The sequence below is a fragment of the Prionailurus bengalensis genome, chromosome X, assembly GCF_016509475.1.
Source record: "Prionailurus bengalensis isolate Pbe53 chromosome X, Fcat_Pben_1.1_paternal_pri, whole genome shotgun sequence".
Taxonomy (NCBI): Eukaryota; Metazoa; Chordata; class Mammalia; order Carnivora; family Felidae; genus Prionailurus; species Prionailurus bengalensis.
Window position 1 is genome coordinate 60754327 of NC_057361.1, and position 72089 is coordinate 60826415.

Genomic DNA, 72089 nt, shown 5'->3' on the forward strand with positions numbered 1-72089 from the left:
ATCTTAAGACCCAGGTGATTTCAATGTTATATACTGCAAATTATTTAAGAATAATTAAAATCAACTTTACATAATCTCACTGAAAAAAATAGAACTCATTTTGACCCTAATATTACCCTAATATGAAAACCATTCAAAGTTAGTACAAAATCCCCACAAAAGTCCAGACCAATGTCTTTCACTACCTTAGACCCAAAATAGTTTTGACATATTAGCAAATTGAATCTAGTCCTGTATGAGTAGAATTATACACCATGACCAGTGGAATTTTCCCAGGTATGCAAGGCTGGTTTAGCATTTGAAAATCAATCAGTATAATGCACCTTAATAACAAATCATGTGATTATATTAATTGATGCCAAAAAGGCATATGACAAAATCAAATGCCCATTTGTGATAACTTTCAGAAAATCAGGAATATAGTGTAACTCTGTTGACTTGATAAAGAGCATCTATAAAAAAACCCACAGGTAACATCGTATATAATGATGAAAGATTGAATACATAACCCTTGGGTTAGGAAAACGGAAAGAATGTTACTCTTACCTCTCTTACTCAGCATAGTACCAAAAGTTCAAGCTATAGGAAGGCAAGAAAATGAAATAAAAGGTATCCTAATTAAAAAGAAAGAAATTTGTCCCAGGGTGCCTGGGTGGCTCAATTGGTTGAGCGTCCGACTTCGGCTCAGGTCATGATCTCGCGGTTCATGAATTCGAGCCCCACATCGGGCTCTGTGCTGACAGCTCAGAGCCTGGAGCCTGCTTCAGATTCTGTGTCTCCCTCTCTCTCTGCCCCTTCCCTGCTCATGCTCTCTCAAAAATGAATAAATGTCAAAAAAAATTAAAAAAAAAAAAAGAAATATGTCCCTAGTTGCAGATAATATGTATATGTAAAAATTTTCAGAGTCTACAAAAAAGCCCCCCAAACTCCTTAGAATTAGTGATTTTAGCAATGTCACAGGCTCTAAGATCAATACACAGAATCAGTCATATTTCTGTATATTATTGATTTATATATGAAAATCAAAATTTATAAATACAATTTATAGCTACTCTAAGGAAATATAATACTTAGATATAAACTTAATGAAACATGTATAGGATCTGTATTCCAGAAATTATATTTAAATCCTAGGGTGTTGGGGCGCCTGGGTGGCGCAGTCGGTTAAGCGTCCGACTTCAGCCAGGTCACGATCTCGCGGTCCGTGAGTTCAAGCCCCGCGTCAGGCTCTGGGCTGATGGCTCAGAGCCTGGAGCCTGTTTCCGATTCTGTGTCTCCCTCTCTCTCTGCCCCTCCCCCGTTCATGCTCTGTCTCTCTCTGTCCCAAAAATAAATAAAAAACGTTGAAAAAAATAAAAAAAAAAATAAATCCTAGGGTGTTTTTGTAGATATAGACAAGCTTATTCTAAAATTTGTATGAAAAAGTAAAGACCCTAGAATAGTTAAAACAATCTTGAAAAAGACTAAATTGTTGGAATCATTCTACTCGTTATTAATGCCTACTGTATATCTAGAATAATCAAGGTATTATACTGTATATCTAGAATAATCAAGGTAGTATTGTACTGGTAAAGGGATGGACACACATATCAACGTAACAAAATTGAGAAATGAGAAATAGACACAATTATGCTCAACTGATTTTGACAAAAACAGAAAAAGTTCAGTAGGGAAAGAGAGCCTTTCAACAATGGTACTTGAGCAACTGGACATCCATAGGGGAGAAAAAAGACTCTTGACCTGAACTTCATACCTTATACAAAAATGAACTGAAAACAAATTATAGACTTCAGTATAAAATGTAAAACTTAAAACTGTAAAACTTCTAGAAGAAAACAGGAGAAATTCTTCAAAATCTTGGCGTAGACAAGGAGTTCATATACTTCAAAAGCATGACCCATAAAAGGAAAAATTGATGAATGAAACCTTGTGAAAATTAAAAACTCTTATTCTGCTGAAGACGCTGGCTAAGAGGTTATAAAGAGAAGCTACAGAGTGGCAGAATTTATTTGTAAACCATGTTATCTTGCATGTAAATACTAGCATTTACAATACATAAAAAACCTAGAGAATAGTAAAAAAAAAACCAGACCACCAATCCAATTAGAACATGGACAAAAGATATGAAGGGGTATTTCAAGGAAGAAGATATGCAGATGGTACATTAGAAAAGGAAGAGCTGTTTAACATCATTAGCCATGTTTGAAATACAAATTAAAACCACTGGGAAATAGATCTACCTATTAATAAAATTAAAAATAGTGGTAACACCCAAGTATTGGTTAGGATGCAGAGAATCTGGATTACTCCTGCGTTTTTGATTGGAATGTAAAATGGTATAGCCGTTCTAGAAGTTTGGTGGTTTCTTATAAAAAAACCTGCAACTGCCCTGTAATCCAGCAGTTATACTCTTGAGTGTAAAAAATAAATCCCAGAGAGATGAAAACTTATGCTCACAGAAAAACCTGTGTATGAGTGTTCATAGCATCTTATTCATAATAGTAAGAATGGAGAAATGCCCAGATGTCTTTTAATAGTTAGATGCCTTAAACAAATTGTGGTGCATTAATTGCAAGTTGTTGTTACATTAACATTTGTTAAGTAGGGCCCCTTAGGATGTTTGATTGTGAGCCCAGGTTCTATAAGAGACCACAAGGGAAACTGAAATAAGAGTTTATTACTCACTGGTCCTTGGAAGGAAGTACACAGCACATTTTCATGGGCCACATGAAGTCAAGGCAGGGTGCAGGCAGACAGCAGGTCAGGATTTGGGGTACATGCCTTTGTTAGGGTCTGTAGGTAGTGCTTTGGGGTTTTGGGGCTGAGACTGGATTGATCAAACCAGAGAAAGCAAGGTTTTGGTAAGCTTTTCAGGGGTCTAATATAAGGAGTACACAAGGGAAAAGCCCTGGGAGGCAAGGGAAACTGTCATAAGGGCCATTGGGGAAGTTATATCACAACTTAACATACAGTTGTGACTCTGCAGGCTATTAACTAGGGCATGTGCTTGCATGAAGAGCTAATGTCAGTTTAGGGCCCCTTCAGGCCTATTGGCCAAACAAAATGGATGCTGAGGTAGCAACACTGTGGGGGAGCTTAGCTAAACTCTTGACACATGTAATACCACTTAGGAATAAAAAAGAATGAAGTTGATAAAACAACCTGGGCAAATCCTCAGAGAATTCTGCCAAGTGAAAAAATCCAATTGTGAAAGATTACATATGATTTATATAATATTCTTAAAATGACAGAATTATGGCAATGGCAAATAGAGTAGTGGTTGTTAAGTTCAGGGATGGGGTTGGGTGCAGGAGGGTGATGGGTTATGAAAGATTACATGAAATATCTTTGTGTTAATGGAAATGTTCTGTGTCTTGACTACCAATAAAGTATCTTGGTGGTGACGTTGTAATATGGTTTTGTAAGCTGTTGTTGGAGTAATGTGGTAAATAGTAAAAGGGTTATCTTTGTGTTATTACAACTGTATACGAATGTGTACATTTATCTTAAAATTGAAAATTTAATTAAGAATACTCTGGTCTTAAGTAATTGATTTATCAGACCTCTTTTTGTGTAGATTTCACGTTATCTGGGTAAGCCTTCATTGTCTTTTCTGTTTCTAGTTTTTGTTTACTTATTTTTTAAAGTAGGCTCAGGCTACATGCCCAGCGTGGAGTCCAACATGGGGCTTGAACTCACAACCCTGACATCAAGAACTGAGATGAGATCAAGAGTTGGATGCCTAACCACCTTAACCACCCAGGTACCCCTAAGCCTTCATATTAAATGCAAGTACGATATCATCTTAATGTCTGGAACTCAACTGTTTAGCCAGTGAACATGTTTTGAACACAGCTCAGAAGTAGAATGAAAAGTATTTTGAATATTTAAAAGAGGTACAGCAGTGTCTGTACTAGAACTTACGTTGAATTCATTTCAGTGTATCTCTCACTTGAAGCCTTTAAGTACATAATTCTAATAAGTCTGCTTTCCAAGTCTATGACAGATTTAGAAGGTAGAAGAGGAGTGATAGCATGATATATTGATCGTTACTACAAATGCAGCTCATAACCTGACTGCAGGTAAGGAGACAAACATATAAAATAGAGTAGTCCGGGACAATTAGTAGAGGGCATCCAGAAAAGGTGAAGTTATATTCTCTGTTTGTCAGGCAGAAATGTATGTTATACATTTTAGGATTCTCTTCTAAAGTTAAAAAAAAAGTTTGCATGTGGTGTAAACCCTCAGCTCATTGAGGAAACTCAGCTATTTAGAAGACAACAGCTTTTGTAGTTCCTGGGAGGGGTGGAAAATCCTTATTGATTTGGAAATGAAGTGTGGGTGTGTTGTTTTTTTTTTTTTTTTTTTGGATCCCTTGTTTTCTACAAAACAGTAGGTTAAATGATAGTGAAGTTTTCATTGTTTAGATTGGTATCAGTATCAGGGAAATATCAATATCTGTTGGCAAAGGTCAATAAGCTGAAATACAGTGGGAGCAGATCTAGGGGGACATATTTTCCTGAGGCGATGGCCAACAGTATAAAACAGTTTTCAGTGTGTGGGCTTCTCAGGGGAATTGCAAAATGGAAAAATATTTTTGGAATAGTACTAAGTTGTTACTTTCACTTTTACTGTGTTGGCATCTGTACTGATGGTGTCAAAGCAGCAGAAAATAAATCTGCTTCTGCCTGAGTACAGAGGTAGTGGTACCAAACTGTAGCAGTAGTCATTGTCTTCTTCACCATGCACTTGTACTAAAAAAAAAAAAAACAAACACAATTTTTCTTAAAAAATGTTTTTGAGCAATAAATGTTACTAATTATATTAAACATAGACCCTTGAATACATGTCTTAATATAGTGTGATAAAAAGGGAAGTAAGCCCAAATCACTTCTGTAAACTGAGTTATGGTATTTGCCTTGAGAAACGTGACCTATAATACAAAAAACAGTGTTACTCGCTTTTTTCACTTACAACAGTTACTTAGCAGAATAACTGATAGACAAACAATGGTTTTTTATAATTGGATATTAGACATATTTTTTTCCTAAATAAATAAGTGAGCTTATCCCTTCAAGGAAAACAACTGATAGTATTTGTTGCTCATTTAAAATTTTAGCTTACAAACAAATTTTAGAATGTTTGTAAACTTAAATCCACCTGTGTGAGCTTTATAGCTTTCACTGATACTTAAAAGACTTTTATGATGACAACTTAATGAACATGATTTTTAAAATATTGTCCAATGAAATATGCCAATATTTTGAAGATCTCCATTACTCAGTGAACCAATATTTTCTTTTTTTATATGAAATTTATTGTCAAATGGGTTTCCATACAACACCCAGTGCTCATCCCAAAAGGTGCCCTCCTCAGTACCCATCACCCACCCTCCCCTCCCTCCTACCCCCCATCTACCCTCAGTTTGTTCTCAGTTTTTAAGAGTCCCTTATGCTTTGGCTCTCTCCCTCTCTAACCTCTTCTTTTTTTTTTTCTTCCCCTCCCCCATGAACTTCTGTTAAGTTTCTCAGGATCCACATAAGAGTGAAAACATACGGTGTCTGTCTTTCTTTGTATGACTTATTTCACTTAGCATAACACTCTCCAGTTCCATCCACGTTGCTACAAAAGGCCATATTTCATTCTTTCTCATTGCCACATAGTATTCCATTGTGTATATAAACCACAATTTCTTTATCCATTCATCAGTTGATGGACATATAGGCTCTTTCCACAATTTGGCTATTGTTGAGAGTGCTGCTCTGAACATTGGGGTACAAGTGCCCCTATGCATCAGCACTCCTGTATCCCTTGGGTAAATTCCTAGCAGTGCTACTGCTGGGTCATAGAGTAGGTCTATTTTTAATTTTTTTTTTAAATTTTTTTTTTTTCAACATTTATTTATTTTTGGGACAGAGAGAGACAGAGCATGAACGGGGGAGGGGCAGAGAGAGAGGGAGACACAGAATCGGAAACAAGCTCCAGGCTCTGAGCCATCAGCCCAGAGCCCGATGCGGGGCTCGAACTCGCAGACCGCGAGATCGTGACCTGGCTGAAGTCGGACGCTTAACCGACTGCGCCACCCAGGCGCCCCTATTTTTAATTTTTTGAGGAACCTCCACACTGTTTTGCAGAGTGGCTGCTGCACCAGTTTGCATTCCCACCAACAGTGCAGGAGGGTTCCCGTTTCTGCACATCCTCTCCAGCATCTGTAGTCTCCTGATTTGTTCATTTTAGCCACTCTGACTGGCATGAGGTGATATCTGAGTGTGGTTTTGATTTGTATTTCCCTGATGAGGAGCGACGTTGAGCATCTATTCATGTGCCTGTTGGCCATCCGGATGTCTTTTTTAGAGAAGTGTCTCTTCATGTTTTCTGCCCATTTCTTCACTAGATTATTTGTTTTTCGGGTGTGGAGTTTAGTGAGTTCTTTATAGATTTTGGATACTAGCCCTTTGTCTGATATGTAATTTGCAAATATCTTTTCCCATTCCGTTGGTTGCCTTTTAGTTTTGTGGATTGTTTCCTTTGCTGTGCAGAAGCTTTTTATCTTCATGAGGTCCCAATAGTTCATTTTTGCTTTTAATTCCCTTGCCTTTGGGGATGTGTCAAGTAAGAAATTGCTGCGGCTGAGGTCAGAGAGGTCTTTTCCTGCTTTCTCCTCTAGGGTTTGGATAGTTTTCTGTCTCACATTCAGGTCCTTTTTCCATTTTGAGTTTGTTCTTGTGAATGGTGTAAGAAAGGTGTCTAGTTTCATCCTTCTGCATGTTGCTGTCCAGTTCTCCCAGCACCATTTGTTAAAGACACTTTTTTCCATTGGATACTCTTTCCTGCTTTGTCAACGATTAGTTGGCCATACTTTTGTGGGTCTAGTTCTGGGGTTTCTATTCTATTCCATTGGTCTATGTGTCTGTTTTTGTGCCAATACCATGCTGTCTTGATGATGACAGCTTTGTAGTAGAAGCTAAAGTCTGGGATTGTGATGCCTCCTGCTTTGGTCTTCTTCTTCAAAATTACTTTGGCTATTCGGGGCCTTTTGAGGTTCCATACAAATTTTAGGATTGCTTGGTCTAGTTTCGAGAAGAATGCTGGTGCAATTCTGATTGGGATTGCATTGAATATGTAGGTAGCTTTCGGTAGTATTGACATTTTAACAATATTTATTCTTCCAATCCATGAGCACGGAATGTTTTTCCATTTCTGTATATCTTCTTCAATTTCCTTCATAAGCTTTCTATAGTTTTCAGCATACAGATCTTTTGCATCTTTGCTTAGGTTTATTCCTAGGTATTTTATGCTTCTTGGTGCAATTGTGAATGGGATCAGTTTCTTTATTTGTCTTTTTGTTGCTTCATTATTAGTGGATAAGAATGCAACTGATTTCTGTACATTGATTTTGTATCTTGCAACTTTGCTGAATTCATGTATCAGTTCTAGCAGACTTCTGGTGGAGTCTATCGGGTTTTCCATGTATAATATCATGTCATCTGCAAAAAGTGAAAGCTTAACCTCATCTTTGCCAATTTTGATGCCTTTGATTTCCTTTTGTTGTCTGATTGCTGATGCTAGAACTTCCAACACTATGTTAAACAACAGTGGTGAGAGTGGGCATCCCTGTCGTGTTCCTGATCTCAGGGAGAAAGCTCTCAGTTTTTCCCCATTGAGGATGATATTAGCAGTGGGCTTTTCATAAATGGCTTTTATGATGTTTAAGTATGTTCCTTCTATCCCGACTTCCTTGAAGGTTTTTATTAAGAAATGATGCTGAATTTTGTCAAATTCTCTTTCTACATTGATTAACAGGATCATATGGTTCTTTTTTTTTATTAATGTGACGTATCAGGTTGATTGATTTGCGGATGTTGAACCAGCGCTGCAGCCCAGGAATGAATCCCACTTGATCATGGTGAATAATTCTTTTTATAAGCTGTTGAATTCGATTTGCTAGTATCTTATTGAGAATTTTTGCATCCATATTCATCAGGGATATTGGCCTGTAGTTCTCTTTTTTTCTGGGTCTGTGGTTTAGGAATCAAAGGAAGGCTGGCTTCACAGAATGAGTCTGGAAGTTTTCCTTCCCTTTCTATTTTTTGGAATAGCTTGAGAAGGATAGGTATTATTTCTGCTTTAAAAGTCTGATAGAATTCCCCTGGGAAGCCATCTGGTCCTGGACTCTTATTTGTTGGGCGAGTTTTGATAACTGATTCAATTTTTTTCGCTGTTATGGGTCTGTTCAAGCTTTATATTTCTTCCTGTTAGAGTTTTGGAAGTGTGTGGGTGTTTATGAATTTGTCCATTTCTTCCAGGTTGTCCCGTTTGTTGGCATATACTTTTTCATAGTATTCCCTGATAATTGCTTGTATTTCTGAGGGAGGGGTGTAATAATTCCATTTTCATTCATGCTTTTATCTATTTGGGTCATCTCCCTTTTCTTTTTGAGAATCCTGGCTAGAGGTTTATCAATTCTGTTTATTTTTGCAAAAAACCAACTCTTGGTTTCATTGATCTGCTATACAGTTTTTTTTTTAGATTCTATATTGTTTATTTCTGCTCTGATCTTTATTATTTCTCTTCTTCTGCTGGGTTTGGGGTGTCTTTGCTCTTCTGCTTCTATTTCCTTTAGGTGTGCTGTTAGATTTTGTATTTAGGATTTTTCTTGTTTCTTGAGATAGCCTGGATTGCAATGTATTTTCCTCTCAGGACTGCCTTCACTGCATCCCAAAGAGTTTGGGTTGTTGTATTTTCCTTTTCATTTGTTTCCATATATTTTTTAATTTCTTCTCTAATTGCCTGGTTGACCCATAAATTCTTGAGTAGAGTGTTCTTTAACCTCCATGTTTTTGGAGGTTTTCCAGACTTTTTTCTGTGGTTGATTTCAAGCTTCATAGCATTGTGGTCTGAAAGTGCGCATGGTTTGATCTCAATTCTTGTATACTTATGAAGGGCTGTTTTGTGACCCAATATGTGATCTATCTTGGAGAATGTTCCATGTGCACTCGAGAGGAAAGCACATTCTGTTGCCTTGGGATGCAGAGTTCTAAATATATCTGTCAAGTCCATCTGATCCAATGTATCATTCAGGGCCCTTGCTTCTTTATCCTGTGTCTAGATGATCTATCCATTGTTGTAAGTGGAGTGTTAAAGTCCCCTGCGGTTACCACATTCTTATCAATAAGGTTGCTTATGTTTATGAGTAATTGTTTTATATATTTGGGGGCTCCTGTATTTGGCGCATAGACATTTATAATTGTTAGCTCTTCCTGATGGATAGACCCTGTAATTTTTATATAATGCCCTTCTTCATCTCTTGTTATAGCCTTTAATTTAAAGTCTAGTTTGACTGATATAAGTATGGCTACTCCAGCTTTCTTTCGACTTCCAGTAGCATGATAAATAGTTTTCCATCCCCTCACTTTCAATCTGAAGGTGTCCTCAGGTCTAAAATGAGTCTCTTGTAGACAGCAAATAGATGGGTCTTGTGTTTTTATCCATTCTGATAGCCTATGTCTTTTGGTTGGAGCATTTAGTCCATTTACATTCAGTGTTATTATAGAAAGATATGGGTTTAGGGTCCTTGTGATGTCTGTAGATTTCATGCTCCAGTGATGTCTCTGGTACTGTGTCTCACAGGATCCCCCTTAGGATCTCTTGTAGGGCTGGTTTAGTGGTGAGGAATTCCTTCAGTTTTTGTTTGTTTGGGAAGACCTTTATCTCTCCTTCTATTCTAAATGACAGACTTGCTGGATAAAGGATTCTCGGCTGCATATTTTTTCTGTTCATCACATTGAAGATTTCCTGCTATTCCTTTCTGGCCTGCCAAGTTTCAGTAGATAGATCCATCACAAGTCTTATCGGTCTCCCTGTATATGTTAGAGCATGTTTATCCCTAGCTGCTTTCAGAATTTTCTTTATCCTTATATTTTGCCAGTTTCAGTATGATATGTCGTGCAGAAGATCGATTCAAGTTACGTTTGAAGGGAGTTCTCTGTTCCTTGGATATCAATGCCTTTTTCCTTTCCCAGATCAGGGAAGTTCTCAGGTATGATTTGTTCAAGTACACCTTCAGCACCTTTCCCTCTCTCTTCCTCCTCTGAAATCCCAATTATGTGTATATTATTGTGTTTCATTGTGTCAGTTAGTTCTCTTAATTTTCCCCTCATACTCCTGGATTTTTTTATCTCTCTTGTTCTCAGCTTCTTCTTTTTCCATAATTTTATCTTCTAATTCACGTATTCTCTCCTCTGCCTCTTCAATCTGAGCTGTGGTCTCCTCCATTATATTTTGCAGCTCATTTATAACATTTTTTAGCTCCTCCTGACTGTTTCTTAGTCCCTCGATCTCTGTAGTAATAGATTCTCTGCTGTCCTCTATACTGTTTTCAAGCCCAGCGATTAATTTTATGACTATTATTTTATTTTATTTATTTATTTATTTATTTTAATTAAAAAATTTTTTTTTCACCGTTTATTTATTTTTGGGACAGAGAGAGACAGAGCATGAACGGGGGAGTGGCAGAGAGAGAGAGGGAGACACAGAATCGGAAACAGGCTCCAGGCTCCGAGCCATCAGCCCAGAGCCCGACGCGGGGCTCGAACTTGCGGACTGCGAGATCGTGACCTGGCTGAAGTCGGATGCTTAACCGACTGCGCCACCCAGGCGCCCCTATGACTATTATTTTAAATTCATTTTCTGTTACATTGTTTAAATCGTTTTTGATCAGTTTGTTAGCTGTCGCTACTTCCTGGAGTTTCTTTTGAGGAGAATTCTTCCTTTTCGTCATTTTGGATAGTCCCTGGAGTGGCACGGAACTGCAGGGCTCTTCCTCTGTGCTGTCTGGAGTAACTTGTGTTGGTGGGCAGGCCGCAGTTAGACCTGATGTCTACCCCAGCCCACTGCTGGGGCCACAGTCAGCCTGGTGTGTACCTTCTCTTCCCCTCTCCCAGAGGCAGGACTCCCTGTGGAGTGGTGTGTCCCCTGTCTGGGCTACTTGCACACTGCCAGGCTTGTGGTGCTGCTTTGATGGGATCTGGCGTATTAGCCAGGGTGGATCCGCAAGGTGCACAGGGGCAGGAGGGGCAGACTCAGCTTGGTTTGCCTTCGGTGGTCTGCTTCGGGAGGGGACCTGTGCCACCAGGAGGGAGGCAGACCTGTCGGAGGGATGGATCCACAGAAGCACTGTCTTGGGTGTTTGCGCGGTGCAAGCAAGTTCCATGACGGGAACTGGTTCCCTTTGGTATTTTGGCTGGGGGATGGGCGAGGGTGATGGCGCTTTCCAGTGCCTTTGTTCCCCGCCAAGCTGGGCTCTGTCCTCCGGGCCTCAACAACTCTCCCTCCCATTGTCCTCTAGCCCTCCCGCTCTCGGAGCAGAGCTGTTGACCTATAACATTCCAGATGTTAAGTCCCGCTGGCTGTCGGAACACACTCCGTCTGGCCCCTCTGCTTTTGCAAGCCAGACTCGGGGCCTCTGCCTGACCGGGTAGGCTGCCCCTCCACTGCCCCAGCTCCCTCCCACCAGTCCATGGAGCGCGCACCGCGTCTCCACCCTTCCTACCCTCTGCCATGGGCCTCTCGTCTACGCTTGGCTCTGGAGAGTCCATTCTGCTATTCTTCTGGTGGTTTTCTGGGTTATTTACGCAGATGTGGGTGGATTCTAAGTGGTCAGCAGGATGCGATGAGCCCAGCGTCCTCTTACACCGCCATCTTCCTGAGCCAATATTTTCCAAATGATCCTTGTAGGATGTTCTATAATCATGCATGGATCAAATATTCATTGAAAGAGCAAGACTGACCAGTGGGTTTTAATATAACAGAGTATGAAAAGTTACGTTTTTGTTTTTTTTTTTTTAATTTTTTTTTTCAACGTTTATTTATTTTTGGGACAGAGAGAGACAGAGCATGAACGGGGGAGGGGCAGAGAGAGAGGGAGACACAGAATCGGAAACAGGCTCCAGGCTCTGAGCCATCAGCCCAGAGCCCGACGTGGGGCTCGAACTCACGGACCGCGAGATCGTGACCTGGCTGAAGTCGGACGCTTAACCGACTGCGCCACCCAGGTGCCCCGAAAAGTTACGTTTTTAGATTCAACATTACAACTAATCTTTGGGAAACTACCACTTGTTGGGTTTTGGTATAGTACCATTGAAGAATATTCATAATTATTTGAAAGGATATTAATGTATTTATTTTTCAACTACATATCAGGCGGGATTTTATACATTTCCACCCAAGCAAAACATTTCATAATAGTTTGAATGCAGAAGCTTACATGAGGTCTAGTTCTCTTCTATTAAACTAAGGATTAAGTAGAATTGCAAGAATGTATAAATATATATAAAACAATGTCATTCATCACTAAGGTTATTTGGTTTTGAAAATATCATTTTCCACAACAATTTGTTATGTATGTAATATATTAGGGTTAGGGTTATAAATAAATCATTAACCATTTTAATCAAAGTTAACTAATCAAATCATTAAATTGATTATATTATTAATAGGTATTTTAAACACGTATTTAAATTATTAAATTATTTTAGTAAGTAAATCAACTAAAGCTCTTTGGGTTCTTAATAGTTCTAAGAGTATAAACTCTTGAAAAGCTTTAAAACCACTGGTCTAAAGTGCATGTTTGGGATTGGGGACAAGGTATAAGTCGGATCTAGCCTGGCATTCAGAGGGATGGGATCCAAATTGGTAGGTAGAGCATTTCAGCAGAAAACTTCTAGGTAGGTATGTTACTCAGGCAGATAGATACTAGCACATTATCCTCCCTTGGTGGTTGGTTTAGGTGGTGTAGGACCCAAACCAAAGGATTGAGGTACAGGGCAAGATTCCTAACAGTCATATCAGATTGAGAATAGGAGGTTAGAGGAAAGCTCCATTTTTGTGAAAGCATAGGTTGTCAGGGCTCACCTTTGTCATACTACATATCAGGTTTTTGTAGTGAAGTAGTTTCAGTCTTACCCATTGGTAAGAGGTAGAACTCCAGAATTCATCCTTTTGCAGTCAGTGCCCAGCCTCAGAGACTCCAGCTGATTAAGTTGCAATTTTATACTAGATGGTTACCTAAGCTGTTTATTTAGAGTAATGTTTGGACTTAGGGAATGCACTATTCCTTTGTATTTAGAAGTCTTCCCACCCCCATCTTCTTGTGCATCTTTTAAAAGATTCTTAACTTTATGTAAAATGTAACTTATAAGTTAACTAAGCAATAGTTTAATGTACCAGTGAGCTAATGGCACATATTCCAGATGCAGATGTACTTCTTATGATTTAAATTTAAAAATAAAATCTGGGGTGCCTGAGTGGCTCAGTCGGTTAAGCATCTGACTTTAGCTCAGGTCGTGATCTCGCGGTTTGTGAGTTCAAGCCCTGCATCGGGCTCTGTGCTGACAGCTGAGAGCCTGGAGCCTGCTTCAGATTCAGTGTCTACCTCACTCTCTGCCCCTCCCCTGCTCATGTGCTCTCTTGCTCTCTGTCTCTCTCAAAAATAACATTTAAAAAATTATTGAAAATAAAAGTTCTGCCATAGAGTTGTACAGTTTTATAAGGTTGTTTAAACAAAAAATACAGTTGTCTGATTTCCCTTACCCTTGAATTTTCCATTTTCAAAGGTAACCAGATGATGTTGAAATTTCAGTTGATTCTTCTGTTAGATCTGCTTATCTAAATAATATGCTAGTAGAGTTTATTTTTAAGTTTTAGCCATTATCTATTGACTGACCACCCTGGATGATAAAGATTTAAATTCTTTCATACACATACCCTTCAATCCCCCACCCTGAATTCAGCTATATTAATACATACTCAACTGCTGGTCCTTTCCATTATCTTAATATATTTATATCATGATTTTTATTTTCCCACTATGCAGTGTCTAGTTTTTAAAATTTTATTTAGGTTTACTGAAGTGTAATTTAAATAATGTAAAATTCACCCTCTTTAGTTTTATACCTCTATGAGTTTTCACAAAGGGATTTCACAGTATAACTATCACTATAATCAAGGTATAGAATTGTTTCACAGCCTAAAAAATTTCTCTCCTGATCCTTTGTAGTTAGCTGTTTCCTCTCATTCTCTAATAATCCAGTAGTGTTTGTGAAAAGCCTGTTTTTTTCTTTGAACTCTTTTACATCAGTGCCACAAATTAATTGACCATATATCTGTGGGTCTATTTCTAGATATGGTATTTTGTTCCACTGATCTATGTGTCTGTCATTTTGCTAATATTGCATAATATGTTTTGAAATCAGTCTTTAAAACAGGTAGTGTGAGTGCTCCAACTTTAGTGTTTTTAGGGGTTTTTTTGGTGTGTGTGTGTGTGTGTGTGTGTGTGTGTGTGTTTCTCCCCCTTAGCCCCTGGCAACCACTGATCTTTTTATAGTCTCCATGGTTTTGTCTTTTCTAGAATGTCAGATAGATGGAATCATACAGTGTGTAGTTTTTCAGATTGACTTCTTTCACTTAGTAATATGCATTTAAGGTTCCTATTTGTCTTTTCATGGCTTGATAACTCATCTCTTTTTAGTGCTGAATATTCCATTATTTCGTGTACCAGTTCACTCACTCACAGAGGGACGTCTTGATTGCTTCCAAATTTTGGCAATTAATGAATAAAGCTGCTATAAATATCTATGTACAGGTTATTGTGTGGATACAAGCTTTCAACTCCTTTAGGTAAATACCAAGAAGTATGATAACTGGATCATGTTATAAGAGTATGTTTAGTTTTGTAACAAACTGCCAAACTGTCTTATAAAGTGGCTGTACCATTTTGCATCCCCACTAGCAATGAATGAGAGTTCCTGTTGTTCCATACCCTCTCTAATATTTGGTATTGTCAGAATTCCAGATTTTGATTATTGTAATAGGTATATAGTGGTATCTCATTGTTACTTTAATTTGTTTCCTGATGATACGTTGTGGAGCATCTTATACGATTATTTGCCATCTGTATATCTTTGGTTAGGTGTGTCTGTTCAGGTGTTTTGCACATTTTTTAATTGGGTTTCCTTGTTGTGTTTTAAGTGTGTTTGTATATTTTGGATAACAGTCTTTTATCAATTAATGTCTTTATGGATATTTTTCCTTCACTTTTTTTTTGATAGTGTCTTTTGCAGAGCAGAAGTTTTGAATTTTAATGAAGTCCAACATATCAATTTTTTTTTCATGGATCTTACCTTTGGTGTTATATCTAGAAAGTCCTCACCATACAAAAGTTCATCTAGATTTTCCTGTGTTGTAGGAATTTCATAGTTTCGCATTTTATATTTAGGTTTGTGATCCATTTTAAGTTAATTTTTGTGAATGCTGTGTCTAGATTAATTTTACTGCATGTGGATGTCCACTTATTCAGTCACCATTTATGGATAAGACTCTTTTTTCTTTGTTACCTTTGCTTCTTTGTCAAAGTTCAGTTGAATATATACGTGAGTCTATTTCTGGGCTTAGGCTCTCTATTCTGTTTTGTTGATCAATTTGTCTATTCCTTCACCAATAGCACAGTGTCTTCATTACGGTAGCTTTATAGCAAATCTTGAAGTCAGTGTCAGTCCTATATTTTTCTTTTTCAGTATTGCATTGGCTATCTTGAACCTTTTACTTCTCCATATAAAAAATGTAATCAGTTTGTTGATATCCACAGAATAATTTTCTGGGATTCTGATTGGAATTACATTGAGTACGTTGAAACAAATTGGGAAGAACTGACATCTTGGCAATACAGATGATGCCCAAGTTATGATACCTCAACTTAGATTTTTCAACTTCATGGTGGTGAAAAAGTGCAATTGTACTCCAGATTTTGAATTTTGATCTTTTTCCCGGCTAGCAGTATCCAGTATGATACTCTGTTGTGATGCTGGGCAGTGGCAGTGAGCTGTAGTGCCCAGTCAGCCATGAGATCATAAGCGTAAACAACCAACACACTTAAAACCATTCTGTACCCATACAGCCATTTTGTTTTTCATTTTCAGTACATTATTCAGTAAATTACATGAGATATTCAGCACTTCATTTTTTTTAAGTTTATTTATTCTGAGAGAGAGAGAGAGAGAGAGAGAGAGAGAGAGAAAGAGAGAATCCCAAGCAGGCTCCATGTGCACCATCAGCGTGGCGCCCAGTGTGGGGCTCTAACTCTTGAATGCATGAGATCATGACCTGAGCTGAAATCAAAAGTCTGACACTTAACTGACTGAGCCACCAGCACCCCAATATTCAGCACTTTAGTTATAAAATGGGCTTTGTGTTAGATGATTTTTGCCCAACTGTAGGCTAGTATAAGTGTTCTGAGCATGTTTAAAGTAGACTAGGCTAAGGAATAATGTTCAGTAGGCTAGATGTATTAAATGTATTTTCAACTTACATTTTCAATTTACGATGGGGTTTTTTGGGACATAACCTCGTCATGAGCTGAGAAAGATTCGCATTTAGACTTCCTATCTATTGAACATGGAATGTGTTTCCATTTTTTAGTCCTTTGATTTCTGTCATCAGGGTTTTGTAGTTTTCCTCATATAAATCTTGTATATATTTTATTAGATTTATACCTAAGTATTTAATTTTGGGGGGTGTAAATGTAAACAGTATTGTGTTTTTAACTTCAGATTCCACTATTTATTGCTGGTATGTAGGAAAACCATTGATTTTTGTATATTAATCCTATTTCCTGCAACCTTGGTATAATTGCTTATTAGTTCCACTTTGGGTTTTTGTTTTTGTTTTTTATTTTAATTCAAGTTAGTTAACATACAGTGTAGTCTGGCTTTAGGAGTAGAAACCAGTGATTCATCTCTTACGTATGACACCCAGTGCTAATCCTGAAAGGTGACCTCCTTAATGTCCATCATCCGTTTAACTCATTCCCCCACCCACCACCCCTCCAGCAACTCTCAGTTTGTTTTCTGCAATTAAGAGTCTCTTATGGTTTGCCTCCCTCTTTGTTCTTATCTTATTTTTCCTTCCCTTCCTCTATGTTCTTCCATTGAATTTCTCAAATTCCACATATGAGTGAAATCATATAATTCTGTTTTTCTCTGACTTATTTTGCTTAACATAATACCGTCTAGTTTCATCCATGTTGTTGCAAATGGCAAGATTTCATTATTTTTCATCTCCAAGTAGTATTCCATTGTATATATATACCACATCTTTTATCCATTCATCATCCGATTAACACTTGGGCTCTTTCTGTAATTAGGTTATTGTTGATAGCGCTGCTACAAACATTGGTGTGTGTGCCACTTTGAATCAGCATTTTTGTATCCTTTGGATATATTCCTAGTAGTGCAATTGCTAGCTCGTAAGGTAGCTCTATTTTTAATTATTTGAGGAACCTCCATACTGTTTTCCAGAGTGGCTGAACCAGTTTGCATTTGCATCAGAGGTGCAAAAGGGTTCCCTTTCTCTGCATCCTCACCAACATCTCATGTTTCCTGAGTTTTAATTTTAGCCATTCTGACAGGTGTGAAGTGGTATCTCATTATGGTTTTGATTTGTATTTCTCTAATGATGAGTGATATTGAGCATCTTTCCTTGTGTCTGATAGCTATCTGGAGTTTTTCCTTAGAAAACGGTCTATTCATGTCTTCTCTCCATTTCTTCACTGGATTATTTGTGTTTTGGGGTATTGAGTTTGGTAAGTTAATAGATTTTGGATACTAACCTTTTATCTGATATGTCATTTGCAAATATCTTTTCCCATTCCGGAGGTTGGCTTTTAGTTTTGTTGATTGTTTCCTTCAGTGTGCAGAAGCTTTTTATCTTGATGAGGTCCCAATAGTTCATTTTTGCTATTATTTCCCTTGCCTCCAAAGACACGTTAAGTAAGAAGTTGCTGCAGCTGAGGTCAGAGAGGTTGCTGCGTGATTTCTTCTGTAGGATTTTGATGGTTTCCTGTCTCACATTTAGGTCCTTCATCCATTTTGCATTTATTTTTGTGTATGGTATAAGAAAGTGGTCCAGTTTCATTCTTCTGCATGTTGCTGTCCAGTTCTCCTGACACCATTTGCTGAAGAGACTTTTTTCCATTGGATACTCTTTCCTGCTTTGTTGAAGGTTAGTTGGGTTCTCTATTCTATTAGTCTGTGTGTCTGTTTTTGTGCCAATACCATACTGTCTTGATGATTACAGCTTTGTAATATAGGCTAAAGTCTGGGATTGTGATGCCTCCTCCAGCTTTGGTTCTCTCCTTCAACATTACTTTGATTATTCAGAGTCTTTTTGGTTCTATACAAATTTTAGGATTCTTTGCTCTAGCTCTGTGAGGAATGCTGGTGATATTTCGATAAAGATTGCATGGCATGTTGTAGGTTGCTTTGATAGCATTGACATTTTAACAATATTTGTTCTTCCAGTCCATGAGCATGGAATGTTTTTCCATTTCTTTGTGTCTTCTTCAATTTCTTTCATAAGCTTTCTGTAGTTTTCAGCGTACAGATCTTCTGCCTCTTTGGTTAGGCTTATTCCTGGGTATCTTCTGGTTTTTGGTTGTAAGGGATTATATGGGATTGGTTCCTTGATTTCTCTTTCTGCTGCTTCATTATTGGTATATAGAAATGCAGCCAATTTCAGTACATTGATTTTATATCCAGTGACTTTCCTGAATTCATGTATCAACTCTCACAGATTTTTGGTGGAGTCTTTTGGGTTTTCCATGTAGAGTATCATGTCATCTGTGAAGAGTGAAAATTTGACTTCTTCCTTGCCTATTTGGATGCCTTTTAATTCTTTTTGTTGTCTGATGCTGAAGCTGCGACTTCTACCACTAGGTTGCCCCTGTCTTGTTCCTAATCTTAGGGGGAGAGCTCTCAGTTTTCCCCATTGAGGATGATATTAGCTGTGTGCCTTTCACATATGGCTTATATGATATTGAGGTACATTCCTTCTATCCCTACTTTCTTGAGGGTTTTTATTAAGAAAGGATGCTGTATTTTGTCAAATGCATTTTCTGCATCTATTGACAGAATCCTATGGTTCTTAACCTTTTTTCTATTGTGATGTATCATGTTGATTGATTTGCAAATATGGAACCAGCCCTGCAGCCCAGGAATGAATCCTATTTGATCATGGTGAATAATTCTTTTAATATACTGTTGAATTCGATTTGCTAGTATCTTGCTGAGACATTTTGCATCCATGTTCATCAGGGATATTGGCGTATAATTCTTTTTAGTGGGGTCTTTGTCTGGTTTGGGAATCAAGGTAATGTTGTCTTCATAGAATGAGTCTAGAAGCTTTCTTTCTGTTTATATTTTTTGAAACAGAATGAGAAGAATAGGAGTTAACTCTTCTTTAAATGTCTGATAGAATTCCCCTAGGAAGCCATCTGGCCCAGAACTCTTACTTGTTGGGAGTTTTTTGATAACTGATTCAATTTCTTCACTGGGTCTGTTCAAATTTTCTACTTCTTCCTGTTTGAGTTTTGGTAGTGTGTGTCTAGGAATTTGTCCGTTTCTTCCAGATTGTCCAGTTTGTTGGCATATAATTTTTCATAGTGTTCTCTAATAATTGTTTGCTTTCTTTGGTGTTGGTTGTGGCCTCTCCTCTTTTATTCTTGTTTTTATCTATTTGGGTCCTCTCTTCTTTTTGAGAAGTCTGGCTAGGGGTGTATCAATTTTGTTCTTTCAAAAAACCAGCTCTTAGTTTCATTGATCTGGATTACATATTGATTTGGATTATATATCGTTTATTTCTGCTCTAATCATTATTTCCCTTATTTTGCTGGCTTTGGGCTTTATTTGCTGCTTTCTAACTCCTTTTGGTATAAGGTTAGGTTGAGTATTTGGGATCTTTCTTGCTTCTTGAGATAGGCCTGAATTGCAATATGGTTCCCTCTTAGGACTGTGTTTGCTGCATCCCAGAGAGTTTGGACTGTCTTGTTTTCATTTTCATTTGCTTCCATGTATTTTTTAAATTCTTTAATTTCCTGGTTAACCCATTCATTCTTTAGTAGGATGTTCTTTAACTTCCATGTGTTTGAGGACTTTCCAAATTTTTTCTTGTGGTTAGTTTCAAGTTTCATAGAATTGTGATCTAAAAATATGTATGGTATGACCTCAGTCTTTTTGCACCTGTTGAGGACTGCTTTATGATCCAATATGTGATCTAATCTAGGGAATGTTTCATCTGCACTTGAAGAGAATGTGTATTCTGCTGCTTTAGGATGAAATATTCTGAGTAAATCTGTTAAGTCCGTATGGTCGAATGTGTCATTCAGATCCATTGTTTCCTTGTTGATTTACTGCTTAGATGATCTGTCCATTGTTGTAAGTGGAGTATTAATGTTTCCTACAATTATGGTATTATTATCAATGAGTTTGCTTACATTTGTGATTAATTGATTTATATATTGGGGGTCCCAAGTGGGGGCATAAATATTTATAATTGTTAGCTCTTCTTGATGGATAGACCCCTTAGTTATGATATAATGCCCTTCTTTATCTCTTTATAGTTTTGTTTTAAAATGTACTTTGATATAAGTATGGCTACTCCAGCTTTTTTTGACGTCTAGTAGCATATTAGGTGGTTTTCCATCCCCTCACTTTCAATGTGCAGGTGTCCTCAGGTCTAAAATGAGTCTCTTGTAGACAGTATATAGATGGATCTTGTGTGTGTGTGTGTGTGTGTGTGTGTGTGTGTGTGTGTGTGTGAGTTTTAATCCATTCTGATACCCTGTGTCTTTTGATTGGGGCATTTAGTCCATTTACATTCAGAGTGATTATTGAAAGACATGGACTTCATGCCAGTGTGTTGTCTGTAGGTTTCATGTTTGTGGTGATGTTTTCTGGTTCTTTGTAGTCTTTGCTGCTTTTCACTTACAGAGTCCTCTTAGAAAAAAAAAAAAAAGTTGTCTGTTGGTACTTGGGGCTGGTGGCTGTGCTGGTCTGGAGGAGAGGCCAGCTACATTGGGTCTGTCAGTCTTACTCCAGAAAGTAAGCAGTTGCCAGGCATGGAGGGGCATGGTTTGGTGTAAGCAGGTCCCACCGCTACTGGGGGCTGCTGTGCTCCTCTCTGAAGTCCCACTGTTTGATGTTGGGGGGAAAATGGTGTCACCACATTCTTTCCTCTCTGGACTGGGAATCTCAATCCACCCTGTTCAGGCAGCCCTAACAGAATAGCAAGGGTGGTCAGCTTGCCCTGTGCCACAGTTCTCCTGAGCCGCCTTCTTGATGCTTGTCTGGGATTCAAAACCCCATTTCTTAAGGGCCCTGGCACCACATAGATCTACTCCCCTGCTCCGGAGTAGAGCCTCTCCACCCTACTGATGAAAGGTCTGTGGCTGACCTGCAGAGTCTTTTGTCCTTGGGGAGGCAATAAACCCTCTTCCCAAAGTACACCAGGAAGTGTACTGTTCTCTCCCATTGCGACCTGGAGATCACTACACTACACTGTGCACTCCGGAACCAACTTCCTCCCCAACAAGGAGTGAATGCCAAGTCTCTCCTCTGGGTTTTGTTTTAGCTAGCCTCTAGTTTTCCTAAATGACTATGGCACCTTCAGGTTAAGTTTTTCCTTTGTGCTATGTGTCAGAGAATGTTTCTTTCAACATTAGTGTTCCTCTCATCTATAAAAATATCTTTAAAAAATCTTAAAAAGAGCTTGCTGGGATTTTGATTGGAATGGCATTGAATCTATAGATGAAATTGGGGAGATTTGATATCTTATTGAGTCTTCTAATTCATAGGCATAGTATTTCTCCCTGTTTATTTAGATCTATTTTTGATTTATTTCTTTAATATTTTGTTTCCACATACAGTTATTGCATACATTTTGTTAGATTTATACATAAGAACTTTATTTTTGGAGGTGCTATTATAAATTTTATTGTTTTTTTCATTTCAAATTCCATTTATAGCCACATATAGGAATATGATTGACTTGTCTATTGACCTTATATTCTGCTACCTTGCTGAACTCACTTTTTCATTCTAAGAGGGTTTTTTTTTTTTTTTTTTTTTTTTTTGAGAGAGGGCACAAGTGAGTGAGGGGCAGAGAGAGAGAGAGAGAGAGAATCCCAGGAGGGGCAGAGAGAGAGAGAGGGAAGCAGGGCTCACCTGAAGCGGATCTCGTGTTTTACCTGAAGCGGGGCTCAAGCTCACCCAAAGTGAGGTTCGAGCTTACCCGAAGTAGGGCTCAAACTCATGAACCATGAGATCATGACCTGAGCCGAAGTCAGATGCTTAACAACTGAGCCACCCAGTCACCCTAAGAGGGCCTTTTATTTTGATAGATTATTTTAGATTTTTCAGATAGACAGTAATCTTTCTTGCAACTTAAATAAATTTTTTCTCTTCCAACACATGTGCCTTATAATAGGTTTTCTTGCTTTATTGAACTGGTATGCCTTCCAGTACAATATGCCATAGGATAGAGAGGGCATATTTTCCTTTCTTTCCAGACTTTGGTAACTGTAGGTCTTTTGTAGGTACCCTTTATTAGGTTAAGCACCACTCTATTTTTAGTGTTCTGGGAGTTTTTTATCATGAAAGTATGTTGAATTTCTTAAGAGTCTTTTTCTGAATGTATTGAGATGATTTTATGGTCTTCTTCAAGTCGTTGATACAGAAATTCATTGATTTTTGAATGTTGAACTAACTTTATATTTCTTGAATCAAACCCACATGATTGTGATATATATTTTTCATATTACACCATTTTATTTGCTAACATTCTGTGAAAAATTTTTAAATCTACATTTATTAGAGATACTGATTTGTAATTTTCTTTTCTGGTAGTATTTCTCTCTGGATTTGTAAACAGGGTAATACTGGCTTCATAACTGAGACATGTTCTCTCTTTTTCTTTTTAATGGAGTTGGTTGTATAGAATTGGTATGACTTCTTACTTGTTTGGTAGAATTTAGGCATGAAGTTTTCTTCTTTATGAAACCTTTGCAACCTTTGCAAGTTTGTAACTTGCAATCCAATATTATTTACTGGGTATAGGGCTATTTGTTTTCTTGAGCGAGTTTTGGTGGTCTTTCAAATAATTGTTCATTTCATGTAATTTATCAAATTCATGAGCAGATGTTTTTTTGTAGTATTTCTGCATTTTACTGTTAATGTCTTTGGCATTATTTGTGATACTAATGATTTATACCCCCCCCCCCACCTTTGGTCATCTGGCTATAGGTTTATCAATTATATTAATGTTTACAAATAACTAGCTTTTTGTTTTAGTGATTTTTTTTGGTATTGTTTTTGTTTTCAATACCTGCTGTTAATCTTTATTTCTTTTCTTTTGCTTGCTTTAGATTTGATTTCCTCTTTCTCTAGTTTTTTTAATACATGCTTTAGTTATACTGATTTTAGTTGTTATTATCTAATATATTGATTTAATGCTATAGATTTTCCTGTTAGTACTGCTTTACTTGCATCCCACAGATTTTGATATATTGTATTTTCATTGTCTTTTTGTGTAATCCATGTTTGTATTTCCCTTAAGACTTTCTCTTTGATCTGTGTACTATTTAGAGGTTAGTTGTTTAATTTCCAATTATTTGGGAATTTTTCAGATACCTCTCTTTGTTGATTTCTACTTTAATTTTATGTTCTGTGAATGCTCTTTGCATTATTATTATTTTTCTAATTCACTGAAATTTGTTTTATAGACCAGAACATGATCTTTTTTGTTGAATGTTACACATCTGTATTCTAGAAGAATATGTATTCTGTTGTTTGGAGTATTCTGTAAGCATATCCAGTTGGTTGATAGTATTATACAGGACTTCCATATCTTTTAGGATTCTTCCAACTCTGTGTTACTCATTTTTGAGAGAGCAGTGTTGATATCTCAAACTCATTATGGATTTACCTGTTTATCTTTTCACATCTATAATATATTTTCTTATACATTATGAAAATCTTGCTAGGTACATGTGCACATGGAATTATTATGGCCTTGCCAGATGTTACCCCTTTATTTTTTCAAAATATTCCTCTTTATCCTCTGATATTATTTTTGGTTTTGACGTTGATGTTGTTTCAAATTAATACAGGTTCTCAACCTTTTTCTTTGGTTAATGTTACCATGTTACATCTTTCTTCATCTTTCTAGTTTTTTAAAAAAATGTTTATTTTTGTGAGAGAGACAGAAAGAGGGAGTGCATTAGCGGAGGTGGGGTGGGGGAGGGGGGCGGACAAAGGATCTTAAGTAGGCTCTGTGCTGACAGCAGACAGCCCGATGTGAGGCTTGAACTCATGAACCGTGAAATGATGACCTGAGCCGAAGTGGGACACTTAACTGACTGAACTACCCACGTGCCCCATTCATCTTTCTACTTTTAATCTTTGTGTGTTTGTATAGCTTGTGTGTGTGTGTGTGTGTGTGTGTGTGTGTGTGTGTGTTTGTATTTCTCAGTAAGTAGGTTGGTAGTTGGATTTTTAGGTCAGATAAAATAGGTAGATGGTTTGGCTTGTGTTTCACTTCATATGACAATGTTTGTCTTTTTACTGGTGATGGTTAGAAGATTCTAATTTTTAAAAACGTTTTACAGATAAAACTTTAACATACTATGTAATTTACTCATTTAAAGTGTACAATTAAACAGTTTTTGGTAAGTTTAATAAGCTCTGCAACCATCACCATAATACAGTTTTATAATATTTTCACCACCCATGTAACATTTTCATACTGGTTTATATTTCATCTGCATTCCCAGCCTCAACCCCAGGCAGACACTAATGTACCTTTGTTTCTGTAGATTTGTCTTTTCTAGACCTTTCATGCAATTGGGATTATATGATATATAGTCTTTTATGTTTGAGTTCTTTTACATAGGTTAATTAATTTGAGGTTTATCCATATTATTATATGTATCACTATTTCATTTTTATTTGTGAATAATGTTCAATTATATGAATATACACCACTCTTTGTTTCCCCATTAAACAGTTGATGGGAATTTGTTTTCTGTTTTATTGGCTATTAAAAATTATGCTTCTAAGGACATTCACTTGGAAATGTTTGTGGGTTTTTTCCATTTGTATATGAATTGTTAGTCATTTGTATATTTTCTTTGGTAAAATGTCTGTTTAAATATTTTACCCAATTTTTAAGTGGATTGTTTGCCTTCTTACTGAGTTGTGGTTTGTGGTGTATTCTAGATAGTAGTCTCTTACCAGATGTGATTTGCAAGTATTCTCTTTTAGTATAGTATATACCTTGTATTTTTCATTATCTTATTAGTGTCTTATGAAACAAAAGGTTTTGGTTTTTGATGAGTCTGATTTTCAGCTGGTTTTTTTTAGGGTTAATCTTTTGGTACCATATCTAGCAAACCTTTGCCTACCCCACTGACTCAAGGATTTACTTATGTGTTTATAGTCTATTCTTTTACAGTTAGATTTCTGTATATACTTTGAGATAATGTTTATGTATGTTGTGAAATAAGGGCCTAAGTTCATCTTATTGTTTGTGGATATACAATATTTCCATCACCATAATTTGAAAAGACTGTTATTTCCCCATTGAATTTGCTTGGTACCTTTGTTGAAAACAAATTGTCCATAATGATAAAGATTTACTTCTGTAATCAGTTCTGTTGCTTTGAACAATATCTGTGTCCTTATTCCAGTAGCACATTGTCTAGATAATTGTAATAATTTCTGAAATAAACTTTTTTTTTTCCCCTCTGGAAAAGGCCTGATGTAATTTTGATAGCAATTGTAATTGAATCTATAGATCAGTTTTGGGAGAATTGTTATTTTAATCATAATGCACCTTAAACATGAAGTATCCATCCATTTATTTAGATCTTTTAATTTTCTTCAGTAGCATTGTGTAATTTTCATTATACAAGTCTTGCAAGGTTTTTGTTGAATTGTTTTTATTTTTTTATTTTTGAGAGATAGAAAGAGAGTGATCAGGGGAGGGGCAACTAGAGAGGGAGAGAGGAAATGTTAAACAGGTTCCATGCCCAGGGCAATGCCTGACTCAAGGCCAGTCTAACAATTGTGAAATCATGAGCTGAGCCGAAATCAAGTCAGATTCTTAACCAACTGAACCACCTAGGTATCCCTATTGAATTATTTTTGAATACTTAATCTTTTTGATCCTGTTGTGTATGGGATTGATTTCTTAATTTCATTTTTGGTCTGTTCATTGCTAGTATGTAGGAGAAACAGTTTATTACTGTATATGGATTTTGTATCGTATAGGCAGCTCTCTCAGCTGACAGGGAAAGAAATATACATATGCGTACTAACAAATATGTATACACATTATCTAAAAATATTTTCTTAAGTTTACTTATTTATTTTGAGAGAGACAGAGAGAGAGCATGAGCAGGGTAGTGGCAGAGAGAAAGAGGGACAGAGAGAATCCCAAGCAGGCTCCATGCTCATTGTGGATCCCGACATGGGGCTCAATCTTGCTACCGTGAGATCATGACCTGAGCCGAAATTAAGAGTTGGTCACTTAATCAACTGAGCCACCCTGGCGCCCATCTATAAATATTTTTTATTTATTCATCTGTATTTATCTTAAGCTAAACATGCATTCATATTGATGTCTTCAACTCTAATCTGTTAGCACATGAGTAATTATAGTCCTCTCCCCTTTGTCTATTAATCTCCCACTCCTGCAGGGAGTAATCTGGCTCCTAGTATTTGCTGTCCATTAAACTTAATTGTTTGATTCAGTTATGTATATATAGCAGTTTAAAAACTTCGAAAAGATTTTTTTTAATTTAATTTTATTTTTTTTTATATATATGAAATTTATTGACCAATTGGTTTCCATACAACACCCAGTGCTCATCCCAAAAGGTGCCCTCCTCAATACCCATCACCCACCCTCCCCTCCCTCCCACCCCCCATCAACCCTCAGTTTGTTCTCAGTTTTTAACAGTCTCTTATGCTTTGGCTCTCTCCCACTCTAACCTCTTTTTTTTTTTTTTCCCTTCCCCTCCCCCATGGATTCCTGTTAAGTTTCTCAGGATCCACATAAGAGTGAAACCATATGGTATCTGTCTTTCTCTGTATGGCTTATTTCACTTAGCATCACACTCTCCAGTTCCATCCACGTTGCTACAAAAGGCCATATTTCATTTTTTCTCATTGCCACGTAATATTCCATTGTGTATATAAACCACAATTTCTTTATCCATTCATCAGTTGATGGACATTTAGGCTCTTTCCATAATTTGGCTAATGTTGAGAGTGCTGCTATGAACATTGGGGTACAAGTGCCCCTATGCATCAGTATTCCTGTATCCCTTGGATAAATTCCTAGCAGTGCTATTGCTGGGTCATAGGGTAGGTCTATTTTTAATTTTCTTTTATTTTTTATTTTTTATTTTTTTTTATTTTTAATTTTCTGAGGAACCTCCACACTGCTTTCCAGAGCGGCTGCACCAATTTGCATTCCCACCAACAGTGCAAGAGGGTTCCCGTTTCTCCACATCCTCTCCAGCATCTATAGTCTCCTGATTTGTTCATTTTGGCCACTCTGACTGGTGTGAGGTGATACCTGAGTGTGGTTTTGATTTGTATTTCCCTGATAAGGAGCGATGCTGAACATCTTTTCATGTGCCTGTTGGCCATCTGGATGTCTTCTTTAGAGAAGTGTCTGTTCATGTTTTCTGCCCATTTCTTGACTGGATTATTTGTTTTTCAGGTGTGGAGTTTGATGAGCTCTTTATAGATTTTAGATACTAGCCCTTTGTCCGATATGTCATTTGCAAATATCTTTTCCCATTCCGTTGGTTGCCTTTTAGTTTTGTTGGTTGTTTCCTTTGCTGTGCAGAAGCTTTTTATCTTCATAAGGTCCCAGTAATTCACTTTTGCTTTTAATTGCCTTGCCTTTGGGGATGTGTCGAGTAAGAGATTGCTACGGCTGAGGTCAGAGAGGTCTTTTCCTGCTTTCTCCTCTAAGGTTTTGATGGTTTCCTGTCTCACATTTAGGTCCTTTATCCATTTTGAGTTTATTTTTGTGAATGGTGTGAGAAAGTGGTCTAGTCTCAACCTTCTGCATGTTGCTGTCCAGTTCTCCCAGCACCATTTGTTAAAGAGGCTGTCTTTTTTCCATTGGATGTTCTTTCCTACTTTGTCAAAGATGAGTTGGCCATACGTTTGTGGGTCTAGTTCTGGGGTTTCTATTCTATTCCATTGGTCTATGTGTCTGTTTTTGTGCCACTTCGAAAAGATTTTTACCCCTGTGGGAAATAGTCTTATCCACTGTAGTATAGTATTTATGGATAGTTCCTTTTGCCTTTAGTCTTACAGACTAGACCCAACTCATTAATGGTGAGAGTCTGGTTACTTTCCCCCTTGGATCAGTAACATGGTAAGCATGTCCTTTTTTGCCATCCTACTCAAAATCATACTGGAAGTCTTAGCTAGTTCATAGTTCAATAAGGTAAGAAAAAGAAATTAAAATGTTTATTGGAAAAGAAATAAAACTATTGTTCTTTGTTGATTATAAGATTATGTAGAAAATTTCAGAGCATCTCCAAAAACCTAGAACTAATAAGCAAGGATAAGAAGGATACATGACACCTGTTGCATATGCAGAAGTGGACGGTTTTCTTATAAGCCAACAGTAAACAATTAGAGTGTATAATTTTAAAAATGCCATTTCCAGTTGTACCAAGTGAAGTTGAAATACTTGTATATAAATCTAACAATATATGTACAGGATCTATTGTTGGAAAATTAGAAAGCAGTGATAAAAGATGTCAAAGAAGATCTAAATGTATTTTGTGTTCAGGGATTGGAAGACTGAATATTATTAAAATGTCTGTTTTTCCCATCTCGATCTACAAATTGAATGCAGTTTCCATCAAAATTCCACCAAAAAGGGGTGCCTTGGTGGCTCAGTCGCTTAAGCATCTGTCTTTGGCTTAGGTCATGATCTCACAGCTTGTGAGTTCGAGCCCCATATCAGGCTCTGTGCTGACAGCTCAGAGCCTAGAGTCTGCTTAAGATTCTGGTCTCCCTTTCTGTCTAAGCCCTTCCCCAACTTGTGCTCTCTTTCCCCCTCAAAAATAAATAAACATTAAAAAAATTAAAAAACAATTCCACCAAAAAAAAATTCCACCAAAATATGTTGTAGCTACTGATAAGCTGATTCTGAGCTTTATATGGAAAGGTGGATACTCTGTAACAAGTAATGTAGTGGGAAAGAAGCACAAAGTTGAAGGACTGAAAAGTCGAAGGACTCAGACCACTTGGTTTTCAAGACTTAGTGTGGAACTACAGTTATGAAGATAGCATGCTACTGGTAAAGGGACAGATCTGTAGATCAATAGAACAGATTAAAGAGCTCAGAAATAGGCTCACGCAAATATAACAAACTGATCTTTGTCAAAGGCAGAAAGACTGCTCGGTGGTGAAAGGATAGTCTTTCCAAATAGTGTTGGAACAATGTATGTTCACAGGTTTAAAAAAAAAAAAAAGTGAACTTACTTAGAGACCTTACACTTTAACAAAAATTCACTCAAAATGGATCACAGACCTTACATATAAAATGGAAAACTGTAAGACTTCCAAAAGTAAATACAAAATAATATGTGACCTTGGGTTTGGGTAGTGAGTTTCAGATACAACATCAAAAGCCATTAATTCATCGAGCACCTGGGTGGCTATGTCAGTTAACCATCTGACTCCTGATTTTGGCTCTGGTCATAATATCATGGTCATGAGATCGAGCCCCACATTGGGCTCCATCCTAGGCATGGAGACTGCTTAAGATTCTCTCCCTCTTCTTCTGCTCCTCCCCCATGTCTCTCTCAAAAAGCATAATTCATGAAAGAAGAAATTGATAAGTAGGACTTCATTAAAATTACAAATGTTTGGGGCGCCTGGGTGGCTCAGTTGGTTAAGCAGCCAACTTCGGCTCAGGTCATGATCTCACGGTCTGTGAGTTCGAGCCCCGCGTCGGGCTCTGTGCTGACAGCTCAGAGCCTGGAGCCTGTTTCAGATTCTGTGTCTCCCTCTCTCTGACCCTCCCCTGTTCATGCTCTGTCTCTCCCTGTCTCAAAAATAAATAAAACATTAAAAAAAAAAATTACAAATGTTTGCTCTGAAAAAGGTGTCAATAGAATGGAAAGACAAACCACAGACTAGAAGAAAATTTTGCAAAACCCATATCCAGTAAAAGATTTTAATATACAAAGAACTCTTAAAATACAGTAATAAGAATACAACCCAAATAGAAATAGTGCAAAAGGTCTGAACATACACCTCACCAAAGAATATACAGAGATGGCAAATGAGCAAAAGGAAAGAAGCTCATTTGCAATTAGAGAAAGTAAATTTAAAAAAATTAAAAGTCCCCGTACCCAAATTAGAATGATTAAAATTTTTAAAAAACTCAAAATACCAAAAGACAGTAATATTAATAGATTATTTTTGCTTTTGTTTTCCTTGCCTCAGGAGACATATCTAGTAAGAAGTTGGTACAGCCCATATCAAAGAAGTTACTGACTGTGTTCTCTTCTAGGACTTTTATGGTTTCAGGTCTCACATTTAGGTCTTTACTCCATTTTGAATTTATTTTTGTATGTGGTCTACGAAAGTGGCCAGTTTCATTCTTTTGCATGTAGCTGTCCAATTTTCCCAATACCATTTGTTGAAAAAGCTTTTTTGCATTGGATATTCTTTCTTGCTTTGTCAAAGATTAATTGACCATAAAATTGTGGGTTTATCACTGGATTTTCTATTCTGTTCTCTTGATCTGTATCTGTTTTTGTGCCACTTCCATACTGTTTTGATCACTACAGCTTTGTAATATTACTTGGAAGTCTGGAATTGTGATGCCTCCAGCTTTGCTTTTCTTTTTCACAATTACTTTGGCTATTCGGGTTCTTTTGTGGTTCCATACAAATTTTAGGATTGTTTGCTATTGGTATTTTGATAGGGATTGCATTAAATGTGTAGATTGTTTTGTTTTGGGTAGTATAGACATTTTAACAGTTTGTTCCTCCAATCCCTGAGCATGGAATGTCTTTCCATTTTTTTATGTTGTCTTCAATTTCTATCATCAATGTTTTATAGTTTTCAGAGTACAGACCTTTCACCTCTTTGGTTCAGTCTATTCCTGGGTATCTTATTATTTTTAGTACAGTTGTAAATGGAATTGATTCTTTAATTTCTCTTTCTGCTGTTTCATTATTGCTGTATAGAAATGCAACAGATTTCTGTATGCTGATTTTGTATCTTTCCACTTTACTGAATCCGTTTATCAGGTCTAGCAGGTTTTAGCAGTTCTAGGAGTCTTGGGTTTTCCATATAGAGTATCATGTCATCTGCAAATAGTGAAAGTTTGGCTTCTTCCTTGCTGATTTGGATGCTTTTTATTTCTTTCTGTTGTGTCTATTTTTCTGGCTAGGACTTTCAGTACTACGTTGAATAAAAGTGGTCACAGTGGGCATCCATGTCTTCTTCATAAACTTAGGGGAAAAGCTCTCAGTTTTTCTCCATTAAGGATGATGTTAAATGTGGGTTTTTCTTTTTTAACTTTTAAATTTTTATTTATTTATTTATTTTGAGAGACAGAGGTACAAGTAAACAAGGGACAGAAGAGAGGGAGAGAGAGAGAGAGAAGCAGGACTCACCCGAAATAGGGCTCGTGTTCACCTGAAATGGGGCTCATGCTCACCTAAAGTGGAGCTTGAGCTCACCTGATGCGGGGCTCGAACTTGGGAACCATGAGGTCATGACCTGAGCCGAAGTTGGATGCTTAACCAACTGAGCCACCCAGGAGCTCCTGGAGAGTATTATTTTAAAGGTATCAACTTAAACTGCAAGGATGTCCATTAAATATCACTATTAAACATGGCGATAGGGAAGCCTTGTTGTCAAAATGCCCACTTAACCCAGCCAAGCATCTCAAACCCACCCTTTGCTGACCTTCTGTAATCCCATTTTTTAAAGTTTTCCTTTAAAAAAACTTTTTTAAAAAACTTAAAAAAAAAAACTTTTTAATGTTTATTTTTGAGAGAGATAGATCATGAGTGGGGAAGGGGCAGAGAGAGAGACACAAATACGAAGCAGGCTCCAGGCTCTGAACTATCAGCACAGAGCCTGACGTGGGGCCTGAACCCATGAACCACGAGATCATGACCTGAGCCAAAGTCAGACACTTAACCGACTGAGCCATCCAGGCGCCCCTCTTATTTTTTTTTAAATAATTTTTTTAAATAATTGAAAGTAGAGGGATACATGTTGGTAAATGCTAACTGTCCATATTCACATAGAGATACTGTGTGATCTCTGAGCCCAAAATATAGAAAAAGGAGGAAAAAAGCTAAAATTCTATGCACTGCTGTACAGGGGCACAGCACCCTCCAGCTTCTAGCAAGTGAGGGAGCAGAGCTCTTTTTCCCACAGAGCACAGTGGTGTTGATTCTATACTGTTTTTGTTGAGACAGGAATCAATAAAAATGAATTTAGAACAGAAAGGGATATTCTTTTCCCACTGTGTTCTCAAGGTATTCTCCTCCCTCAGATAAGTTGAGGACCATGTTATAAAGGGAGAAAAAAGAGACATCAAAAAACAGGGCAAGGGGTGCCTGGGTGGCTGAGTTGGTTAAGTGTTTGACTTTGGCTCAGGTCATGATCTTTTGGTTCGTGAGTTCAAGACCCACGTTGGCCTCTGCGCTGCTGGTGCAGAGCCTGCTTGGGATTCTTGCTCTCTTCTTGCTCTCTGCCCCTCCCCCACTCGTGCTTTCTCTCCCTCTCCAATAAACAAATTAAAAAAAAAAAAAACGGTAAATGAGCACAAGAGGAGGGAAAAAAAAAAAGTGTACAGCTTGCTCTTAGGGACCAGAGAAAATTTTAAAAAGGAAGGTTGGAATCCATCAGTGTTCCATTAGGTATCTTCTCTTTCATCCTCCTGTCCTTCCTCCTCCTCCTCCTCCTCTTCACCTTCATCTTCATCACCTCTTCTTCACCTTCATCCTTATGTCCTTTTTCATCTTCCAGTCCTTCATTGTCATCTTCTTCCCCTTCCTCTTCATCGTCCATATCAGGAGCCAAGTAGGACTGTAATAGATTTGGCCAAATATCATCCTTGCTGACCTCTCCTAACTCATCTGCACCAGCCCCTCTGGTTTTTAAAGCTGACATTATGGGGTTAATCTTCCCAGTGTGAGTTCCTGATGTAGGGGCCCATTTCTCTCCCTCCTGTGGGCAGCCTTTCTTTGCCTTTCTGACCTTCCTAACCTTTCAGATGCAGCTTCTTCTCTATATTTACTTGGTGGAGTTTGTTATGTCAATCTTCAAACTGTTCTCCAGTTTATTGACTCAGATGTGGATGATATCTAGTTGTAAACATGGGTTGGGGTGAGCTCAGGGTCCTCCTTATCTGCCATCTTCCTGCAACCTCCTGAGGTAAATATTTTTTATTCTTTGAGGAAAGTACACCTTTCCTTTCTCTAGGCTCTTCATGTAGAATTTTGTGTCAAACTAGAATTGGGCTGGCTTTACAGTTTTGTTACTATGGTTTCTCTCTACACCAGAGACTTAGAACCATGTAAAGATGCTTTGTTGTTGTGTCCCTGCTTGGTTTTGGGTTTCCTCCTTTGTACTGCTCGCAGGACAGGATCTTTCTTACTCAACTTTCCCTGTGTGTGATTCTAATTTCACTCAGTGCTTGTGAGGGTAGAATAGGGGAGAGTATTCTCCAATGTTTGGATTAAGACTTAGTCTTTTTTTTTTTTTAATGTTTATTTTGAGAAAGACACACACACACACACACACACATACACACCGCAAGAGGGGGAGGGGTAGAAGAGCATCCCAAGCAGGCTCTATGCTCTCAGTGCAGAGCCTGATGTGGGGCTCCATCTCACAGACTATGAGATTATGACCTGAGCTGAAATCAAGAGTTGGACATTTAACCAATTGAGCCACCAAGGTGCCCCCCCCAACACTTTTTTCTTTCTGAATGATAGGCAGAAATATGCAAAAGATGTTCACTAAATTTCAAGCCTGTTTTTGATGATAGTGTTGGTAGTAATTTATTGCTTTTTTATTTCTACTTTCCTGTCTTTCTCTCTTGTTCAGCAATAGAGCAGATGCAGAAATGTAAACAAGAGGGGCACCTGGGTGGCTCAGTTGGTTAAGTGTCTGAGGTCACGATCTCGTGGTCCATGAGTTTGAGCCTGGAGCCTGCTTCTGATACTATGTCTCCCTCTCTCTCTGCCCCTTCCCTACTCATGCTCTGTCTCTCTCTCTCTCAAAAATGAATAAATGTTAAAAATTAAAAAAAAAAAGTAAACAAGAGAGGCTAATGTCCAGGAAGTGACAAGAGCCCAGAGTAAGGGGCCTTTCTCTATTTATTAGAATCAGAAGGCCTGCATACATGATGGACATGTAGAAACAATAAAATAGTAATCATTAATCCATGTGTGTGAGAAAAGGGGTTTCGAAGGTAGGCGGTGTTAGGGGTTAGGGTCAAGACAAATCAGCATAGCATCTCAGTGCTTTTACTTCAGGCACTTTACTTAAAGCAGGCACCATATCTGTTTATTTTATCTTAACTTTTCTAGGGATTAAGGTAAGTGGGGCATGCCACCTTAAGGTTAACAAGGCATTTTTCTTGCTAGCTAGCCTTGGGCTTTTTCACCCTGCAGCCGCTTTCAGCTCTATCCTTTTTTTTTTTTTTTTTTTTAACTTAACGACTAGCCTTGGGCACTTTCTACCTGTGGCAGCTTTCCTCCCCTACCTGTTACTGTGGAAGCAGAAGCGGCTTTCTTCTCTAAGCCTTGTTAACCCATTGGTGTAAGCCTAGAGAATTCTTAAACTTATTCCCCACAGTTCCCTCTTGTTTTTCTTGGTTCTTCTGGTCTTGTGTGAGAGGACTGTCCATGACGAGCTCTTGGTCCTTGTTTTGCGGTCGGGTGGCTTGGAGGGTGATTCTGCAAAGATGTAAAAAGAGACACAGAGTTATCCAGAATTTGAGATGGATGCTGGCTATAAATGAGAAAGGATTTAGGTTATGCTACATTGCCCAGGAATCAGCCCATTCATTTCTGAGTTGGTCTTCTGCATATTGTACTTGTTGGTGCAAGGTCACATCTAAGTTTTCTATATTGTTACAAAGGTTGGAAGAAAAAACACTGCGAAGGTGTGTCTAGACAGCATCCCAAGATTGAGAGTGATTATAAGGAACGCCAGTCACGCAAATATGTTGGTAGTTAGGGTCGCAGGTTAGTTTAGAGTGGAGGATCAAGGCGTCCTGTCTTTTCTCAATAAATTCCACTGCAGTCTCAAGAGCTTCGAGGTGGGCCAGAACTTGTCTATCAGTAGAAGTTTGGCTTATTAATTCTTCAATAGCGTTAACTCTAAATTTATTAAGGACATAGCTATTTGGATAGTATAATGTAGACTGATTCCAGTGACAGTGGCAGAGGCGATAATGCCTACTGCTGCTAAGATACCCATGATCAACAGGCCAACAAATCATTTTTGTCTTATAGTTGAGTGCCAGTGTTGAACAAGCTTGGAAAGAGCATCTAGTCCCAATGGATGCATATAGGGCTCAGAGCTTTTAACAGGAACCCAGGCCGAGACATGCCAAGTACTAATACTTGTACTAAGTACTATTATTTGTATCTGTAACAGGGTTATACGAGGTGGAGAGTGAGTGGTAGGTGATAAGATAGACATAGTTTGGGGCTAGAGTGTACAGAACCCACAAGGTTTTCCTTGGTAATTTGCATTTCATTGTGGTGAAAACAACAAGCCATCTGAAGATTTTAAATACAGTTTTTTAGATGAAATATTTCAGACAGAAAATACTGGAAATGACATACTGAACACTTCTTACCACTATTCTGCTTTAACAAATCTTACACTTTACCATGTTTGTTTTAGATTTTTAAAAAATTTAAATAACATAGGTACAGTTGAAGTCCCTTTTGTACTTCTCCATTCCACATAAGTAAGTCCTGTTCTGAAGGTGTATATCCTTACTATGCATTTTTATACTTTGTGCAGTTATAGATTAATGGTATTTTGATGTACTTAAACTGTAAAATTTATATCATTTTATTTATCCCACCATTTGATTTTTTTCACTCATGTGTTTGGACATATAGGGTAATGAGCAAGTATGGACTTCTGTATCCATAGTAGTTATTTACAGCCCATGTCCTTTCTGATTAATACCTATACTAGTTTTTAAATTTTTTAGTATTTCACCATTGGATTTATCTGATTTGATAAATGTATTGATCTAGTCAATTTATTTCAATTACTGTGTCATATTCCACTTGGTGAAAATACAGTAGATCTATTATTCTATCGATGGACTTTTAGGTTGTTTCTAGTTATTGACTTAAAATGCAGTGAAATATATGAGTTCTTATGAACATCTATGAGAATTTCTTTAGTTTTTAAACTTAAAGTTAAAATTGCATTGTATTTAAAGTGAAATGTGTGTTACTCTCCAGATTGATTGTCCTAATTTATACTTTCACCAAAGGGTCTGAGAATACTGGTTTCTCTATATCATTTTCTTTCCTGTCTATATCCCTTCCCCCCCACCCCACTTGTTCTTTTCAGCAGTTTGTTATTATTTGTTTTTAAAAATTTGCCAGTATAATGGATATAAAATGGTATCTTGTGCTTATGCGAAGATCTTTTCATAGCCTTATTACTGATTGCTTTTTTATTTTCTGAAGTTTCTGTTCATGTCATTTACTGTTATCTGTTGGCTTGTTTTATTTTTTAATTTTGTTAATTTGTGACTTTTAATATTCTGGATTCTGTTTTACGTTAGTTTTTTTTTTTTAATGTTGTAGATATCATTCTTCCTAAAAATTTGTTTGAAAACAATTTCATACTTCAACAATTTACCAAAAAATAATACAATGAACACATTTATTCTCTTATCAAGATTTGTCTTTTGTTCACATTTTACATCACTTGTTTTATCTTTTGTGCTCCTCCTCTTCCACTGTGAATAGTTTTTTTCTAGACTGTTTGGTCCTTTACTTATAAATACTTAAGTGGATACTTCCTAAGAATTGGATTTGTTTTTATAACCATAGTAAATTTGTCAACCTCATTTTTCTAAACTACCCTTCATATTACATAGCCATGTTTTCTTAATAGCATTTTTACCCCTTCTAAGTTTGCATTCAGTCTAGGTACAAGTATTGCATTTACTTGTCATGTCTTTTTAGCCTTCTTTAATCTGCAGCATTTCTACAGCCTTGAAAAACTGTAGTACAGTATGGCAACCTGAATATTCATGTTGCAGTCTAGAATACACAACGATTCCATCAAAATGTAGTGAGACATTTATGATCAGGAAAATATTCTCCCTATCAAACATGTCTCCTTGTATTTAGCCTTTTACCTTGCCCATTATTTACCATGATTGTTTTGTAACTCTGGTACTCTCTCTAGATTTATCAGTCAGGCCTCAGCATAATACCATAAGCACAAAACCTACCTTCTCTCTGATTTATTTATTATCATGAGGGATTCGAATTCTTAGCTGTTTTTCAATGGCTTATAATTTATCATATTTATTTTTGTGATCAAAATGATCTAGATTTTTTGGACAGTGTGAGCCCCTTCAAACTGTCTTTTTGTGTTTTTGTGATATATCCCCAACACATATTTGAGTACGTCCTTACTTTTGTCGTTGTAAGACTCATCTTGTACCTATCCTGCCTCATCTTACAATTATACATTTTTTTAGGAGCCTTTTAGTGGAGGAATAGTATTTAGAAACCGAGATCTAGGCAGTAGGTTGCTCATTGCTCCTGGGGTTTTTGCCCTTTCAGCTAGGAAGTACATGTGTACATATACACAGATACACAAATATATATAAACAAAAACACATATATTTAAGAAGTCTGGACAGCTTCTATACAACAAAGGATAGAGAGGGATAACCTAGAGAATGGTAGGAGAGACACACTAATGATGGGAAACCCATTCCTGATGCTTAAAACTGCAGTAGGGAAGGACAGTACTGAGGGACCAGAAGCAGATTCATCTGCCCTGGGGCACAGAAAAATTGTAGTTGGAAAAGGCAACTGAAATATAAAGGAACTACTCTTCTGCCAAATGGTAGGTGGCCTGCTGGAATTCTCTCCATGGTTGGGGGTGGGGGGTGCTGATAGACACTAATGTTTACATTTCCTTCCACTTTGGTAGTGCAGACAATAGCAGGGTCTGGACACCCTAACAGGCCTGCTGTCTCAGTAAGCCCTAGCCCCCTAGGTCAGTTTCATTCTTTTACATGTAACTGTCCTGAAACTGGGCCACTTTCTTACACCATACACCAAAATAAACTCACAAGGGATTAAAGACCTAAATGTGAGCCCTGAAACCATAAAACTTCTAGAAGAGAACACAGGAAGTAATCTCCTAGATATTAGCTTTAGCAACATTTTTCTAGCTATGTCTTCTAAGGCAAGGGAAACAAAAGCAAAAATAAACTATTGAAACTACACCAAAATAAAAAACCTTGCACAGCAAAGCAAACCATCAACATAATAAAAAGGCAACCTACTTGATGGGAGAATATTTGCAAATGATATATCTGAGAAAGGGTTAATATCCAAAATATATAAAGAACTATACAACTCAACACCAACAAAACAATCCAGTAAAAAAATGGGCAGAGGACCTGAATAGATATTTTTCAAAAGACATACAGATAGCAAGTGACAAATGAGGGTGTGCTCCGCATTGCTAATCATTAGGGAAATGCAAATAAAAACCACAATGAGATACTACCTCACATCAGTCACAATGGCTAGTATCAATAAGCCAATAAATAACAAATGTTTATGAGGATTTGGGAAGTAGGGAAACCTCATGCACTGGTGGTTAGGAATGTAAACTGGTATAGCCAGTGTGGAAAACAGTATAGAGCCTCCTCAAAAAATTAAAAATAGAAATATCATATGATCCCATAATCCCATCACTGGGTATTTACTCAAAGAAAACAAAAAACACTAACTTAAACAGATAACATGCACCCCTGTGTTTAGTGTAGTGTTATTTATAATAGCAAAGTTACGGAAACAACCCAAATGTCTATCAGTAGGTAAATGGATAAAGATATGTGTGGGTGTGTATAAGTAATATAATGGAATATTACTCGGTCATTAAAAATAATGAGATCTTGCCATTTGTGACAACATGGATGGACATAGAGGGTATTATGTTAAGTGAAATAAGTCAGCCAAAGAAAAATAATTACCATATGATTTTACTTGCAGGAAAAGCATTTCACAAAATCCAACACCCATTTGTGATAAAAAGTTACAGTAAACTAGGAATAGAGGGGAATTCCCTCATCTCATAAAGATGATCTATCCATAGACAAACTACAGCTAACATTATGCTTAATGGTGAGAAACTAGAAGCTTTCTCATTAAAATCAGGTAAAAGCAAGGATGTCACCTCTTACCACTTCTTTTCAACATTGTACTGGAAATTCTAGCTAATGCAATAGGGCAAAAAATAGAAATTAAAGGAATACAGATTGGGAAGGGAAAAGTATAACTGTCTTTTCAGATGATGTGATTGTGTAGAAAATCCAAATTGATGGGGCGCCTGGGTGGCGCAGTCGGTTAAGCGTCCGACTTCAGCCGGGTCACGATCTCGCGGTCCGTGAGTTCGAGCCCCACGTCAGGCTCTGGGCTGATGGCTCGGAGCCTGGAGCCTGTTTCCGATTCTGTGTCTCCCTCTCTCTCTGCCCCTCCCCGGTTCGTGCTCTGTCTCTCTCTGTCCCAAAAATAAATAAATGTTGAAAAAAAAAATTAAAAAAAAAAAAAAAAGAAAATCCAAATTGACACACACACAAACTGGAACTAAAATGATTGTGGCAAGGTTGTGAGATACAAGGTTTTTGTCAATTGCTTTTTTGTATACCACCACTAAAAAGTGGAATTTAAAGTTAAAATGCAATACCATTTACATTGACACCTCCCAAAATGAAATACTTAAGTAGAAATTTAATAAAATATATACCAGATCTATTTGAAGAAAATTATAAAATTCTGATGGTAGAAATCAAGATTTAAATAAATGGAGAGATACTCATGTTTGTGGATAAGGAAGACTCAGTATCTTTAAGATGTATGTTCTTTCCTACTTGATTGATAGATTCAATGTAATCCTAATCAAAATCTCAGGAACTTATTTTGTGGATATCAACAAACTGCTTCTAAAGTTTATATGGAGGGACAAAAAGACCCCACATTTCCAACCACATTATTCTAGGAGAAGGACAAACTTAGAGGACTGATACTATTGTACATCAAGACTTACTTTAAAGATACAGTAATCAAAATACTGTGGTATTATCCAACAAATAAATATATCAATGAAATAGGATAGCCAGAAATAGACCCAAATAAATATTGTCAACTGACCTATGACAAAGGAACAATGTCAGTACAATGAAAGCAAAAGTAATCTTTCTAACAAACAGTGTTGGAACTACTAGATATGCATATGGGAAAAATGAATCTAGACACAAACCTTACACTCTTTGTAAAAATTAACTCCAAATGAATCCCAGGCATTTTACAGTAAATTTAAAATGCAAATTTAAAGTCCTACAAGATAATAGAAAACCTAAGTGACCTTGGGTATGCCAGTAACTCTTTAGATACACCAAAGGCACAGTCTATGAAAGAAATAGTTGATAAGCTAGACTTCATTAAATTAAAAATCTCTGCTTCGTGAAAGACAATGTCCCGAGATTGTCAGGACAAGCTACACATTGGGAGAAAATATTTGCTTAAGACATATCTGATAAAGAGCTGTTAATCTAGTATATACAATGAATTTTTAAAATTTTTTTTAATTTTTATTTTTTTTGAGATATTTTATTTTAATTTACATCCAAATTAGCATATAGTGCAACGATGATTTTAGGAGTACATTCCTTAATGCCCCTTACCCATTTAGGCCATTCCCCCCCCCTCCCACAGCCCCTAAGAATTTTTAAAGTGGGTCAAAGTCCTTAACAGACACCTCACCAAAGAAAATATACAGATATGTTGTAAACATAAGGGAAATGTAAATTTAAAAACATCAATGAGATACCTCTACATACCTATGAGATGGCCAAATTCTGAAACATTGACAATACCATGTGCTGACAAGAATGTGGAACATCAGTAACTCTCCTTCATTGCTGGTAGAGATTCAAAATGGCTCTTACAAGAGTAAACAGACTCTTACCATACAATCCAGCAATCATGCTCTTTGATATTTACCCAAAAAAGTTGAAAACTTATGTCTACACAGTCTGCACATGAATGTTTATAGCAGTTGTATTCATAATTGCCCAGGTGGAAGTAAAAAAGACGTCCTTTAGTAGGTGAATGGATGAATAACCTGTGGTACATCCAGAAAATGGATGCATTTTAAAATGCACATAAGCACAATAGATGATGTAAAGCACTTGACAAAATCCAACACGTGTTCATGTTAAGGAATGGAAGATCACTTTCTCAACCGGATAATGGGTATTTAGGAATAATCTCCAGCTAAGAAACTTAATGTGTGTTTTTAAAAAAAATTTTTTTTAATGTTTATTTTTGAGAGAGGGAGAGACAGAGTGCAAGCTGGGGAGGGACAGAGAGAGAGAGAGGGAGACACAGAATCCAAAGCAGGCTCCAGGCTCCTAGCTGTCTGCACAGAGCCCAACGTGGGGCTTGAACTCACGAACTGTGAGATCATGACCTGAGCCGAAGTCAGACGCTCAACTGACTGAACCACCCAGGCTCCCCAAGAAACTTAATGTTTAATGACTCAATACTTTCCCCTTGAGATCAGGAGCAAGACATGAATGTCTGCTTTTACTACTTCTTTTTGACATTATACTAGAAATTTCATTCAGGTCATTCAAAGCAAGAAAAACAAATTGCATCTAGATTGGAAAGGAAGAAGAAAAATTGTATTCACAGATGAAATGATCTTCTATGTAGAAAATCCTAGGTAACCCACATAACATGATTAGATCTAATAAATGATTTCAGGAAGATTGCCAGATAGAAGAAAAAATAGAAAATAAGTTGTATTTCTGTATAGTAGCAATGAACAGTTTGAAAATGAAACTATGAAAATTCCATTTACAATAGTGCTGAAGTTTTGGGGTGATGGTGGGAGTTCGTGGGGTCCAGAGTCTACAACAGCCAAGGAAGAATTCTTGAAGATGTCTTTGGTACAAAAAGGTGATTTTATTAAAGCATGGGGACTGGACCCTTGGGCAGAAAGAAGTGCACTGGGGTTGTGAAGAGTGGTTCAGTATATACTTTGAGGTTGGAGGAGGTAAAGTCAAAAGGGAGGCCTCCAGAGGGACTTTGATATGCTAAAGAGGACTCTGAGATACCTGAGGCCTTGCTATTGTCAAGCTAAGGTTGTTTTTCCCTCTAGCAAAGCATTAAGACAGTAGGGAGTTCCTGGAGAAATGTTTTCCTCTGCCAGCCTCAATTATCTGTCAATGGGCTGCAGGTTGTAAGGAAATTTAATTTTACCTGCCATTTCCTTTTGCCTTTTTTTCCCCATATCACTATTGAGGGGTGATGTTGGGGCTCCAGAAAACTGAGCCTATAGGTTTCTGGAGATTAGACTACTGATAAGATTGCCTTTTTCTTGTAATTTACTAAGATATTTGCAAACTGATGGAGACCCATGGACAGTCAGGAGTGCCTGAGGAATATCACACATATCCCACCTAGGGTTGGGGGAAGTGTTTGCAGCCTGTCAGCTTACCTTATGTTTCCCCATCAATAGTATCCAAAAGAATAAAATACTTAGGCATAAATTGAACAAAAGAAGTGTGTAAGAGTTTTACACTGACAACTAGGAAAACCACATTACAAGAAATTTAAGAACTAAACACCTTGTTCATGAATTGGAAAAATTTGTAATGTTAAGATGGTGTCCTGGGTTGAACTATGTACCCCTAAAAGATATTATTAAATTCTAATCTCTGTTTCCTATGAATTTGATCTTATTTGGAAATAGGGGCTTTGCAAATGTCATCAAGTTAATATGAGGTTATTTTGGAGGAGGTTGGGGCTTTTATCCAATGGGACTGGTGTTCCTGTAAGGAGAGGACACAAAAGAAAGAGATATACAGGGAAAATGGCATATGATTACAAAGGAAGAGATTGATGTTTCTACACGATCAAGAACACTAAGGATTGCTAGCTACACTAAAAGCTTAGAGAAATATGGAAGAGCCTTCAGAAGAAGCACGGCTGTGAATATTTTGATTTCAGATTTCTGTCCTCCAGAATTGTGAGAGAATTAATTTCACTTGCTTTAAGCTGACAATTTCATTTCTGTCTTCTAGTCTCCAGAACTGTGGAAGAACCAGTTTTTCTTGTTTTAAGCTTTCCAGTGGTAGTTTGTTAGGCAGCTCTAGGAAATGAATACGATTGGCAGTACTCCCCAAATTGATCCAGAGATTTAGTACAGTCTCATCAATGTTCTAACTGGCTTTTTTTGTAGAAATTGGCAAGCTGATTCTAAAATTCACATGGAAATACAGCTACAGAATGGACAAAGCAATCTGAAAAAGGACTGCAGTGCAGAACTTACATTTTACTTTTTTAAAAGTTAGTACAAAAATCCAGTACATAAGAATAGTAATATTGTAAGGATAGACCTATAGGTTAGGTTACAAAGGCATATGGAAGGATAGAATTGAAAGTCCACAAATATATCTATATGATTAATTGATTTCCTGAAAAGGGTGTCAAGACAGTACAGTGGAGAACAATAATCTTTTCAACAAATAATATTGGGATATGTGGATATCCCCATTCCAAACACAAGAAGTTTGTCCAAGGATTTAACACTGCAAAAATGATGACAACATGAATCAAAGACCTAAATTTAAGAGCTGAAATAACCAAAGCAGTTGTACATCTTCGTGACCTTGGATTTGATATGATATGTAAAGTACAAGCAGCCAAAGACAACCTGTACATAAAATTCATCAAAATTAATAACTTTCATGCTTAAAGAGACACTGCCAAAAAAGTGAAATAAATTATAATAAAAAGAATAAAGTACTATGACTTCACTCATATGAGGACTTAGACAAAACAGATGAACATAAGGGAAGGGAAACAAAAATAATATAAAAATAGGCAAGGGGACAAAACAAGAGACTCATAAGTATGGAGAACAAACTGAAGGTTACTGGAGGGGTTGTGGGAGGGGGGATGGGTTAAGTGGGTAAGGGGCACTAAAAAATCTACTCCTGAAATCTTTGTTGCACTATATACTAATTTGGATGTAAATTTAAAAAAATAGAAAATAAAAAAAAAATAATGAAAGTGATCCCCTATTGATAAAAAAAAAATTCTACAATGAAAAAAAAAAGAGTACTGATGCTTGGTACAATATGGATGAATTTGAAAATATTATGCAAATGATAGAAGTCAGACACAAAATGCCATTTATTATGTGATAGAGCAGAAGAGTAGTTTTCAGAGACTAGAAGGAATGATAAGTGGGTAGTGAAAAGGGTTAATTTTGTAGTATATGAATTATATCACAAATGTACAAAAGATGGAAATATATTTTTTATTAATACACAAGCAAATAGAAAAATAGCATCCATTTGTCATTAAGGAAATGGTGATTAAAATCACCATGACGTCACTAAACATCTTGAACGGCTGAATAAGAAAAACCAACATTTTAAAGTGCTGCTAAAGATACAGAATAAATGGAATTCCTATGCATTGCTTATCAAATGAGACAGGTACTTTGTAAAAGCAGTTTGTCAGTTTCTTATAAAATTAAATGTACATCTATTATATGGCCAAGCAGTTACTCTTAAAGGTATTTATCCAAGTTGAAATAATAATCTGTGTTCTAACATAGAACTGTGCGTTAATGTTGTGCACCATCAAAACATAGTAGCTTTTTTTTTTTTGTCAGCCCAAACTGGAAAAAAACCTGAATGACCCTCAAATAGAGTATTGGATGAATAAAATGTGCTACATCCATATAATGTAAAACTAAACAATAATGCAGAATGAACTATTGATACATGAGCAATATAGATGAATTTCAAATGGGTTTTGGTAGGTGAAAGAATCCATATTCAAAATTCCTATATACAGATGATGTTTTGGTAAAAGCAAAGTATAGTAACACAGAATAAGTTGTTTTCCTGAGGTTAAGTATGAGAGTAGACAAGTTATTTTGTTGGTTATAGAAGTTTTTGCTTCGTGTTGTTTAGATGAATCTATGCATTTTAAAATAACAGTATGCAGTAAGGAAAGGGTTTATTTGAGAGGCAGCCAAACGAGACAGGAGGGCAAGCCTCAAATCCAACTCCGCAAAGGTGGAGAGAACAAGTTTTTTATAACCATAGGAGTTGAGATTACATACATATTGAAGAAAAGAGTGGGGAAACTTGTGACTATTCATGAGGAAAGGTAGAACATGCTCACTGAGCAAACATATATGTAAATACATTCCTTGTTCACTTTGGGGTGGAAAGTTAACATCAAAATGAGGCAAAATTCAGTCCCTGATGTCAGGAGGTTATTTTAGGACAAGAAGAAGGAGCTACTTGCATGCTCTCAGAACTGGCATAAACTGAATGGAACTTTGCTTCTTCATAGGCTGGAACCTTATTAGTTGACCTTGAGTCCAGGCTTCTGCAGAGACAGCTAGTGGATTTATTGGTGGGTTCTGAAAAGATACAATGGCTGATTAGGGGGAAACAGTTCTCTGAAACACAAGTTTTAAATTTTCTGCTAGTTTGAACCTCATTAACCCTACGGGCACAGTTTCAGACATAATAACAGAATCAGGAAAGTTAAAGGGTTAAAAATCACATAAAATTAATTGCATTTCTATAGCTAATTACAGTGTGAAAAATTAACATAATTCCATGCATACAAAAGAAAATACCTAGGGATAAATTTAACCTGAGAGGTAAAATACATGTTCAGTGAAAACTGCAAAACTTTGCTGGAATACATTAGAGAACATGTAAATAAATGGCAAAACATCCTGTGTTCATGTAATGTAATACAGTGTTCTTAAGATGTTGGTGCAACCCATAGTGATCTACACATTCAATGCAATCTCAAAATCTGAACAGCATTTTATGCAGAAGTGAAAAAGCTAATCCAGAAATTCATATAAAATTGCTAGGGTTTCTGAATACCCAAATCAATCTTGAAAAAGAATAAAGTCGAAGGACTCCAGTTTTTATTTCAAAGCTTAATAGAATCTGGAATAGAATTGAGGTTCCAGAAATAAATCCATACATCTGTACCCAGTTGATTATTGATGAGGGTCCCAAGATGATTTACAGGAATGAACAGTCCCATCAACAAATAGTGCTTGGACAGCTGGATTTCCACATGCAAAGAAATGAAGATGGACTCCTACCTTCCACCTTCTACGGAATTAACTCAAAATGTATCAGCATCCCAAATACAAGAGTTAAATCTCTATAACTTTCAGTAGAAAATAGGAATAAATCTTCATGACCTTGGATTTGATGATAGAATCTTAAATGTGATTCCTAAAGCAGAAGCAAAAACAATATATTCAATTTATCAAAAATTAATACTTTCATGCATCCAGAGACATTACCAAGAAAATAAAATGACAATATGCAGACGATGAGAAAATATTTACAAAGCATATATTAAATAAAGGTCTGGTATCAAGAATATGTTATGTATTTTTTAAAAACTTGGTCACATCTCAATAACAAATTGACAATTAAAATGCAAAATCTTGAAAAGACATTTTTTCAAAGAAAATGTACAAATGGACAAAAAACACATGAAACATTCTTCACATTAGACATAAGTGAAGTGCAGATCAGAACCACAGTGAGATCATTTCACATCCACTAGTTTGCTTGTAATTTAAAAAGCATGAAAGGGGCACCAGGGTGGCTTGAAGTCGGTTAAGTGTCCGACTTCGGCTCAGGTCATGATCTCACCGTTCATGGGTGCAAGCCCCACGTGGGGTTCTGTGCTGACAGTTCAGAGCCTGGAGCCTGCTTTGGATTCTGTGTCTCCCTCTCTCTCTGCCCCTTCCCCACTCATGCTCTGCCTGTCTCACTCTCAAAAATGACTAAGTGTGAAAAATATTTTTAAGCATGAAGAATAGGGGCACGTGGGTGGCTCAGTCAGTTAAGCATCTGACTCTTACTTTTGGCTCAGGTCATGATCTCACAGTTCATGGGATAGAGCCCCACGTTGGGGCTCTGTGCTGATAGCGTGGAGTCTGCTTGGGATTCTTCCTCTCCTCTCTCTGCCCTTCCCCTGCTTGTGTGCTCTCTTTCAAAATAAACATGGTTTTTAAAAAGCATGAAAAATAATAAGTCTTGGCAAGAATGTGCATAAATTGAAATGTCAACATAACTGCTATTTAAAATGGTTTAGCCGCAGTAGAATACAGTGCAAATGTCCAAAGTAATAAAATTTTGGTATATGCATAAAATGGAGTATTATTCAGGCATGAAAAGTCATGAATTACTGATACATGCTATAGTGTCGATGAACTTAACAAAACATTATGTGAAGTGAATGAAAGTAGACACAAAGGTTGCATGTATGATTCCATACATATAGATAATTCCTTTGAAAAAGAATTTTGATTGGTAGCTGCCATGAGCTCGGAGAGGCAATGTGGAGAAACTGTTTAATGACTATAGTGTTTTGAGTGAGGTGAACATTTTGCAGGTAGATCACGTGAATGGGATTTAATGCTACTAAGCTGTTCACTTTAAAATTGTTACTTTGATGTTATATGGATTTCATATCAGGAAATTGTGTTTTAAAAAATGACCTGAGGGGGCGCCTGGGTGGCGCAGTCGGTTAAGCGTCCGACTTCAGCCAGGTCACGATCTCGCGGTCCGTGAGTTCGAGCCCTGCGTCAGGCTCTGGGCTGATGGCTCAGAGCCTGGAGCCTGTTTCCGATTCTGTGTCTCCCTCTCTCTCTGCCCCTCCCCCGTTCATGCTCTGTCTCTCTCTGTCCCCCCCCCCCCAAAAAAAAAAAATGACCTGACAAAATAGCCTAGTACCAAATTGTTCCACTGGTGAATTCTTTCAGAAATTAAAGAATTAATACCACTCTTCAACCTCTTTCAGAAAATAGAATTGAGAAAACACTCCAACTCATTTTGAGACATTTCCCTTGTACCAGTGTCAAACACAACCTATATATACACCTTATCTATAAATGCCAAAAACCTTAATAAAGTACTAGTAAATCAAATGTAGCAACATGTTAACAAACTCCACACCCTTTCACAATGTACAAAGCTCTACAAACTAAGAATAGAATGGAATTTCCTCAACAGGATGAAAAGCATTTGTGAAAAACAGCTAACATACTTACTGTGAAAAGTCTGTCTTCCCTTTGTTATCACAAATAAAACTATGATGCCACTCGTATTTAGCTTTGTGCTACAAGTTCTAGCCAGAGCAGTCAGGCAAGAAAAAGAATAAAATACACTGAAATTGGAATGGATGAAGTAAAGCTGTCTTAATCTCAGATGACGTGATCTTACATGTAGGAAGTCCTAAAGAATCTGCGTGAAAAACCAGTAGAGCTTGTAAGAAATTCAGCAAGGTTTCAGAACATTTGCAAAATACACAAAAGTCAGTTGTATTTTTATACAGTAGCTATGTACAATGCAAAAGGGAAAATAAGGAAACAATTCCATCTATAATATTAGCATAAAGAATAAAATAGGGTACATTTTATTCAAGTAGGTGGGAGGCTTGTAAATTTAAGTCTATAAAACTTCGCTGAGAGAAATGAAAGAAAACCTAAACAAATGGAAAGGCATCCTGTGTTCATTTACTGGAAAGTATATTTTAGCATGTTGTCAGCCCTTAAAGTGATATACAGATTGAATGTAATCCTTATCAAAATCTCAACTGTCATTTTTATAGAAATGGAAAAGCTGATCCTAAAATAGATACAGAATTACAAAGGGCCCTGGATAGCCTAAACAATCTTGAGAAACACAAATCTAGATGATGGACACTTTCTTTTTTCAAACCTTACAACAAAGTTATAGTAATCTAAACAATGTGGTATTTTTATAAGGATAGACATATCAGCCAATGGAATAGAAAAGAGAGTCCAGAAATAACTCCCATACATCTATGGCTAATTGATTTTTAGAAGGTTGCCAAGATGATTCAATTATGAAAGAATAATCTCTTCAACAGATGGTCCTTCAACAACTGGAGAGCAACTTAGAAAAGAATGTAGTTGGACCTTTACTTCATACCCTTTACAAAAATGAACTCAAAATCAATGAAAAGCTAAATGTATGAGCTAACACTATAAAAACTTTAATAGAAAATATAGTTAAATTTTCCTGACCCTTAATTTGGCAGTTGATTCTTAGGTATAACACTGAAATTAAAATCACGAAAAGAAAATAAATTGGACTTCCATCAAACATAAACTTTTATACCATAGGACATTGTCAGGAAAGTGAAAAGACAACCCACAAAACTGGAAATACTTGGAAAAAATATATTTAAGAAAGTACTAGCATGTGGGGTGACTGGATGTCTCAATTGGTTAAGCATCTGACTTCAGCTCAGGTCATGATCTTGCGGTTCAGGGGTTTGATCCCCGCGTCAGACTCTGTGCTGGTGGCTCAGAGCCTGGAGCCTGCTTGGGATTCTGTGTCTCCCTATCTGCTCCTCCCCCTGCTTGCATTCTGTCTCTCAAAAATCAAATAAAAACAATTTTTTTTTAAAAAAGTACTAGCATGCAGAATATATAAAGAACACTTCCAATTAAAAAACAGAAACAAAACCCAATTTATAATGCACCAAGAGGGGCACCTGGGTGGTTTAGTTGGTTAAGCATCAGACTTTTGATCAGGTCATGATCTCACAGTGTGAGTTCAAACCCTTCTTCCAGTCCCATGTCAAATCCCACATCAAGCCCTACATCAGACTCCATGCTGACAGTGCAAAACCTGCTTGGGATTCTCCTTTCCCTCTCTGTTCCTCTGCTCTCTCTCTCTGTCTTCCTCTCTCTTTCACTCTCTCTCTTTCTCTCTCTCTCTCAAATAAACTCAAAACCAAATACACTAAGAGCTTAAATAAGACATTTCTCCAAAGTTGATACATCAGCAGCCATAAGTACATGAAAATATTTTGAACATTTTTATTTGAGAAATTCCATCCAATCTGTTGAGGGCCTCAATAGAACAAAAAGGCAAAGGAATTCTCTTTCCTGCTATCAGACATTGGAGTTCCTGGTTCTCAGGCTTCAGACTCCAGGACTTATAGCAGCACCTCTCTCCTCCCCTAGGCTTTCAATCTTGACTAAGTTACACCATTGGCTCCCCTAGTTCCCAGAACTTCAGACTCAGACTGAATTATACCACCAGATTTTCTGATTGTCCAGTTTACAGTCAGCAGATCGTGGGACTTAGCCTTCATAATTACATGATTTAATTCCTATAATAAATTTCTATAATATATGTATATGTATGTGTGTGTGTGTGTGTGTGTGTGTATATATATATATATATATATATATATATATATATATACATCTCCCCTATTGGTTCTATTTCTATTTATCTGGAGAACCCTAACTAATACAACTACTTTATGTGTGTGAAGTGAAGTAATAAGAAACAACAGTTTCTTTTCTTTTTTTCTTTGTTTTTATTTATTTATTGTCAAGTTAGCTAACTTGGCTTCAAGAATAGATTCCTGTGATTCATCACTTATATACAACACTCAATGCTCATCCCAACAAGTGCTCTCCTCAGTGCCCTTCACCCATCTTCCCCACTTCCCCAGCCCTCCACCCCCATCAACCCTCAGTCTGTTTTCTCTAATTAAGAGTCTCTTAGGGCTTGCCCCCGTCTCTGTATCTTACTTTTCCTTCCCTTTCTCTATGGTCATCTGTTAGGTTTCTCAGATTCCACATATGAGTGAAATCATACGATGTTTGTCTTTCTCTTATTTAAGCTTACCATAATACCCTCCAGTTGTATCCATGTTGTTGCAAATGGCAGTATTTCTTTTTCATTGGTGAATAGTATTCCATTGTGTATATATACCACATCTTCTTTATCCATTCATCAATTGATGGACATTTGGACTCTTTCCATAGTTTGGCTATTGTTGAGAGTGCTGCTATAAACATTGGGGTGCATGTGCCCCTATGAATCAGCACTCCTGTATCCTTTGGACAAATTCTGAGTAGTGCTATTGCTGGGGTGTAGGGTAATTCTTTTTTAATTTTTTTGAGGAACCTCCACACTTTTCCAGAGTGGCTGCACCAGTTTTCATTCCCACCAACAGTTTAGGAGTGTTCCCTTTTTTCCACATCCTTGCCAACATCTGTTGTTTCCTGAGTTGTTAATTTTAGCCACTCTGAGCAGCTTGTTTTCATTTGTATTTCCCTGAAGATGACTGATGTGGAGCATCTTTTCATTGTGTCTGTTTGCCTTTGGATGTCTTCTTTGGAAAAGAGACTATTCATCTCTCCTGCCCATTTCTTCACTGGATTATTTGTTTTTTGGGTGTTGAGTTTGGTAAGTTCTTTATAGATTTTTGATTCTAACCCTTTATCCAGTATGTTATTTGCAAATATCTTCTCCCATTTTGTTGGTTGCCTTTTAGTTTTGTTGATTGTTTCTTTTCTTGTGCAGAAGGTTTTTATTTTGATGACATCCCAATACTTCATTTGTGGTTTTACTTCCCTTACCTTCAGAGACATGTCAAATAAATTGCTGTGGCAAAGGTCCAAGAGGTTGCTGCCTGTTATCTCCTCGAGGATTTTGATGGCTTCCTATCTCACATTTAGGTCTTTCATCCATTTTGAGTTTATTTTTGTGTATGGTGTAAAAAAAGTGGTCCGGTTTCATTCTTATACATGTTGTTGTCCAGTTCTCCCAGCACCATTTGCTAAAGAGACTGTCTTTTTTTCCAATGGATACTCTTTCCTGGTTTGTTGAAGATTAGTTGGCCATATGTTTGTGGGTCCATTTCTGGGTTTTGTATTCTGTTGCATTGGCCTAGTGTCTGTTTTTGTGCCAATACCATACTGTCTCAATTACAGCTTTGTAATACAGGCTAAAGTCTGGGATTATGATGCCTCCAGCTTTGGTTTTCTTTTTAAACATTACTTTGGTTATTCATGGTCTTTTCTGGTTCCATACAAATTTTAAGATTGTTTGTTCTATTTCTGTGAAGAATGCTGGTGCTATTTTGATTGGGATTGCATTGCATCTGTAGATTGCTTTGGGTAGTATCGACATTTTGACAATATTTGTTCTTCTGATCCATGAGTATGGAATGTTTTTTGATTTCTTTGTGTCTTCAATTTCTTTCATAAACTTTCTATAGTTTTCAGCATACAGATCTTTTACCTCTTTGGTTAGGTTTATTCCTAGGTATTTTTATAGTTCTTGGTGCAATTCTAAATGCGATCGATACCTTGATATCTTTCTGTTGCTTCATTATTGGTGTATAGAAATGCAACTGATTTCTGTACATTAATTGTATATCCTGCGACTTTGCTGAATTCATGTATCAGCTCTACCAGTTTTTTTGGTGGAATCTTTCGGGTTTCCCATGTAGAGTATCGTGTCATCTGCGAAGAGTGAAAGTTTGACTTCTTTGCTAATTTGGATGCCTTGTGTTTCATTTTGTTGTCTGATTGCTGAGGCTAGGACTTCCAACACTATGTTAGACAACAGTGGTGAGAGTAGACATCTCTGTCGTGTTCCTGATCTCAGGAGGAAAGCTCTCTGTTGTCCCTTATTGAGGATGATATTAGCTGTGGGCTTTTCATATATGGCTTTTATGATGTTTAGGTGTGTTCCTTCTATCCCCACTTTCTTGAGGGTTTTAATTAAGAAAGGATGCTGTATTTTGTCAATTGTGTTTTCTGCTTCTATTGACAGGATCCTATGGTTCTTATCCTTTCTTCTATTAATGTGATGTATCACATTGATTGATTTGCAATTATTGACCCAACCCTGCAGCCCAGGAATGAATCCCACTTGATCATGGTGAATAATTCGTTTAATATACAGTTGAATTAGATTTGCTAGTATCTTGTTGAGAATATTTGCATGCATGTTCATTAGGGATATTGGCCTGTAATTCTCCTTATTAGTGGGGTCTTTGTCTGGATTGGGAATCAAGGTAATGCTGACTTCCTAGAATGAGTCTGGAAGCTTTTTTTCCATTTATATTTTTTGAAAAAACTTGAGGAGAATAGGAGTTGACTGCTTTAAATGTCTGGTAGAATTCCCCAGGGAAGCCATCTAGTCCAGGACTCTTACTTGGGAGTTTTTTGATAACTGATTCAGTTTCTTCACTGGATATGGGTGTATTCAAATTTTCTATTTCTTCCCATTTGAGTTTTGGTAGTGTGTGAGTGTCTAGGAATTTGCCCATTTCTTCCAGATTGTCCAGTTTGTTGACATACGATTTTTCATAGTGTTGTCTAATAATTGTATTTCTTTGGTGTTAGTTGTCATCTCTCCTCTTTCATTTGTGATTTTATCTATTTGGGTACTCTCTTCTTTTCAAGAAGTCTAGTTAGGGGTTTAACAATTTGGTTTATTCTTTCAAAAAGGCAGCTCTTAGATTCATTGATCTACTTTTTTTTTTTTTAGATTCTATATTGTTTATTTCTGCTCTAATCATTATTATTTCTTTTCTTTTGGCTTTGTGCTTTCTTTGCTGCTGCCCTTCTGGTTCCTTTAGGTGTGAGGTTAGGTTGTATATTTGGGACCTTTCTTGCTTCTTGAGATAGGCCTGAATGGCAATGTATTTTCCTCTTAGGACTGCCTTTGCTGTATCCCACAGGGTTTGGACTGTTGTGTTTTCATTTTCATTTGCTTCCATATATTTTTAAATTTCTTCTTTAATTTCTTGGTTAACCCATTCATTCTTTAGTAGGATATTCCTTAACCTCCATGTATTTGGGACTTTCCAAATTTTTTCTCGTGGTTGATTTCAAGTTTCATAGTGCTGTGATCTGAAAATATGCATGGTATGATCTCAATTCTTATATTTATTGAGGGCTGTTTTCTGACCCAATGTGTAATCTATTTTAGAGAATGTTCCATGTACACTTGAGAAGAATGTGTATTCTGCTGCTTTTGGATGAAAAGTTCTTAATATATCTGTTAAGTCCATTTGGTCCAATGTGTCATTCAGAGCCATTGTTTCCTTATTGATTTTCTTCCGCCGATGATCTGTGCATTGCTATGAGTGGAGTATTAAGGTCCCCTACAATCATGGTATTATTATCTATACATTTATTTATGTCTGTGATTGATTTATATATTTGGTTATTCCATGTTGGGGGCATAAACATGTATAATTGTTAGCTCTTCTTGATGGATAGGCCACTTAATTATGATACAGTGCCCTTCATCTCTTGTTACAGTCTTTTTAAAGAATATAGTTTGTCTGATGTAAGTATGGCTACTCTACCTTTCTTTTGATGTCTGGTAGCATATTAGGTGGTTCACCATCCCCTCACTTTCAATGTGCAGGTGTCCTAAGGTCTAAAATGAATCTCTTGTAGGCAGCATATACATGGATCTTTTTTTTTTTTTTTCTTTTTAACCCATTCTCATACCCTATGTCTTTTTATTGGGGCATTTAGTCCATTTACATTCAGAGTGCTTATTGAAAGATGTGGATTTAGTGTCATTGTGATATCTGTAGGTTTCATGCTTGTGGTGGTGTTTCTGGTTCTTTGTTATCTTTGCTGCTTTCCAGTCACAGAGTCCCTCTTAGAATTTCCTGCATGAACTCCTTTAGTTTTTGTGTTGGAAAACCTTTATCTCTCCTTCTATTCTGAATGATAGCCTTGCTGGATAAGGGATTCTTGGCTGCATATTTTTCCTGTTCAGCACATTGAATGTTTCCTGACACTTCCTTCTGGCCTTCCAAGTTTCAATGGACAGGTCTGCTACTACCCTTATGTGTCCACCCTTGTGGTTTAATACCTCTTTGTCCCTAACTGCTTTCATAATTCTGTCTTCATCTTTGTATTTTGCCAGTTTCACAATATGTTGTGGTGTTTACCTGTTCTTGTTGATTTTGATGGGAGTTCTTTGTGCCTCTTGGACTTGGATGCCTGTTTCCTTCCCCAGATTAGAGACATTCTCAGCTATCATTTGTTCAAATAAACCTTCTCTCTTCTGGAATTCCTATGATATAGGTATTATTTCATTTCATTGAATCACTTAGGTCTTGAATTCTCTCCTTATGGTCTAGTCATTTATTTTCCCTCTTTTTTTCATCATTTTCCATAATTTTATCTTTGATTTCACCTATTCTCTCCTCCATCCTCACTGTCACTGCATCTAGTTTATTATTTTCCATCTCATTTATAGCATTCCTTAATTCATTGTGACTATTTCTTAGGTCTCTGATCTCTGTAGTAATAGATTCTCTGCTGTCTTCTATGCTTTTTTTTTTTTTTTTTAAAGCCAGGCTATTAGTCTTTTGACTGTTATTCTAAATTCTTTTTCAGATATATTGTTTGTCTCTGTTTTGAGCAATTCTCTGGCTGTCATTTCTTCCTGGAATTTCTTTTGAGGAGAATTCTTCTGAAGAAACAACACTTTCAAATTTACATGTCAGAGCTTAGAATGCTCAAATTAATTTTGGAAGACTGATTTTTAAGCATTAGATTAAAATTCTCATTTCTCTTTCATAATATTTTCAAATGTTAACCTTAAAAGGTTAGAGCAATTATAATTAGAAAACTTTACCTGTAGAGCAATTATAACTCACTCTGGCAAATTTATTTGAGAACCAGTTTATAACCACTTATCGGTGTTCTTAAGTTGGGCTATATTTATGATACTTTATTCCAAAAATAAAATATTTTCTCATATATTCAGAAGTGTCTGTCATCAAGATTTTTTGTAGGCTAATGGAAACAAAATTAATGTTTGTTGTGTTTTTTACTATCACAATATTAGCTACGGCAATTGTAAAAGAGTAAATTGCAGCTAGTAGTAAAAACATGGGAAAGAAAGTAATCTATTTTATATACATACAGAATTCATAGTAATTTGTTATCTTCTTAAGTCTGAGAAATATCATGCCTAGGTAACATGATATTTCTCTCGGTCCCTGTCATTTTTTAAATTTTAACCTCTCTTGGTCCTGTCATTTTCTAAATTTTAATTTAAAAATTTTAAAATTATTTCAGCAACCTGAATGAACTTGGAAATATATTCTTCCCCATTTATTTTTCCAGATGAGAATGCAGCCCAGCTAACACCTTGGTTACAGTCTCGTGAGACCCTAAACAGAGGATACAAGTAAACTGTCACAAATCCTTGGCCTGCAGAAAACACGATGTAATAAATGTATTTTATTTAAAGCTGTTAAGTTTGTGGCAATTTTTAGACAAATGTAGAAAACACATACAAAGCTTAATATGAATCTTGGTTCTCTGTAAGTCACCTATCTTTCAAAAAAATATTTTCCCAAGGTAAATATTTTCTTTAAGTTTGTTTACTTAGAGAAGGGTGAGGGGCACAGAGAGAGGGAGAGAATCTCAAGCAGGCCCTGTACTGACAGCACGGAGCCCAGTGCAGAGCTCGATCTTACAGCCATAAGAATCTGACTTGAGTCAAAATCAGGACTCAGACGCTTAACCAACTGAGCCACCCGGGAGCCCCCACCCAAGGTAAATATTTAATTATGATTTACCCTCTAGAGAACCAGTGAATTCCCATGGCATACAATGGGAAGAGGCTATTTTGTCTTGAATGACATTTTAAAAATATTAACATACCTACAAAGACCTGTATATCATTGAAGACTGTCTTCATATTAAGTGGCATGGGAAGTTGTTATATAAATAAGCCAAAAAGTAAATAAATAAGCCAAAGATGGCTCTTGTATATTGGCCCTATATTGTTTTCTTCTTCACAGCAGGCCCACCAGTGACAAACTCAATTTTTTACACATTTTACAAATTTGTACAATTTTTAACAAATGTAGACATTGTATGCATTTACTTTAAATGTAGCCCCTATAAGGATTTGCTTAGCCATTTTGGGTTTGCCTGGTTTGCATGCTTTATAAAGCTGTACTTGTAAATCTGCTGGTGACAAGGTAAATTCTGGTGCTATAAATGACCTCAAGCCCCTGTTGCCTTGTGGAGCTCCCTGACCCAGAGTCCCCATCTTGCTGCTGAGTGATACCACCTAGACAGTAAGACCCTTTCTTATTTCCCTTCTTTCACTGAAGTTTCTTTGCCTCCTCGTCTTCTAAGTTGTGAGACTCTGTAAGGTCCCATGCTGTAAGGAATTCCCCCATCCCCTGTTCTTCACACAAATTTATTAAAGTACCATCTGAATAAAACTCATGGTATGCTACTGCCACCTGGTGGTCACATTTTTCCTAGGCCAGGTCAGAAATTTCCAAATTCACTACAAAAAACTGGCCCTCAGCTTATATATTTCTCTCATTTTCTTTAGAGATCATTTCAGAGATATAACAGACAACCTGTCAAGAACTATATCTAGAATCCATTTTAATAGGCTTTTACCTTTTCTAATATTTGATTAGCACTGGAAAAGATTATCATCTAATATATTTTTCAGGACTGCTCTTAAAAGTTTAATCTTTTTGAGGTTAGAATGGGAGAGAGCCAAAGCATAAGAGACTGTTAAAAACTGAGAACAAACTGAGGGTTGATGGGGGGTGGGAGGGAGGGGAGGGTGGGTGATGGGTATTGAGGAGGGCACCTTTTGGGATGAGCACTGGGTGTTGTATGGAAACCAATTTGTCAATAAATTTCATAAAAAAAAATAAACATTAAAAAAAAAAGTTTAATCTTTTTTTTTTTTTTTTTTTAATTTTTTTTTCAACGTTTTTTTTATTCATTTTTGGGACAGAGAGAGACAGAGCATGAACGGGGGAGGGGCAGAGAGAGAGGGAGACTCAGAATCGGAAACAGGCTCCAGGCTCCGAGCCATCAGCCCAGAGCCTGATGCGGGGCTCGAACTCACGGACCGCGAGATCGTGACCTGGCTGAAGTCGGATGCTTAACCGACTGCGCCACCCAGGCGCCCCAAGTTTAATCTTTTTTATGAGAGAGTTTATGAGCTATCTACTGGTGTAACAAATTGCCCCAAAATGTAGTGGATAAAAACAACAAACATTAATTGCACAGTTTTGTAGGGGTTAGAAATTTGGGTGTAGCTTAGTTAATAGTTCTGGCACAGAGGCTCTCAGGATACTGGAGATAAGGAGTCTGCTGTGACTACAATTATCTGAAGGTTTGACTGGGTTGTAGGATTAATTTTTAAGATTTCTCAATCACATTGCTTTGGGTAGAAATACTACATTCCTTCTGTGTGGGCCTCAGCATGTGCACTTGGCTTTCCCAATAGTGAATAATCCAAGAGAGCAGAAGGAAAAAAGATGCTTTTTGTGACATAGTCCTTTTGAGTCATGTACCATCCCTTCCACTTTTTTCTATTTATTATGATTGAATCACAAAATGCAACCCACATTTATAGAATGATAGACTTTACCATTTAAAGAATGAGGGGTGCCTGGGTGGCTCAGTTGGTTAAGTGTCCGGCTTCAGCTCACGTCATGATTTCACGATTCGTGAGTTCGAACCTTGCATCAGGCTCTGTGCTGACAGCTCAGAGCCTGGACCCTGCTTCAAATTCTGTGTCTCCCTCTCTGTCTGCCCCTCTTCTGCTCACACTCTGTCTCTCTCTGTCTCTCAAAAATGAATAAACATTAACAATTTTTTTAATTTAAAGAATGAATACTAGAGAGTTTGTAGACGTATTTTTATTTTTATTTTTTTTTAATTTTTTTTTTCAACGTTTATTTATTTTTGGGACAGAGAGAGACAGAGCATGAACGGGGGAGGGGCAGAGAGAGAGGGAGACACAGAATCGGAAACAGGCTCCAGGCTCTGAGCCATCCGCCCAGAGCCTGACGCGGGGCTCGAACTCACGGACCGCGAGATCGTGACCTGGCTGAAGTCGGACGCTCAACCGACTGCGCCACCCAGGCGCCCCTGTAGACGTATTTTTAAACCATTATAGGAGAGATGTCAGCAATTGTGACAGTAAAAGACTCATAATCTTACCTCTCCACAAAACCAATGAACAAATGGACAAAAATAGTCAAAATCAACTTTTTTTTTGATCTCTGGAAGTTAACCAAAGTCTTGAATCAACCTGGGCAATGCTTATTCCAAAAACTGTAATTGATTCTCAATGAGAACCGCAAATTGTGCCATTTTAATTTATCTCAGTATTATTCTCCAATCCTTGGCTAGTAGTGAAAATACCAGCCTAGATGCCTGGAACTGACATTATAAATAAATGTAATTAATTATTTGTTTTTACCTGTCTTATGGCTACCTGGGAGACTGGTTCAGAATTTTATCTTTATTAAGATATCTTTAACTCAACTGATCTAGTGATAAAGATGTTTCTCAGGAGGCATTTATGGAAAATATGTGTAAGATAATGTCTTAGGTGTCTGCTACCTGAAGCAATAGGGAACAGGGCATATAATACATTAACAAAACAGTTTGAGAGGTAAGGCTGGGGAATGATGTGTCTGAAAGGGCTTTGAAAACCTCTGTGAAATTTCTGGAAATCTAAAAGGCCACATGCTTACTCATGGCTGTGTGTATATGTAGAAAAAATCTGAGTAGACCCTAAGTCTCTCACTTTCTACTTCTGTGAGTGAAATGATGGTATTTAGACTCTACCATGTAAAGGATGAATATTAGACAACTGGTAGATGTATTTTTGAACCATTATAGTAATGTTGTCAGCAATAATGACAGAGTAAAATACTCAAAATTTGATGTCCTCCCCATAAATTCAGTGAACAAATAGACAAAAACTGTCAGAATCAACATTTTTTAGAACTCTGGAAATTAACCAAAGGCTTGAATCAACTTGGGCACTACTTATTCCAAAAGGGGTAGCTATGGAGGCAAGAAATGAAGACAAAGGCAGAAGTGTAAACTGTCTGGACTCAGTTTTGGAGATGTGCCCCAACACAGAGCCCATGGTCAAAGATGAAGATTTTTTGTCTTCAAATGTTTAAGGAAATCTCTGTGCAATTATTAGGGGACAGAATAGAGACTTCAGAAGCCAAAATAACAAGGAGTACGGGATTAGTGTTAAAGTCTCTAAATAGGGTGGGAGGGAGGAATTGGATGACAGTGATCAAAAGGTACAAATTTACAGTTATAAATACTGAAGATGTACAACACGGTGACTATAGTTAATACTGCTGTATAGTATATTTCAAAGTTGTTAAGAGTAGATCCTAATGTTACCAAGTCCAGGCTCATTCTGCTCACTGCATTGACAGGCCTGTAAGTCATGAGGCAGGATTTGGGATATGGAAAGTGACTATTCAGTAAGCCATCAAACCAAGGAGATTACAGACTGTTGTCCCAAAGAACCATCTCCCCTTGACATAAAATTCAAGTTTCTTTTATGTTAGCAAAAGGGGAAAGCAGGAGAGGCTAGGGGTCAAAAGGTTACTGATGTCTGTAGACACCCCAGGAAGGTCATGTAACTTCTTTGTCCTTGGTCAGTTGAACTTTGTGTATAGAAATCTGGTCATGTCATTACTGTAAATTTTAAACATAGCATAGTCATTTTGTACATACTTCTTTATCTCCTTGGATAAGGTAGATTTTAAGTAAAAAGCAGTTTTTGCAAATCTTACCTGTAACATGCATATGTTCAGGGCTAAGCTGAAGCTTCTAAGCTATAGGTAACAGCAGCAAGGGAAATAGAAGCTGCAAGGAGCCATACATGTTAAATTTCCTCCCTGTTACACTAAAAGTTCTTATCACAAGAAAAGAAACCATTTTTTTCTTTTTTTATTATCTATATGAAATAATGGATGTTAACTAAACTTATTGTAGTTATTATTTCACAGTATGCGTAAGTCAAAACATTATGCTGTATACCTTAAACTTTTACCATGCTGTATGGCAATTATAGCGCAATAAAACTGGGGAAAAAATTTCCCTTTGAGAATAAAAAGGTCATTTAAGGGGAGTTCAGGGAAGATGGTGGAGTAGGAAGATCCTGAGCTCACTGTCTCCCATGTGCACACTGAGATAACAGCTACATCCGTGAAAGTGACTAGACTCTGAAAATAACCTGAAGACTGGTAAAACAGACCTTCCACGGTTAATTGTAGAAAGGAGGCCACATCAAAAAAGCTAGGAGGGGCAGAGATGTGGTTGGGAAACAAACCCCTAACAAGACTAGTCACAAACAGGAGGAACACCACAAGAACAAAGAAGCAAGAAGATCAAATCCCGTACCAGTCACCCTAGGCACTGGGGACTTACACTCAGAAGATGAATCCCCATAACATCTGGCTTTGAAAACCAGTGGGGCAAACCCCATTGAGTTTGAGCCCCACATTAGACTGTGCTGACAGCTCAGAGCCTGGGGCCTGCTTCAGATTCTGTGTCTCCCTCTCTCGCTCTGCCCCTCCCCTGCTCAAGCTCTGTCTCTCAAAAATAAATAAAACATTAAAAAACTTTTAGAATGTATTAAGATTTAAGGAACCATCAACTTAATATAGACTGCTACACATATTTTGTTATATATGAGCCTAATGGTAACCACAAATCAAAAACCTATAATACATACACAAAAAAAAGAATGGAATCCAAGTATAATAAAGCTGTCATCCACAAGAGAGCAAGAGAAGAAGAAAGGAAGAAAGAACAACTATAAAAATATCCAAAACAATTAACAAAATGCCAGTAAATACATGCTATGAGTTATTTTAATGCAAATGGTCTAAATACTCCAATCAAAAGACATAGAATAATGGAATGGATTAAAAAAAGAGCGTGTGAAGATGGTGGGGGAGTAGGAGGACACTAGGCTTATCTTGTCTCACAAATACAACTAGATAACTATCAAATCACCCTAATTATCCCAGAAATCAACCTGAAGACTGACAGAATGAACTGCATAACTAAAAGGACAGAAGAGGTCACATTGAAGAAAGTAGGAAGTGTGGAGACTTGGTTTAGGAGAGAAACCCATCATGGGTGCTGTGGAGGAGAGGGAGCCATGGTTGTGGAGAGGAGTAAGAAAGCACACATGGGAACACATAAGGAGAAGGTTTCCCCCAAAGACATTGGCTGGGAAAAAAAGAGGGGCTGATTTCCTGAGTTCTTGTAACTAGCAGGGTTTAAAGCCTTGAGTTTTAAAGGTCAGCAGGCTTGGCTGGGATAAAGCCCTGAGGGCAAGGCCCTGTCCTGGAAGGAAGGCAAGCAAACCACCTGGGGGTAGACTGCATGGAAACAGTGATCTGAAGAATGCCTGGGGCACACAGGGAGTAGATTATTTGCTCTTCTCCCAGTGCATTCCTAAGAGGCAGTGTTTACAGAGACACCTCTCCAGGGACAAAGGAGCTGGGTGTTGCCATTTATCTCCCCCCACCCTTCAACATTAACACAGAGCCCTCTGTGTGAAGCAGCACAGTGCCAATACTGGCTGCCTAACTTGCTTACACCAAACCCATATCCCTGCACTCTGGTGGGACTGTCCTCAACCAAGCTTGCTTCAGACCCAGTGTGACAGGACCCTTCCCCAGAAGACCAGCACAAGCCCCTGACCACAACACATTTCCCTACTAAAGAGTTCTGCATGGCTTTAGTTCTAGTGGAAGTAGTATCAGGTCTCATTTCACAAGCAGACCAGAGCACATCTAGTTAAAACTTGCCACAGTAAAACCAAGGACTGCCCACTACAGGCAAGGAGAGCCTATGCAGATGACTGGACTGAAGGATAGAGCAAACAAAACACAACACCAGAGTGCACACAGACACTAGAGACACTCTCTGAACCACCAGGACCTGGACACTACAGGATCTCTAAATAAAGCCATTATTTTCAGGAGCAGGAAACATAACTCGCTTTTCTAACACAAGATGCCAAGATGGAAAAATTCACCCCAAATGAAAGAAGAAGATAAGGTCATGGCCAGAGATCTAAGCAAAACAGATACAAGTAACATGCCTGATGGGGAATTTAAAGCATAACGATATTCACTAGGCTTGAGAAAGAATGGAAGACATCAGGGAAACCCTTACCACAGAGATAAAAAAGTTAAAAAAAGAATCAGTCAGAAATGAGTGCAAAAAAAAAAAAAAAGGACTGGAAACATAATTCAATGAACAGCAGGCTGGAGAAGCAGAGGAATGAATTATTGACCTAGTAAACAATATAATGGAAAATAATGAACCTGAACAAAAGAGAGAAAAAAGAATTATAGACCATGAGAATTGACTTAGGGAACACAGGGATTCCATCAAACATAGTAACATTCATATTTTAGGAGTCCCAAAAGAAAAGAGAGAGAAGAGGGAGCAGAAAACTTATTTGAGGAAATTGTAACTGAAAATTTCCCTAATCTGGGGAAGGAAACACATAGAGATCTAGGAGGCACAGAGAACTCCTCAGTATCAACAAAAGTGGGGTGCCGGGGTGGCTCAGTCGGTTAAGCATCTGACTTCAGCTCAGGTCATGATATAGTTCATGAGTTCAAGCCCCGCATCGGGCTCTGTGCTCTCAGCTCAGAGCCTGGAGCCTACTTTAGATTCTGTGCCTCCCTCTCTCTCTGCCCCTATCCCACTCATGCTCTCTCTCTCCCTCCCTCTCAAAAATAAAAACAGTAAAAAAATTTTAAAAATATCAACACAGGTATGCCAACACCAAAAACTATTGGAATTAAATTGGCAAAATATAGTGATAAAGAAAAAAAAGTCTTAAAAGCAGCAAGAGAAAAGAAGTCCTTAACTTACAAGGGAAGACTTATAAAACTAGCTAGGGATTTCTCAACATAAACAGGGATTTCTGTCAAAGCCAGAAGTCAGTGACATGATACATTCAAAGTGCTGAATTAGAAAAATCTACAGACAATATTCAGCAAGGCTATCATTCAGAATACAAGGAGAGATAAGGAGTTTCCCAGACAAAAACTACAAGAATTCATGACCACTAAACCAGCCCTGCAAGAAATATTAAAGGGAACTTCATTGAGTGGAACTGAATGACCAAAAATGACAAAGGATCAGAGAAAATCTCCTGAAGCAACATCAACAACAACAACAAAAACAAGTAGCGACATAGCTCTAAATACATATCTATCAATAATTACCCTGAATGTAAATGGACTAAATGTGCCAATCAAAGGACATAGGGTTTTAGAATGGATAAAAAACAAGACCCATCTATATGCTGCCTACAAGAGACTCTTTTTAGACCTAAAGACACCTGCAGACTGAAAGGGGATGGAGAAAAATTTATCATGCAAAAGAATGTCAAAAGAAAGCCAGAGTAGCAATACTCATATTGGACAAATTAGAATTTAAAACAAAGACTGTAACAAGAGATTTTTAAAAAGCCACTATAATATACTAAACTGGACAATCCAACAAAAAGGTCTAACAATTGTAAATATGTATGTACCCAACATGAAAGCACCTAAATATATAAAATGATTAATAACAAGCATAAAGGAACTCATTCATAATACAATAATAGTAGGTGACTTTAACACCCTACTATCGTCAATAGACAGATCATCTGAATGGAAAATCTTTGAATTTTCCAGGAAACAGTATCTTTGAATGACACACAGGACCAGATGGACTTAACAGGTGTATTCAGAACATGCCATCCTAGAACAGAAGAATACACATTCTTTTCAAGTGCACAGGGGACATTTTCCAGAATACATCACATATTAGGTCACAAATCAGACCTCAAAAAATACAAAAAGATTAAGATCATACCATGCATGTTTTCTGACTAGAGCACTATGAAACTTGAAGTCAACCAGAAGAAAAAATTTGGAAAGACCACAAATACATGAAAGTTAAAGAACATGCTACTAAAGAATAAATGGGTCAACCAGGAAATCAAAGAAGAAAGTTTAAAAATACATGGAAACAAATTAAAGTAAAAACACAGTGGCCAAAACCTGTGGGATGTAGCAAAAGCAGTCTAAAGAGGGAAGTATATAGCAATACAGAAGTAACTCAAGAAACAAGAAAAAAATCTCAGAAAACAACCTAACCCTACACCTAAAGGAGCTAGATAAAGAACAACAAACTAAGTGTAAAGCCAGCAGAAGAAAGGAAACAATAAAGATTAGAGCAGAAATAAATGATATAGAAACTAAAAACAATAGAACAGATCAATGAAACCAGGAGCTGGTACATAGAAAAAATTAATAAAATTGATAAACATTTAGCTAGACTTATCAGCAAGAAAAGAGAAAGGACCCAAATAATAAAATCATAAATGAGAGAGGAGAAAGAACAACTAGCGCCACAGAAATACAAAAAAAAATTAGAATATTATGGAAAACTATATGCCAACAAATTGGACAACCTGGAATAAATGGATAAATTCAAGACACATAAAATACCTAAAGTGAAATAGGAAGAAGTAGAAAATTTGAAGAGACTGATAATTGGCAAAGAAATTGAATCAGTAATACCAAATCTCCCTGTAAACAAAGTCTAGGGCCAGATGGCTTCACAGGTGAATTCTACCAAATATTTCAAGAACAGTAACTATTCTCTAACTATTCCCCAAAATAGGTAAGGAGGTAAAATTCTGAATTCATCTATATGGCCAGCATTACCCTGATACCAAAACCAGATAAAAACGTGCCTAGCTGGCTGTGTTGGAAGAGCATGCAACTCTTGATCTCAGGGTCATGAGTTTGAGCCCATGTTGGGTGTAGAGAGTACTAAAAACAACAACAACAGCAACAACAACAACAAACAGATAAAGTCTCCACTAAAAAAAAGAACTACAACCAATATTCCTGAGCATGGATACAAAAACTCTCACTGAAATACTAGCAAACTGAATTCAATAATACATTAAAAGAGTCATTCACCAGTATTAAGTAGCCTTTACTCCTGTGTTGCAAGGGTGGTTCAGTATTTGCAAATCAATCAATGTGATATACCACATTAATAAAAGGATAAAAACCATCTGATCCTTTGAATAGGTGCAAGAAAAAGCATTTGACAAAGTACAACATCTTCAACAAAGTAGGTTTAGAGGGAACATACCTCTATATAATGGCCATCTATGAAAAACCCACAGCTAAGAAAGGCCATCTATGAAAAACCCCATCATCTTCAATGAGGAAAAACTGAGAGCTTTTCCTTTATGATCAGGAATAAGACAGGGTTGTCCACTCTCAACACTGTTATTTAACATAGTACTGGAAGTACTAGCCACAACAATCAGGAAACAAAGAAATAAAAGGCATCTGATTCAGCAAGGAAGAAGCAAAACTCTATTTACAGATACATGACAGTCTACTATGCAAAACCTGGTGGAGGAGTTAACATGTCAGAGTAATAAGGGGGTCCTGGGCTTGTCTCATCCCTCAAAGACAGCTAGATCAACATCAAACCATTTTGAACACCTAGGAAATCAATCTGAGGATTAGCAGAACAATTTGCATAATTTGAGGGAGAAAATGTGGCAGCTTCTCTTAAGAAGACCAAAACACATTTAGTATCTAGCTTCCTTTGTTTGATTTTTTAAACATTTTTCTCTAATTTCTCTAGAATTTTTCATTCTATCGTTGTTGTTTCTTCCTCCAAATGACAAGATGGAGAAATTCAACTCAAAAGAAAGAACAGGAAGAAATGACAGCCAGGGATTTAGTCAATGCAAATATAAGTAAGATGTCTGAACTAGAATTTAAAACAATGATTATAATAAGTATACTAGTTGGGCTTGAAAAAAGCATAGAAACACCAGAGAATTCTTCTGCAGAGATGAAAGAACTAAAATAAAATCAGGAGCAAATAAAAAATGCTAAAACCACATGCAAACTCAAACGATGGCCATAAAAACGAGGACGGATGAGGCAGAGGAGCAAATTAGCAATATAGAAGATAATATTATGGAAAATAATGAAGTTGAAAAGAAGAGGGAAAACAAAGGTCAGGGATCATGAAGGCAGACTTAGGGAACGCAGCAATTTATTAAAATGTAGTAACATTCCTATCACAGGAGTCCCAGAAGATGAAGGGAGAGAAAAAGTGACAGAAGGTTTATGTGAACAAATTATAGCTGAAAACCTCCCTAATCTGGGGAAGGACACTGACATCAAACTCCAAGAAGTAGAGAGAACCATTAAATTCAATACAAGCTGGCCATCACCAAAACATATCGTAGTTAAATGCACAAAATACACAGACAAGGGAAGAATACTGAAAACAGCAAGGGAAAATAATCCTTAACCTACAAGTCAAGACTGATCAGGTTCACAGCAGATCTTTCCACAGAAAATTGACAGGCCAGAAAGGAATGGCAAGATATATTCAATGTGCTGAATGGGAAAAAAATGCAGCCAAAATATTTTATCCAGCAAAGCTGTCATTAAAAATAGAAGGAAAGATAAAGAGTTTCCCAGACAAACAAAAGCTAAAGGAATTTGTGACCATTAAGACACCCCTGGAATGGGAATGCATGCTGGTGCAGCCACTCTGGAAAACAGTATGGAGGTTCCTCAAAAAACTAAAAATAGAACTACTGTACGACCCAGCAATTGCACTACTAGGCATTTGTCCACAGGACACAGGTGTACTGTTTCGAAGGGACACATGCATCCCAATGTTTATAGCAGCACTATCAACAATAGCCAAAGTATGGAAAGCACCCAAATGTCCATTGATGGATGAATGGATAAAGAAAATGTGGTATATATATACAATAGAGTATTACTCAGCAATCAAAAAGAATGAAATCTTGCCATTTGCAACTACATGGATGGAACTGGAGGGTATTATGCTAAGTGAAATTAGAGAAAGACAAAAATCATATGACTTCACTCATATGAGGACGTTAAGAGACAAAACAGATGAACATAGGGAAGGGAAACAAAAATAATATAAAAACAGGGAGGGGGACAAAACAGAAGAGACTCATAAATATGGAGAACAAACTGAGGGTTACTGGAGGGGCTGTGGGAGGGGGGATGGGCTACATGGGTAAGGGGCACTAAGGAATCTACTCCTGAAATCATTGTTGCACTATATGCTAACTAATTTGGATGTAAATTTTAAAAAATAAAAAAAATAAAGGTGAAAAAAAAGACACCCCTGGAAGAAATTTTAAGGGGGACTCTTTGAGTGGAGGGGGAACAAAGACCAAAAGCAAGAAAGACTAGAAAGGACCAGAGAGCATCACCAGAAACACCAACTCTAAAGGTAACACAATGGCACTACATTCATATCTTTCAATAATCACTGTGAATGTAAATGGACTAAATGTTCCAATCAAAAGACAGGGTATTGAATGGATTAAAAACAAGGGGTGCCTGAGTGGCTCAGTTGAGTGTCTGACTTTGGCTCAGGTCGTCATCTCACAGTTCGTGGGTTCTAGCCCCGTGTCAGGCTCTGCACTGACAGGTCAGTGCCTGGAGCCTGCTTTGGATTCTCTATCTCCCTCCCTCTCTGCCTCTCCCCCACTCACGCTCTTTCTCTCTCAAAAATAAATAAAGGTTAAAAAATTTTTAGAAAATAAGATCCATCTATATGTTGCCTAAAAGAGACGCATTTTAGATCTAAAGACACCTGCAGATTGAAATGAGGGGATGGAGAAACACCTATCATGCTAATGGATGTCAAAAGAAACCTGAAATAGCCATATTTATATCATACAAACTAGACTTAAAACAAAAACTGTAACAAAAGATGTAGAAGGGCATTATATCATAATTAAAGGGTCTATCCATCAAGAAGGTCTAAGAATTGTAAATATTTATGCTCCCAACCTGGAGGCACCCAAATACATAAATCAATTTATCACAAACATAAAGTTATGGATAATAATACAATAATAGTAGGGAAATTTAACACCCCACTTACAACAATGGACAGATCACCTAAGCAGAAAATCAACAAGGAAAAAATGGCTTTGAATGATACACTGAACCAGATGGACTTAACAGGTATATTCAGAACATTTCATTCTAAAGCAGGAGAATACACATTCTTTTTGAGTGCACATGGAACATTCTCCAAAATACGTCACATACTGGGTCGCAAATCAGGCCTCAACAAGTACAAAATTGTTGAGATCATACCATGCATATCTTCAGATCACAATGGGAAGCCAATCACAAGAAAAAATTTGGAAAGCCCTCAAATACATAGAGGCTAAAGAACATCCTACTAAAGAATGAATGGGTTACCAGGAAATTAAAGAGGAATTAACAAAAAATCTAAGCAAATGAAAATGAAAACATGACAGTCCAAACCTTTTGGGATGCATCAAAGACAGTCCTAACAAGGTAGGATATTGCAATTCAGACCTATCTCAAGAAGCAAGAAAGGTCCCCAGTACACAACCTAACTTTATACCAAAAGGAGCTAGCAAAGGAACAGCAAATAAAGCCTAAAGACAGCAGAAGAAGGGAAATAATGAAGATTAGAGCAGAAATAAATGATAGAGAAACAAACAAACCAGTAGTACAGATCAACAAAACTAAAAGCTGACTCTGTGAAAGAATTAACAAAATTGATAAACCCCTATCCAGACTTATCAAAAAGAAGAGAGATGACCCACATAGATAAAATCACAAATGAAAGAGGAGAACACAACCAACACCACTGAAATACAAACAATTATAAGAAATTCTTTGAAAAGAATTATGAAAAATCCTTTGCCAACAAACTTGTTTATCTGGAAGATATGGGCAAATTCTTAGAAACTCATGTACTACCAAAACTGAAACAGGAAGAACAGCAAAGAAACCGACTCAGTAATAAAAAATCTCCCACCAAACAAAAGTCCAGGGCCATGTAGTTTTCCAGAGGAATTTTACCAGACATTTAAAGAAGAATTAATACTGGGGCACCTGGGTTGCTCAATCTGTTAAACGTCCGACTTTGGCTTAGGTCATGGTCTCACGGTTCATGAGTTTGAGCCCCACTTCAGGCTCTGTGTTGCCAGCTCGGAGCCTGGAGCCTGCTTCAGAGTCTGTGTCTCTTTCTCTCTCTGCCCCTTCCCAGCTCATGGTCTGTGTCTCCCTCTGTCTCAAAAATAAAAACTAAAAACACTTAAAAAACAAAAAACTAAAGAAGAGTTAATACCTATTCTTCTCAAACTGTTCCAAAAAATAGAAGGAAAACTTTCAAACTCATTCTATGAAGCCAAGCATTACCTTGATTCCAAAACCACACAAAGACACCACGAAAAAGGAGAACTACAGGCCAATAGCCCTGATGAACATGGATGCAAAAATTCTCAGCAAGATATTAGCAAATCAAATTCAATAGTACATTTAAAGAATTGTTCTTCAGGGCACCTGGGTGATTCAGTCATGCATCTGATTCTTGACTTCAGCTCATGACTTCATGATCTCATGGTTCATGAATTTGAGCCCTGTGTCAGACTGCGCAGTGCATGGAGCTTGATTGGGATTCTCTGTCTCCCTCACTCTCTGCCCTTCCCCTGCTCTCTGTCTTTCAATAAATACATAAATGTAAAAAAAGAAGAATTATTCTTCATGATCAGGTAGGATTTATTCCTGGGCTGCCAGGTTGGTTCAATATCCACAAATCAATCAATGTGATATACCCCATTAATATAAGAAATAATAAGAACCATATGATCCTGTCAATAGATGCAGAGAAAGCATTTGACAATATACAGCATCCATTCTTCATAAAAAACCCTCAACAAAGTAGGGATAGATGGAACATACCTCAACATCATAAAGGCCATATACAAAAGACCCACATCTAATATCATCCTCAATGGGAAAAATCTGAGAGCTTTCCCCTACAGTCAGGAAAAAGACAAGGATGTCCACTCTTACCATTACTATTTAACATAGTACTGGAAGTCTTAGCCTCAGAAATCAGACAGCAAAAAGAAATGAAAAGCATCCAAATTGGCAAGAAAAAAGTCAAACTTTCACTATTTGCAGACAACATGATATGCTATGTACAAAACCTGAAAAACTCCACCAAAAAGTGCTTGAACTAATACGTGAATTCAGCAAAGTTGTAGGATATAAAATCAACATGCAGAAATTTGTTGCATTTTTATAAATCAATAACAAAGCAGCATAAAGAGAAATCAAGGAATCGATCTCATTTGCAATTGCACCCAAAAACAATAAGATACCTAGGAATAAACCTAACTAAAGAGTTAAAAGATATATACTCTGGAAACTATACAATACTTATAAAAGAAATTGAAGAGAACACAAATAAATAGAAAAACGTTCCATGCTCATGGATTAGAAGTACAAACATTGTTAAAATGTCTATACTACCCAAAGCAATCTACATATTTATTGCAATCTGCAATCCTTATCAAAAATACCATCAGTATTTTTCGCAGAGCTAAAACAATGCTAAAATTGTTATGGAACCACAAAAGACCCTGAATAGTCAAAGCAACCCTGAAAACGAAAACAAAAGTGGTGGCATCACGATTTAAGATTTCAAGCTATATTACAAAGGTATACTCATCAAGAAAGTATGGTTCTGTCACAAAAACAGACACATAGATCAGTGGAACAGAAAAGAAAACCCAGAAATGGACCCACAGCTATATGGTCACCTCATAAAATGTGAGACAGGAAACCATCAAAATCCTTGAGGAGAACACCAGCAGCAACTTCTTTGTCCTTGACGAGAGCAACTTCTTACTAGATACGTTGCCAAAGGTAATGGAAACGAAAGCAAACATGAACTATTGGAACCTCATCAAGATAAAAAGCTTCTGCACAGCAAAGGAAACAATCAACAAAACTAAAAGGCAGCCTATGGAATGTGAGACGATATTTGCAAATGACATATCTGATAAAGGATTCGTATCCAAACTCAACACCCAAAAAAACAGCTAAGAAATGGGCAGAAGACATGAATAGACCCTTTTCCAAAGAAGTCATCCAGATGGCTAACAGACACATGAAAAGATGCTCAACGTCATTCATCATCAGGGAAATACAAATCAAAATGACAATGAGATACCACCTCACACCTATCAGAATGGCTAAAATTAAGAACACAAGAAACAACAGGTAT

The 72089-nt window shown here is 37.2% G+C and overlaps 2 long non-coding RNA genes across 3 annotated transcripts; one reads left to right on the forward strand and one right to left on the reverse strand.

The window, feature by feature from the left end:
- Positions 1 to 44505: 44505 nt before the first annotated feature.
- On the reverse strand, positions 44506 to 48889 carry LOC122478039. 2 transcript variants are annotated; one of them, XR_006295815.1, is made up of 3 exons: positions 47990 to 48889; positions 46359 to 47774; positions 44506 to 45650 (listed from the first exon to the last, which is right to left on the reverse strand). It is a non-coding gene; the product is annotated as an uncharacterized LOC122478039 (long non-coding RNA). The 2 variants fall into 2 exon arrangements; XR_006295816.1 differs by having other exon boundaries at positions 46359 to 46494; positions 48327 to 48516.
- A 2674-nt stretch (positions 48890 to 51563) lies between these two features.
- On the forward strand, positions 51564 to 56345 carry LOC122478040. The gene is made up of 2 exons (XR_006295817.1): positions 51564 to 51785; positions 56220 to 56345. It is a non-coding gene; the product is annotated as an uncharacterized LOC122478040 (long non-coding RNA).
- Positions 56346 to 72089: the final 15744 nt, after the last annotated feature.